This window comes from Erithacus rubecula, assembly GCF_903797595.1.
Source record: "Erithacus rubecula genome assembly, chromosome: 2".
In the NCBI taxonomy this organism is placed as follows: Eukaryota; Metazoa; Chordata; class Aves; order Passeriformes; family Muscicapidae; genus Erithacus; species Erithacus rubecula.
This window is the reverse complement of record NC_136685.1, coordinates 52889186-52952400: the sequence shown is the minus strand read 5'-3', so window position 1 is coordinate 52952400 and position 63215 is coordinate 52889186. Positions and strand designations below refer to the sequence as shown.

The 63215-nt window shown below is 38.8% G+C and overlaps 1 protein-coding gene across 2 annotated transcripts; it reads left to right on the top strand.

Moving 5' to 3' along the window:
• Positions 1 to 6584: 6584 nt before the first annotated feature.
• Positions 6585 to 43385, top strand: MED23 (mediator complex subunit 23). Of its 2 annotated transcripts, XM_079324994.1 has the most exons (30): positions 6585 to 6736; positions 9444 to 9475; positions 9580 to 9667; positions 10374 to 10498; positions 10636 to 10747; positions 11526 to 11624; positions 12155 to 12256; positions 13200 to 13269; positions 14856 to 14968; positions 16089 to 16184; positions 16725 to 16742; positions 23183 to 23383; positions 24803 to 24946; positions 26431 to 26576; positions 27139 to 27384; positions 27565 to 27707; positions 28254 to 28428; positions 30136 to 30299; positions 31426 to 31550; positions 32033 to 32238; positions 33183 to 33363; positions 34009 to 34179; positions 35383 to 35599; positions 36414 to 36650; positions 37662 to 37827; positions 38826 to 38898; positions 39967 to 40181; positions 40705 to 40825; positions 41484 to 41615; positions 42295 to 43385. In XM_079324994.1, the coding sequence occupies exons 1-30, from the start codon at positions 6677 to 6679 to the stop codon at positions 42466 to 42468; spliced, it is 4152 nt and encodes a 1383-aa protein (XP_079181120.1). In that variant the 5' UTR covers positions 6585 to 6676; the 3' UTR covers positions 42469 to 43385. The 2 variants fall into 2 exon arrangements, with proteins under 2 accessions (XP_079181120.1, XP_079181121.1); XM_079324995.1 differs by lacking the exon at positions 16725 to 16742.
• The last annotated feature ends 19830 nt before the right edge of the window (positions 43386 to 63215 follow it).

The window sequence follows — 63215 nt, the reverse complement described above, 5'->3', positions numbered from 1 at the left end:
AAAATAATTATATTTATAATATTTATAAATATATATAAAAAAATCCAAACCATGATACTGTGCAAGCTGGTATAAAGAAAATAAACTTCACTGCAACACAAATTAGTACAATCTCCTTGTTCTATACAGTTTGTGTCATGCTCAAGTCCCACATTATCCAGTACTTCCCCAATAATCTCTCTCTCTCTCACACAAACACACACACACATACACACACATCATCATCCTTTAATTTACAGACAGACATCACTCCTTTATTCTATGGGACACCCCTGTAAAATGTCCATAAAATGCCCATTGAGTTGCCTTCTTCTATGACTGGGGTTCCATCTCTTGTGATTGCTCAGGACGGGAGGTGTGTTGTGTGGAGCTGCTGGTTGCCAAAACCTATTCAGGTTGGGCCAAACCTGTAAGGATTCTTGTGAGGCTTGCTCTCTTTTCATGTGGTTTCTGCTATGGTGTTTCCCATATAACATGCAACTCAAGCAATGAGTTACAACACTTAAACATTGCACCCATTCCAATTTCCATACCTGGGCCCTTTGAAGAGGCAACAGGATTCCATAATTAACTTCTCTTACCACACTGCCATGGACTTACTCCCAGGTTGCAGCCTTTCCCTTGGTTGGAAAGCTGTTCTGCAGAAGAGGACCTTAGGCTTTTGGTGAACAGCAGCTAGACATAAGCCAGTGTGTGCCCAGGTAGCCAAGAAGGCCAGTGGCATCCTGGCTGGGATCAGCAATAGAGTGGCCAGCAGGAGCAGGGCAGTGATTGTCCCCTGTGCTCAGCACTGGTGAGGCCACACCTCAAGTGTCATGTCCAGTTTTGGGCCCCTCACTACAAGAAAGACATTGAGGGGCTGGAGAGTGTCCAGAGAAGGACAACAGAGCTGTGGAAGGGTCTGGAACATGAGTCTTACGAGAAATGACTGAGAGAGCTGGGGGTGTTTAACCTGGAGAAAAGGAAGCTTAGGAAGGAACTTTATCAGTTTGCAACTACTGAAAGGAGACTGTAGCCAGGTGGGCCTCTTCTTACAGGTAACAAGTAACAGGGCAAGAGGAAAAGGCCTTTAGTTGCTCTTAGGAAAAAATTCTTCCTCAGAAGTATTGTCAAGCAGTAGGGCATGGCTGAGTCACCATCCTTGCAGGTATTTAAAAGACATGTAGATGAGGTGCTTAGGGACATGATTTAGTGGTGGACTTAGCAGTCTTTTCCAACCTAAATGATTCTATGATTCTATTATTCAGGAGTGTAGCTGCTCCACTATGGACATATCCACAGCCAGGAACACTTTGGGGTGTACCTGCTCCAGCCTGGTGTTATTCAGAGCTCACAGCCCCTTCAGCCTGAGTTCAGACTATAGTTACAATACGCCTGCAGAGGTACAGGAACTGCAGCAATGACCAGGCCATCTGTCAGCCCAGGCACATGGCCAGTGCTGTTATCAAAATGTTCCCAGGAACAGGAAAGTGAGATGATAAGCACTACAGCATGCAGCAACCATGAACAATCACTCCAGTTTAATAGACAGCAAACCAAGCAGGCCCTCCAGAGAGAACAGCAGCCTGCCAATTAATAGCTCGAACAGCTGTAACAGCTGTAAATCCAGTGGAGCACACTCTTATCAAACCTGTCATTATTTTCAACCCTTCTGACCCCACACTGAGTGCCAAAAAGCACACTTGTGGGTTAATCTGAGTAGGCAGCTCAGCCCCACACAACCACTCACAATGACCCCTGCTGTGGGAAGCAGGGAAGAACAGGAAGGATAAAAATGAGAAAATTTGTGAGTGGAGATAAAGGCAGCTTAATAGGTAAAGCAAAGCCAGTCACAGGAACAAAGCAAAATCACTTCATGGCTACTTCACATCAGCAGGCAGGTGTTCAGCCACTTCCAAGAAGGCAGAGTTCCATGATGATATGATTAGTTGGGAAGCCAGACACCATCACTCTGATCATTCCATATGCCTTCTTTTTTCCCCCAAAGTTTTATTGCTGAGCACAGCACCATATGGTGTGGGGTATCCATTTGGTCAGCTGGGGTCTGATGTCCCAGCTGTGCCCCCTCCCAGCCTCTTGTGCATCCCACGCTACTCAGAGAGAAGGCTCTCAATCTGCTTAAGCACTGCTCAGCAACAGCTAAAACAAACAAGATGTGATCTCATCTACCTGATTTTGCTACTTTTACCCAATCATTGCTCTAATTTGACACACTTTACTGTCCACATGATGAATTATGACATTCTAGAACATTTCTCACCAATAAAATTCGATTATAAAACTTAATAAATATTAACCAAGAACCCAAACTTATCTGTTTCAAGATTAAGGGCCTCATATGTTAAAAATACTTATTTTAATCCCTACTAAAAGAAATTCACATTAAAAAACACAAATGATACATATGATCAATACATAACACTAAAAAAAAAAAAAACAACAAGAAGGAAGGAAATAATTCTCCTTTCTGCTGTCAATTACTAAATCATAACTTTGAGTGACCATTCTTCTGCATACAGACTGACACTATTCAAATGCAGGATGAGGGCACAAAAAAACCACCCCATTCCCCCATAGTTACACTGCAATCCTCAGTTCATCTGACACTTTCAGACAGAAGATGTTTTCGAAGAACAGGCAGGACATCTCTGACATATACATGTTAAAAAGCATGTTAGAAAAACGGGGAGAGTAATTTCTGAATAGCACTGTGTTGTAGACACTTTCAATTTTCATTAAGAAGCCACAAGCCCTCTAAGCCATGACGGACCCTACACACCATGAATTCTAACATCTTTGTACTCATTTGTCTTCTGTACTCTACAATGAATGGCACTCACTCAGCAAAAAACATCTCAAAGTTTAATCATTTTTATCATAAATGTTTCTTGTCACCCACAAACATTTAAATGGTCATTTTGATGAAGGTGTTTTTTGCTAGAGTAATACTATACTTACAACCATTTTGAAAAGTGCATTGCTTTTTCTGTGTCTGGATGAAGAGAGTAATTTCAAGTGCAAATGCTGCTTTTCTGCCTTGTTCGGTGAAGCGTGTGGCTCTGTTACTCAGTACAGTCTCATTGTGGTTTCTGCCTTGGCAGACATACCCGGGTGCAGTCACTCCAGGGTTAATAGCAGTACTCTTTCTCCTCCTAGATACTTGACGTCCTTAGGCAAAGCAGGATGACCTTTGCTTTGGCCTTACCTGCCACAGCACTCCTTGCTCCCAGCTCCATCCAATTAAGGAGATTCTCTGCCAAAGTGTGACTGAGATAAGTTAGTGAAGTGTGCCCTTTCCCATACACACACCCCACTCCTTTACAATTGCCTTTGATGGGAAATCTGATTTGTCCTAAGATAAGAATATCAGGTGAGAATGGTGCTAAGGTAAGAACACTCAGTGAGCATTCCAGGAGGAACTGTCTGGATGCTCCCTTAAGGATGCATTTCAGAGACAGGGAGCTGTAATGATTTCGACTGACTTTGGCACACATCAGACTGCAAAAGTGTTTAAAATACTGCTGGAGATTGGGCCAACTGGGCAAACTGGTCTCCCAGGCTGCAGGCAGCTTCTAGGCAGAACCCCCTGTCCTGGAAGGGATGCCTACAGGGTACATCCAGCCCAAAGATGAGGAACACTAACTTTTGGGCAGGTGAATAAAAGCACCAAAATCCAGTCAGAATCCTAAAGCAGCTCCACAGGTGCTTTGATGCTTTGCCATTGTGTATTCTGTAAAGCCTAAGACTGTAAACCTGTATATTTCTAGCTGGTTATAAGATGTTTATATATCATAACATGCTTATATTGTATACAGCTTTGGCAATATTTAGATACTATCTCAACAATAAATTTAATCATAATCATCTACATAACATGTAATACTTCTTGTACCTGACCAAGAGTCTTCTTTCTACTACTCTTCTACATAAAGGTAGGATTATAAGTAGTTCAGTTTTGTTAAAATGAGATCTGGTTAGACAAGATGTTCATTTAGGACAGAAATCACCATTTGAACCTCTTTGGGGGTTCAAGGCTATTACATGGTTGAGTGGTTCAGTCTTAAAATTCAAAATTCTAAGTATTTAGTAAAATTTTAAGTATTTGGGACAAGTTGTGAACCAGGACTAGGATTAGACTAAGTCTGTCTACTAAATATGAACCAGCTAGATTTAGGCCTGCATGCTAAGTTCTGTTTAGAATGTATGTTGGCTAATGACTTAAAATCAAGGTAAAATTGTATTAGGCACAAAGCAGTGGACAGATTGTATGTTGGTACATATTAGGTTGGATAGGAATGGCTGTTAGCCCAGGAGTGTGACAGAGCAGTAAGGCAGAAAAAAAAGCAAGAAAAGTGGACTGGTCTTCAAAATAATAATAAGACATTATGGTGAGTAAAACAACTTCTTTTGGGCTCAGTTTCCAGACCTCTTATGGGTCACTATTGTGGGAATGGATTAGGAGCTTGGCACAGAATTTGAGTAGACACTCACCTTGTGCATTGTCATTTAAATAAAATATGAGGAGGTCTGTCCAAGATGGACAAGTGCTGACACTGGGTGATGGGACACACATGGGCATGCCAGATTGCTGTGCAACATTCTTTAAATAAGCATACAATTAAGAGTAGAAAGAACATTTCTTGCAGAATAAATAACTACATGTTAAGACTGAGGGCAACCCAATTTTAAGAGCAAGACAAGCAAGCACAAGCAGACCTTCAACTGCATTCCTTCTGTTTTCAATGATCAGCTGTTACATGTATATGACAGTAAATAATATGCATGCAACTATTATTTGTTTCCTAACCAGTGCTGACAAGACAGCACGGATGTCAAGGCATCCTGTGCCTGCTGGCTACAACACGTATCTCTGCTAGCTGTGCAAGCACTGATGCCCCATGGATCACTGTCTTCTGTGGTACTTCTTAAATTCACATATACCATTTCTCATTGTTTATGTTATGTATTCTTCCAGGCCTATTTACATAAAAGCTGTTAACATTTAAAACAAGTAACTGTCTAACCAGTTCCATTTGAGTGTGTCCCCCATGAGTACACTCTGCTATCTTCCACTCATGAAAATGTTAATTTTTCACTGCACTGAGGCCTCTAGTTATCAGCTTGATATTTGATCAGACGGGGAGGTGATCAACTTTATTTTCTGTTGAAGACATAAGTTTGTACCTGTTTACCAGCACCAGCTGGATGTTTGCAGCCAAACATCCACAGACAGCTCAGAAAATACAGTGTCAGCATCAAACACACACACAAATTTTAGAACTGTCTTGATTTGGCATTTTAAATTTCTTTTTAGTATAAAAATCTCTGCATATATGTACATAAACATATATATGTATCTATAATGGTCTCTACCAGATGGGAGGCTGTGGTCAGATGGAGGTCAGCCACATCTCCCAGGTAGCAAGTCATAGGACAAAAGGAAATGGCCTCAAGTAGTACCAGAGGAGGTTCAGATTCGATATTGGGGAAAAAATTCTTCACTCAAAGAGTGGTTAGGCATTGAAACAGACTGCTCAGGGAAGTGGTGGAATCACCATCCCTGGAAGTATTCAAAGAATGTATAAATGTGGCCCCTGTGGACATGGTTTTATGATTGACTTGGAAGTTTGACTTGATGGTCTTAGAGGTCTTTTCCCACCTTAATGATTCCATGATTCTAATGCAATACTATTGCATTAATTTTTAAATGTAATACTATTGCATTTTACTGAGTCCAGTTCTGGCATGAGTGACATGTTGCTCCTGGAGTGGGTCCAGTGGAGGCCTAAGAGGACGACTGGGGGACTAGAGCATCTCTCTTACATGGAATGTCTGAGGAAGCCTTTTCATCTTCAAGAAGGGACAACTGAGAGGAGACCTCATCAATGACAATCAGTATCTGAAGGGAGGGTGCCAAAAAGATGGAGTTAGGCTCTTCTCAGTGGTGCCAAGCAATAGGGCAAGAGGCACTGGGCAAAACTGATGCACAGGAAGATCCAGCTGAACATGAGGAAGAACTTCTTTACTGTGCAGGTGACCAAGCGCCAGAACAGATTGTCCAGAGAGGTTGGGGAGTCTCCCTGCCTGGAGACACTCAAGAACTGTCTAGACACAATCCCGTGCTGTGGGATGACTCTGCTTGAGCAGGGAGGCTGGAGCGGATGATCCACTGTGATCCCTTCCAAGCCGACCCATTCTGCAGTTCTGTGATTCTGCATTGCTGGATACAGGAAGCTGGATGTCTTTAGATACAGGAATGAATTACTTCACAGTAATTACACCAAACTGGGCGCAAGTAGAAGTTGGGAGAGTAGTGCCTGGAGATCAGCCCTGCAGAGAGGGATCTCAGTGTAAGGGGTCCTTGCCGTAAGAACCAGAACCAGCATTTCGCCAAAATATTCTACGAAAAGATTATTCAAAGAAAAGATTGTTCAAAAACCAAAGAAGCCTAAAGGAATATTTTCGCAAAAAGAAAAACAGAACCACGTCAGTGCCAAGTTTAGAGGCGGCTTTCCCCAGCGCGGGCCGCCCGGAACGGCCGTGCCGAGCGGGCGCTTCCCGGGGAGCGGGATCCGGGACGGAGCTTCCGGCGGCGCGGTGGAAGGAGCGGTGGAAGGAGCGGTGGGCGCCGCCGCCTGCGCCTGACAAAGGGCCCGGCGGGGCCCGGCGCGGCCCCATGGCGATCCCCATGGTGCCCATGGAGACGCAGCTGCAGAGCATCTTCGAGGAAGTAGTGGTGAGTCCGTCCCCGGAGTGCCGCCGCTGCCGGGACAGCGCTGTGGGCAGGCCCGCCGCGCGTCCGGGCCCCTGTGTCCCGCCGTGCTCCCTCTGGGCATGGGGCCATCCTGGAAGAGATGGAAAGCGGATGGGAGAGGTGCTTTGGGTGTTCATGGCGCAGTCGGTGCGGGGGAGCCCCGGCCGTGAGTCGCGCTGTTCCCGGCGGCGGGGGAGCCGTGATGGAAGGTGATGCTTCAGGGCTGCCATTGCCCATTTCGCAGGAAAACTGGGACAGTAGGACTGGGCGTAAAACAGCTTGCTTAGCCAATGCCGAATTACAGAGCGCTGAGTTTGCTGTAAAATAGGCAGTTTAAGGAGTTTTTAAGGAGACGACGAGAAGATGGATGTCCTGGCATAATGGCATGATCAGATTGTGGAAATACACACGCACAATGCTGCCTGCATAACCAAGCACAGTTAGCCCAAAGGCCCCCTCAATTTTCCATAGGACATTCCTTCCAACACTTCACCCAGCTTTGCTGCCTACCAATGCATGCATTCAAGGCCCCCGAACTGCTCACAGTACTCGAGGTGTGGCCATACCAAAGCTGAGTGCAGCAGGATAATCACCTCCTTTGTCTGGATGAACACAGGGGTTGCTGCACCCCAGGATGGGATTTACCTTCCTGGCTGCCTGGGCTCTTCCTGCTGGCTCACACTGAGCTGCTGCTGACCAGCACTCCCAGATCCATTTCTGCAGGGCTGCTCTCCAGCCACTCCTCTCCCGGTTTATACTTGTGCCCAGCATTACTCTGTCCCAGTACAGAGCCTGGCATTTGCTAAATGTAATGTCACTGATTGCTCAGTGCTCCACTCTATCCTTTTGTAAGGCCTCTCATCCCTCAACAGAGTCAACAACACCTATCAATTTAGTATCATCAGCAGATTTGCTAATGGTGCATTCAACTGTAGTTCAAGATATATATATATATATTGAACTCCAGAACTGAGCCCAGAAGGAGCACCACTGTTTCCTGATGGGTCACTGCTGGTGACCCATCACCAGCCAGATGCAGCCCCACTGACTGCACCCCTTTGAGCTCTGCCCTCCAGCCAGTTCTTCCACCCAGCACACTGTGAACCTGCTTAGCCCACAGTTCAACAACTTATCCAGAAGGATGCTGTGAGGGGTAGTATTAAAAGCATCATCCAGAAAAAGTGCTTCCACTCTCTTCTCTTTGTCCTCTCTGGGGGGGTGACCTTATGATAGAAAGATATTAAATTAGTTAAACAGGGCTTTCCCTTTGTGTAGTCAAGTCAGTGGGTCATTAATCACACATGTGTGGAGCAATAATGAATGAGTTTCTTGGTAGATATTGGACATTCACAGTTGGAAACACTGGGGTGACAGGAGCTGATCCTGAACAGGAGCCTGACTGACATTTCAGACAAAAAGAAGCTGATTGAAATGTCTCAAGTGGAAAGAATATGTAGGTCTCAGAGCAATTGAAAATTATTTCCATACAATGAATTTCAGTATAGGGGAGAAAAGCCCAACCTTTCTGTTTTAGGTTTACATTATAAAATGCATGATGCACTTTTCTTTGTGTGGTATTAAGATGGTTGTAGCATATTAATTGCCTACACGTGGCTGATTCCTCATTTTGGCACTGCCATCCAGATTATTTTCATATTTTTAATATTGTCATTTGCCTGTGTTGTAACACTGCCTGTTTTTATGCACTGTTATTTGCCTGAGATTGATAAGGAACAATGACAAAATAGTTCTTGAGAAAATTTCTCTCTATTTTTGGAGCCATAACTGATAACATAGCAACTTACTGACTTACTGGTACTGACTTGGTGGACAGCAGCAAACCTTACCTTGCTTTCTGTGCAGAGCCAATGAGTGTCAGCTTCTCCTTTGCTTCTTGAGTAGCAGTGACAGGCAGTTCTGGGCCAAATGAAGGAAACAGAACACCAAAAAGCTGATTTTGTTACATGCTCTTATGTCTGTAATATAACAGTGAAAACACTGTGGTTAGTGATAGATCACACCTGAGTGTAATATGAAATTCTTACAAAAGGTAGGAAAAGCTTTAGGGTAATATTTTCCAGAACCTATTTACTGAAGATTTAGAGTACTGATTTGAGCAAAATGTAGTTGAAGAAGAAAAGAGTGGGGGGGGTGGTAAAGGAAGGTCTTAGGGAGATAAACTGGGTATTCATGTTTAGTTTTTTACCTAGTACAAGACCATTGCATCATTCAATCAAATTTTAAAAGGTATGGATCTAAATTTGGGTGAGAAAGTAATTGTATTTAATTGATTAGTGTAACTGAGTGTCATGGAACATAAGAGGGGCAAAAAATTAATGGAATTCAAAAATGCTAATTTTTCAAATTATGAGAAGAGAGCTGTGATAGTATAATCTAACAACTTCCCCAGTTTTGGGAAGTGAGTTAATCTCTAGGTGTTTAGAAGACAAAAACAAAATAACCCCAAACAAGGAAACAAAGCCTTAATCTGAATCTGCAATGTTTATATGTCAGTATGAAATAAAAGCAATCTCATTTTTGGAATAATGTGATTTTAGCAGAAGGCACCTATCGTTCTCTGGTACAGTCCCATAACAATGTGTCTTTGTCTTTTGTGCTTCATCCTGGGGCAGAGATGAATCATAGAAAACCTTCTAGCAGTAGCTCACTTGGCATTTTTCTCTTACAGAAAACAGAAGTAATTGAAGAAGCCTTTCCTGGGTAAGCATGATGCTGCTTTATTTGTGCAAGACTTTCTGTATAAATGTATTTTTCTACTTGTTTCATTGGATACTGCTAGTAACTAATGTTCTTATTTGCATTAGGATGTTTATGGACACCCCTGAAGATGAGAGAACCAAACTGATCAGCTGCCTGGGAGCTTTTAGACAGTTCTGGAGCAGTCTTTCCCAGGTTAACATTTGATTAGTTGCTTACCTCTTTGTACTTCTGGGTACTGTTTTATATAAAGATACTTTTTCTAGTAGACAAACACTTAAGCTATAAGGACTTTGTCCAGTCATTCAGAATCTGGTTTCAGACATGGTGTAATAAAGAAAAAAAGGGGAATTTTGAGATTTGTAAGGTTATATAGTTGTTCAATAGAGGTTGGTCAGCAGTGCAAACAAAGATAAGCAAATAGAAGTGTAACATTAAAGAAATAAACAATAAAAGGTAGTTTGTTACTTAATATTTGGTAAAAGTAAGTAGATAAAAGAGGAAAAAATAAAATAAGATGGTTAAGAAAATCACCTTTCAAAAGCTAGATACCTCCAGACACTGCTCCATCATTGGAGGCCTGTTCATCTTTATTTTCACTGAATTTGATTATAATTGTGAAAGGGAAAAGATAATGTAGAACAGTTCTATTTTACTTCAGTCTGTACTAACTTACTTGTGAAAATCAAAGTTTCCAACTTCTGCTGGGCAAGTGAGCTTCTTCAAAATAAGATCATAAGACTTGTGGGGACAACTATAGGTTGGGCAACTAGATCAGTTCTACTGATTTATAGTTCCGTTCTTGTGTTAGTTTCGTTTTTTCATAGTATGATACTATATGAATTTTATAGTTTGTTTCACTACTTGTAAATACATTGTTTCTCCCCTGTTGTTTTTTCAGGAGTCCCATGAACAGTGTGTCCAGTGGATTGTAAGATTCATTCATAGTCAACATAGTCCTAAAAGAATTTCTTTTCTTTATGACTGCCTAGCAATGGCAGTAGAAACTGGACTTTTGCCACCCAGGTGAGACATGTTGTAATAATTGATTAGATACATGGAATATGTGATATTGGAGGTATTTTTGCAATGTCATTTTACAGTTACTGCTGGAAAATGTGCATATTATCTGCCATTCATTCTTGCATGTCTCCTTCTGCTAGGATGGTTTGTGAATCTCTGATAAACTCTGATACACTTGAGTGGGAAAGGACTCAGCTGTGGGCATTAACATTTAAATTGGTTCGGAAGATTATTGGAGGCGTAGACTACAAGGTATCCTCCACTCATTCCTTTCTCTTTGCAAAGACATGTTACTTGCTACCTTTGTTTTTATGGTTTTATCTCAGAGTCATCCAATTTTTCAAAGTCTGCTTTTCTTGCAAAAGAAAATTCAGTGAGCACTTTTAGTGCTTTTTGAACTTTACCCCAAGAGATAATTTTGTATTTACAGTGTAAGTCATCATAATTTTTTCTCTGTTACAGTCCCTTTCCTCATTTTCAGTTACAAGCTAAATAACCTTAATGCAACTGCACGAGTGATAAACCCTGGAAAAAAAAAACAGTCAAGCATTAAGGCTGGAATTCTGCTTTAACCTCTGTTGCTACATAGCAAAAAAGGTTCTGAGAGCCAAGTCATTGGCATGGTACAGCTCCAACAGAAGGAGTAGGAAACCGTGCATGTCTTGTAGAGAATCACCTCACTGCATTGTTGATCATGTTAGAGGAGAAAACATAAGATGCAGCATTGTGCTCTGGTCAGGCTGCAGAAGGCTTTGTAGGTTGGATGTCTCTGGATACACATCAAAATGCCTACTGTTGCTTTCTGTTCTGGAGCTTCCTAAGACTGAGAAGTTCCATAAGGAATTTAATGTAATTAGTGTTAAATTTTAATGTAGTCAGTATTAATATTCTCAGTTGCAGTTTGTCTTCTGTCACTTAGCAGCAAGAACTAATTTTTCTGTCAAAATGTTGTCTGACCATATTGATTGTGTAATCTTTCTGCCAGAAAAAGTAATATCTAGGAATGTTAATTTTTTGTGCTTTCTTTCAGGGTGTGCGTGATCTGTTGAAAGTGATCCTAGAGAAAATCCTAACAATTCCAAACACTGTGAGCTCAGCTGTTGTGCAGCAGCTTTTAGCAGCAAGAGAGGTAACCATATGGATTTTGTACCACTATAGAGGAAGATGGCCTCATTCTGTTGTTATTAGTGAGTTTCTGGTGGTTGGGATAGCTATGATTGTTGGTGTAGTTCAATAGGAAAGTCTTACTGTTTGTGTTCTAATTCTTTACTGTAATTGCAGTTCATGCAGTAATCAAAGTGCTTTTGTGGGCTATAGTAAGTAAATGTTAAATTCCCTAATGATAGAGCCACGCTCAGTGCTTGACTTGCCTAACATAAAATGTATAAAGTATAATAACAATTAATAGTTTTTTCTTAATGAATAAAAATAGTAACTGTTTTCCGTACTTTGTGGGCAGACATAGAGGTGTGGTCTTAATTAGGCTCAAACAGTCTAACTTGTACAAACAGGTTTGAGAATAAAATATTACTATCATAACTCAAGAAAAAATATTTCAATTCTTGTATCTGTTTTAGTGGGTTGTCTCAGACTAGTAGACAGATTACACATTCATTTACCCTATCCAGGGTCTTTTACACTGATGTATTTTTTTTATAGGTGGTAGCCTACATCTTAGAAAGAAATGCTTGTTTGCTGCCTGCCTACTTTGCAGTTACAGAAATCAGAAAACTATATCCTGAAGGAAAACTTCCCCACTGGGTAATGATATGATAAAAATAATGTAACCTGGAATTTTGTTGCACACGTCACCTATATTTTAAAATGAAGTATATGTGAAAATATAAAATCTGCTCAACAGTAAGCTCTGTGTTTAGTCACATAAATGAAGATACAGGCTTGATGTGATTGCAGCAGCAGCTTCCTGTGTTCTTGCATGAAACTGATGATGTAATTTTGACCTATGGTCTGGTGTTTAAAACTCTTGAGGCACAGAGTTGGTTTTGTTGAATATGTTTGGAAATGCAGATCATGCATACCTGCCACTTTGTGCTTTCTCTATGGCTTCAGGATAAGAAAAATTGCTTTAAATAGCTGACCAGTGTTTTCTGTGTTTAAATTTAGTTATGCAGAGATGTTTGGGGCTCTGGTGGAATGAAAATTGTTATTGTTTCCAAAAATAACATAATATCAATCCAGTTTTTAATTTTGCATTCTGTTAGAATAACAAAGTGTTTGGAAAAGGGTAAAATCCCAACTCCCTTGTATTAATGGGAAAACTGTTACTGTCTTCTGAGAGAAGATTTAAAGTGATTGTACTAATCTAGGTCATTTTTCTGTGTGGAATTTTTTAGTGGCAGAGATTTGTTATGAACAGAAATTATACCTTATTTTAAATAATCTGTTTCTAAATGTTATGCATTCAAATAACATAGTTTGCCTAGGAGACAGTTCTTGTGTAAACTCCTATTTGAGTGCAAACGGGGAAGACTGCTTCCTGCACCACCTTTTTAATGCCACATTTTTCATTTTGTGGTTTTATGTTTCAGATGATTTTTCCAACTTTTTGAAATAGAAAGCTAGTTATTTTAGTAGATTTCTGCATATTTTATTAAAATGCATACATGTATATTTTTAAGCCTTAAATAATTCTTATCAGTGTCTGAAACTGAAACCCTAATTTTTTTCTCCTCTTCTCATCCAGTTACTAGGTAATTTAGTGTCAGATTTTGTGGATACCTTCAGACCTACAGCAAGAATAAACTCTATTTGCGGTAAGAGAATGACTTAATGAATGGCTTTTAAATAAATTAATTTATTTTAAACTTTTTTTCTTAGAACTTTTTGTGACTTCTGTCATCTAAGCAAAATAATTCAGATCTTATGTTTCATCTAGTATCTCTACCTTCATTAGTTTGTTCATCTACCCTTGTCAGACTTGGTTCCCTTCAGTTTTTTTTTTTTTGAAGGGGAAAATTTATTGATGTGGTCAAAATAATTTTTTGCTACCTGCTGGTAGTGGAAGTGTGTTGGTTGTTACATGGACATATGTAACTAGTGGAGTAGGAAAATTGTTTTCTGTGCTCTAGGATTTTGAATTAATACATATTCACTGAGATGTTAGGCTTGGAGTGTTTTGAATTCAGGTTCCATTGGAGCTTTTGTAGTTGCTCAGCCTCTCCTCTCTTGTTGCAGGCTTCTGGATGAATGTTTCCTAGCTCGGATGGGTGCTTGTTTCATTTTTCTGAACATGCTCATGTTCTGAACATCTTCATGTTCATTTATTGTTAGAAGTCTGATGGTCAAAATTTGGCTGTTTTAATGTGCTGCCTGCTGCATTCTTTTTCAAAAGATAAAAATATTTTCTCTTTGCTTTGAGTAGTCTAATAAGAGCTGCATTAGTTCTGAGCAAGGTTTAGTCCAATGGAACTTCTTTAGTGCAGAGATTAAAAATGTAAATTCATCTGTAATGCTCCCAAAGCATTTTGTTTCAGAAACATGTGGTTACTCTTGTATTGGAAGTGTGGCATAGCTTTTATTTATATGACTGATAACGATCACATTTTATTTTTTTCAAGTGTTGTATGTGACTTGTATAGATATGATTGAAGGGAATAAACAAATATTTATTTGCTTCTTTTTTTATCTCATAATAGTATGGCCTGTTTGAATAATAGAAGTCATGAAATTTGAACTGAGAGAGGTCAAAATTGAGACACCTGAATTTACATGCTGATATACAGGTTTACTTGGGGCTCAGTTCAGATGCTTATGTTTAAGCAACTAAAATAAAGGCTAGTTGTCTAATCTACACTGACTAACAGGTGTAAATTCCAAGCACACTTCATGTGTTTCTGTCTCACTGGGCTGTGCTGACTGAATTGACTGGATCTTCATTGACTTTAACTGGAATACACACACTTGTGTTTGGCTGCTTTACTGAACACAGTCTTGCCCACAGGGTCAGTGAAGGGAAATTGAATGACTAGATTATACTTAGGTTTATAAGGCTATTTTCTTTGTGGAAAGGGTCGGGCTGCTAAAATCAAATTCCTAGGTCAATCAATGGCTGAGTATTCTGGTAATCTGTAAGTGTACTTTTTTTTTAGATTCATATTTGCAAATACTTCTGTTTTTGGGGTACCCACTGTGAATAAATGGGGACTTTACTGGTTAGATATTTAATCAGTTGAAAATTGGTTAGAAAAATAAAATCAATTTGAAGCAATCTTGTGGTAAAAACCTTAAAACAGGGGAAATTTAAGGAGAGCATTAAAGTGACCAAAGCCAGTTTTTGCATCAAAATGATCAGGCAATGGGGCCAGTTTCACTGCTTGAGAATTTGTTTCATTGTATGTAGGTCGCTGCAGTCTCCTGCCTGTGGTAAATAACTCGGGTGCCATGTGTAACTCATGGAAGCTGGATCCTACAACCCTTCGTTTTCCTTTGAAAGGTCTCTTACCATATGATAAGGTATGGCTTATTAAACATCTTAAACCTTTATATTCAGTAAAAAAAACTTCTGTGTCATTAAAGCAGGGAAAAATTTCAGCCATGAATATCCATCTGTTCTAGTTAGGCTAACTTTGAAGGATATTTCAATGATTTCAAGCTTTATACAGGGGACCTGGAAAGTAGTGTTTTGTATAACTGCTGTCTAGGATTCTGCTTTGTGGGTGTGTGCATGTGAGAGAGCAAGAGCAGAGAATTGATTGGAAAATTGACTAGATGGAAGAGAATGAGAAAGTAATTTCTTATTTTCTGTGCTCTTCATTATTCCACAGGAAAGATAATTTACAATTCAAACATCAAATTTGCATATTTAAACTTCAACTTCTGTGTGTGAAGTAGTGGTGTACTGAAAAGTTTTAAAGGATCAGAATTTAAAATCCATGTTGTCCTGCATCCCATTCCCCATACCCTGGATGTCTAAGAAAGGAAATAAGTACAGTATGTCTAGTGAAATGTATATAGTGCTCCCAATCTACAGCCATTATCATTTTGTATTTCCTGACACAGATGTGGTTTCTCTCTATTTAGTAAACCTTCATCTCCTAAATACTTGTCCAGACTCCTCTTGAGTCCCTGTAAGCTTTTAGTATCTTCAACATTCCTTAGACAAGGAGTACCACATTTCAGCTTCATGTTGCATGAGGAATCAGCTCCTCGATTGTTTTGAACTCTGCTCCAGATAACGTTTTTATTTAAAGTGATTGAGGGTGTTGGAAGATGCAGTTGTTTCATATCTGATTTCTCCACATCATATGATGTGAAAATTATTTTTATGCATTTTGGTGCATTTCCTCAGTTGCCTTGCTACCTTTGAGTTCAAGGCCCTGCCAAGAAGCCTACCATCTTTTTATTGGATGAAGAATGTTCTTCTGCTTGGACCTCATAAAGTCTACCACTTAAGAGCTATGATTATCTCTTCATTTCTTTTAGTTAGCAAAGAGCAAGATGATTTCCCAGATAATACATACCTACATAAATGAAGCATTCATTCTTACATTGCTTATTCAGTTAAATGTAAGCTCTATTAAACATAACTTGAGGCAATATATGTTTGTATGTGATTGCTTGTTTCTTTTTCAAGGATCTGTTTGAGCCACAGACTGCTTTGTTGAGATATGTGCTGGAGCAACCGTATTCAAGGGATATGGTCTGCAATATGCTAGGTCTGAATAAGCAGGTACTGTACTGTGCTGTAACACATGATTTAATTCTGCATAGAATCTGCACTATTCTTTTTCTCTTTTCTTTGCTATAGCTAACTAAGCAAAACAGTTTAGGTACAGAGAGTGATTTTTTTTTTTTTTATGAGATCATATTAGGTTAATTGGACACTGTTATTCCTATCATTTGTATATTGCTTTACGAATGTTAAATTGAAAAGTAGAGATTTAAAATATGATTTTTTTTTGCATTGCTTTTTTTTCCTATAAGGCCAGCCTCAAGTACACCTTTGACAGACAGTAGGAGACTGGTTATTGTTAGCTGGTTTTTAAAGCGTTGTTGTACTCTGTTGTATTGGAATGTTGTAGTAGTAGAATAGTTGAAAGCTGGGGTTTGTTTTGTTACATTTTTTCTTTTGAAACTTTAGAATGGGGGGGCTTAGTCTGACTTGGGGATCCTTGAGGCTGGCCTCATAGTCACTGTTTTGTCTTTTCTTTTTTTCTTCCTTTATTTTTGTTCTGTCCTGTCTTGTCCTGCCCATCCTCCAATGCTCTAGACCTTGAACATTGCTCAGGTATGTTCACAACCTTACTGTTGTATTGTGACTAACGATACGCTGGCCGCTTTGTAGCCACTGATTCCAGGTAGAGAATACATGTACAGCCAGGGCTTGAAATTGGCAGGACCATTAGTCTAGGGCAAACTCTCACTACAATTCTCTAGAGATATGAGAGATGTAGCATAAAGCTGACAGTCAGTGGTCCTTTGATACTAAAATTTTTGTTGCAATGGACTGCTACCATTTCCCTTATCAATCATACCTTTTACTTTGCTGGAATTTTCAGATTAGGAGAGATTTTTAGTTCAAAATTTCTTTCCTTAAGCCAGTGGGAAAAACGTTCACTGGACATAATTGTAAAAATATAAGGCTGTAAATGCATCATTTAAAAAAAGAAAGGTGTACTAGTGGAATTTTCTTATTGTTAGGAAGCCTCTTTAAAAAACTTCCCAACAGGCAATTATAATACTCTCCAATCTAAGTGAAAGAAGAGTAGTGCAGAATACCACACAAAAAGTAGTTCCTTAAAATTTTGACTGCTTGTTTAAGTAAATAAACACTTGAGCAAGTCAACTAAGTGAACTTCTGCTTGAAATTTGAAATTATGGATGCTATATTTCTAGTTTATCCCTCATTTCACTAATAATTGCCACACCTACTTTAAAAAAACAGTGTTTAAGATTTATAAAATAGCGTTGCTGTTTGCAATACTATAGTGAAGGTTGTGTCAGTGTTTCCATTTAAGAAACTTTTTTCAGGTTTGTAACTTGACTATAAAATTTACATGATCCTGAAACCTTGTGTACATTTCCCAATGTAATGGAATACACCAGTGCATTTTCTGAACTGGGACAATGTTTTTGAATGCACAGATTCCTACATCTTGGCTCTGTGTTGCATATGATAATATTTTGTACCTGAGATTTAAAGCAGCTGAAATGTTAAACCTTGGAATTGAGCTGCTGAGTTTACTGGTTAAATGAATAGTATTTGTGTGTCTTTCTGTGTCTGCATTGAGTTGATAAACCAAACTATTCCTTTATCCATCTTGTAGCTGGTAAATAATATAAGATATAGACAAAAATTATGTTGAACCCATTTTATTCTGCTAACTATAGATGGTCTGTCCTTTACTGTAAAAAAAAAAAAAACACATTTATGTAAAAAATGCTGAGTTTTAACTCCTACTTTACCATCCTCTAAAAGTAATTGGAGAAACAAAATGTATTAAATTATACTTTTTAAAATTTGTTTGCTAGTATAGGAATTCCTACACAAAGTTTCATCCTGACGTGAACTTTTATGGCCGAGGAACAAATGTGAAGAATGTAGCTTATAAAGGAAATGCTGACAGAACATGAACTATAGCTGTGGTACTACAGTTACACCAGCATAAAGATGTTGAAAATTTGTGAGTTGAAATTTTGTGATTGAAAATACAGTTATAGAGGTGGGTGGTACAGTGGTATAGAACAGGAAATATGTTCCATTTAAATGTTAATATACTCTGTATAAAACTGTGGAAAACATTAAAATTTTACTTGCTTTTAGGTACAAATTACCTTTGTGTTATATTTCAATTTGTTAATGTAGCCACCTGACAGAAACAGTAGCATGCTTTTCAGAAGTTGTGTAACTATATCAATGCTTTCGTAAAATAGCTGATAATCTTGTATTTTATTATTAGAGAAATAACCTGCAGAAATTGAACTGTCACTATAATAGAAGACTCTTAGAAACGCAAATAGTGCCAAGTTTGTTTCAGAATAAATACAGAAACACCTCAACACAATGATCATTATTTATTTATGATCATTAATTACTTATGTGGAGTTGCTTGTATGCCCTGTCAACTATTTACACAGATCCAGTTGCAGGATTGGAGCCTTCATTTGAATCTTTTGGCATCACAATCTAGGTATGGTTCAGCCAGATTTGTCCTAGTTCTCAAATATTCTTGAAGATGAACAACGAAATTTTGTGGTTCAGTCTTAACTAAGCAGATCTGTGTTAGAAAACCATCCACTCAAGCCATCTCTGAGTTGTGTAAAAAATACACAAATTCCAGATGTCCTGTTAACCTTTCAGGGAGAAAAATGAAGGTAAAATTTCATATGTTTATAGATTCATGTGTTCCTTTGAGAATTCTAAGTTTTCTTGTGGGATTAGGTTTTCCAATACACTTATCAAGTATGTGGTTTTAAGTCTGGTTGTAATAGTATGGACTTCAAAATGTTTCTTTTGTTGGTGTGTGGGGACTCTGAGTTTTTGCTACTGAGTACTTCTGTGTGGGAGAGTACATACTCTTGTATATCTGTTCGAATTGGTTTATGGAAAATAGAGATTTTAATTGTATTTCATCCTGTATATTATCATGGTTTGCAGCTGAAATCTTAACTTAAGGGTCTTCTCCAATCTAAATGACTCTACAATTCTGTGTCAATCTATATTCTGGTAGCTGGGCTGTCAATTTCAATTTTTAGTTATTTTTTAAAGTAATTTTTTGAACTATGTAACAATTTGGGTTTTTTGGAAAATGCTTAACAGTTCAGAGTGTCTTGGTGCACTGATACCATATTAAGATTTGGTTTAGGAATCTTACAGTTATTCCTTAAGATGGAACTAAAGTAATGTCTTAAGGACATTAATTCGCTCTGGATGATTTGATTTATATCTTTACCTTCTCTTTATGTACAGAATTGCTTGAAGAATAAAATGCCATTTTTGCTTACATAGTTAGGATCTTGTTGCAGTCCTCTAATGAATCAAAAACTGTTATTTTGATTTCTCTGGTTTGAGGAATATTTGAGAGAGGAGCTAATTTTCAGATGTCTTGTTTCTGTAATGTAAAAATGTTTAATTAACAGCTATTGTATTAATGATTTTGCTCTTTAAATAGTGTATTTGGCTTGTCCCCTTTTAAACATGCAGTGGTCTGCAACTTATCTATGCCTTACTCTGTGCAGGTGTTCTCTGCTAGCTACAAACCAGGATAATTAGCATGGGGAAGGTGTTGCAAGCAGAACTGTTAAGTGAAAGGAATGACATTATGGAATATTTAAATATTGACTTTCACTTTTATTTTTAAAATTTCGATTGATGCTGGGATCTTTCTATCCAATTTTACAGTGATAATGTGGCAAAGTTCTTAGTTTAAGGGGTTTGATTATTTTTCATATGTTTCTGATTGTAAGAGTGTGTGTTGAGAACACTCACATATATGTTCTTTGTTGAAAGTTATTCCTTTTTTTAATGAGGGAAACTTGAGAATGGCTGCCAAACTTGGAAGAGATGATAGAATCAGGTATAATATAAACAATAAGGTTTAAGGTTTTGTGTCCTCCTAACATGCAGTTTTGGAAAATGGAAGTGTGGGAGTAGTTCTGTTATGTTTTGACTACACTTTAGGCATTTTGAATTGGATTTTTGGAGACACTATTTACTCTTGTAGGGGTCTTGACCTCTGTGATTTGATCTTCTGAGTCCATTTCTTAAGTGTAGACATTTACTAAATGTTGTTTGTTTAAAATACTCAAAAACTATCACAGCCATCAGCCAACCGTACTGACTCCTTTAAATATTTTTATTTTTGAAAATACTTCTAGTGCTAGCCATTCCTTTGCCCCACCCTTTGATACCCACCCTGTCTTAACATCCCGAAAAAAGAAGGAATTAAAAATTCAAACCCATATAAGAACAACGAGTCACCATCCATCTGACAATCTGATCCGCTTAAAGAAATGCTACTAGTCCATTAGAGGGCTGTCTCAAGAAATTTTAGTGTCAAGTTGTCATAGAAGCACGTTTTCCCCCTGTATTTCTTCATGGTTTAATAATGCTTTCAGTGAAATTATGTGTTTTCAGATCTTTAAATGTTTTTTTCAGAACAAAACGGAGAATGTGTTTGTACAACCAAATTGTAAAATTAGAGTCATGTTTACTTTAGGGGAAAAGCATAGTGATTTTGAATGCTGCATTTTTTCATAATAAATCTAGAACAGTACTTGGAGGTTTTTTTGTTATTCTTTTTTTTTTTTTACTTAAGCCATGCCAAAACATAAATTCCTACTTATTTATGTGAGGGCAAGCAACTCTCACCTATAATTTTATTCATCCCAATTTATACTGAGATTTTCTTTTGCTTGTGAGCAATTAATAAAACAAGGGCCCAATCCTGTAAATTCCTGTGCAGTACAGTATTTTATTTTGAAGAGTTGCAAAACTATACATACAAAATCTTTGCAAAAATGTATATTCACTGAAAATACAGAAAAAACTTGCCAGAAAATTAAATTAATGAGGATAGAATGTGATGTGCTGCTATTATTCTGAGGGAAAGTAGTTTTTAAGGCAATGAAATGTGTGGTTTTCAGAATAAAAGCTTGAATTAATTTTTTAAATTTCTCAGCTCTTAAACTTTTCCCAGTCTTAGAATTATTCAGAATAGCAAAAATTCCTGCTGGAAATTCTGGCTCTCTTTTTAACTGTAATATTTTTCCTGTTGTGTTTTTTGAATAACTTCATTCCAAATTAATGTAGCCTAACATGATTAGGCTTTTGGACATTAACCCAGTGCTTAGCAAACTATTGAATTTCAAGCCCTGTACATAGTAGTTCTGCATGCTGGATTATAAACTAGTCTGTAGTGTTGTCTGTTGCACCCTGCTCTGCTTCATAATTAGTTGCTTTGGGAGGGGGAGAAAAACGAGCCACCAAAGACCCCAAGTGTTCTGGAGTGCCGGTGCCAATACTGCTCTCTGTAAACCTGTACCGTGGTTGGTCTGTGATAATGACATTGCATACTGGGAGAAAAGGTATCATCAGTGCTTTCTGTCTTAGCTAGAGGTTTGTGTTAAGCATGCTTCAAGAAGGCACAGCTGGAATTGTAGCTTTCTGCAGTTTTGAGCTGGCAAAGAGCATGCAACAGGGGATGCTGTTCACTGTATTTTGTCAACGTTTCCAAATCTTGCATTCTATTTTTAATTGAAGAGAATCTCTTTTTTTTCATAGCAAAAGACTACCATCAATGAAGGTAGAACAAGCATCTCCTTTCAGCATCTCTCTTTACTTTTATTATATTAGCCTTTTTTTAGGCCGCCTGGCTAGTAAGTCAAAGAATTCATCTAAGGCATCCCTAAAATGTTTTATGAGTATTGGGGTGATCTTTTAAAACTTTTTTATATACACCTTTTGCCTCTAGAAAGGGATAATGCATTTTCATGATTAGTGTTTGAGCAGCTCAGTTCCTTTTCTTTTGTATCATAAAGTAATAATTTTTTCTTTAAGGCTGCATTATGTTACAGGCATCGGGCCAAATTAAAAAATGAAAAAATATCACCATTCCTGACTACAGATTACATTGAAACAAACAGGTTAGATTATTTCCAAAGTGCTAGCGCTTTCTGAGATAAATTGAATTCTTTATTTTCCTTAGTTATAGTTCATTATTTGAGTATATCAATACAAATGCAGGATAATACAAAAAGTTGTTGCATTGAAGTTCTTGTAACATGTGACATTATACTTGGTAGTTTTGAGCTGCAGATTTATAATCTGAGTTCTAAATTACCGGTAGTGGACCTATTTTATATGCATCTGTACTAACAGAATGTATCTGAATATATAATGCATTCCTTACTTGATCATTATTAAAAATTATCAGAGATGGTGTGTATTTTAAATTATTTCTGGGTTTGCATAGCTCAGTGTGAAGACTGGCAGTCCAACATCCAAGGGGCTCCTCACTCTGATGTGTCGTTTCTGTTCTATTTACAGTATGTAGAACACAGCACTGATTAATTTTCAAACCTTTTTGATGTTGTAACCTGAGATGATATGTCAATAGGACTGCATCTAGTTTAGTTATAGGAGTATTAACCAGATGTTAATTCTGCTGCTAGTTGCAGGCAGTAGGTGAACCCTATATGAGAGTGAAAAAGAGAATAGTCATCAAATATCTTCATTGTCTATTGGGATGCTTCCTCTGAATTTGATGGTATAATTGATACCTTTTCTGTATGGTGATCCCTACTTTTGAAATGGAGAAAATAAAGAATGAAAAAAAACCAGAAAAAAACCCCAAACCAAATGAAAGAACCCTCACCTATGTGTTTAAATAGTGGGCTTTGTTTTCTGTGGGTGTGAAATCAGAGAAATAACATTCCGCCTGAATTTACTATAAAACAGCAAAAACACCCCAGATGTTATCTGTGTGTTGGTAAGCTGTGTTTTGGAACTGAGTAGGGAATTACAAAATATATTATATAAATGTAAAAACCATTGTGACCTGTAACATAGTGCAGCTTTAATATACTGGCTTATCCTTAACTGAAGTTCAGACTTCATCTCATGCTTCCCAGCCTTCTGTCAAAATACTGTGTTGTAACTGCAACTGTGCAAGTTCTGGAGTTAATGGCAAGGCTTTTGGAATACTGTATCTGATCTCTGCCTTACAGCACAAGCAACGTTGCCCTGTGCTGGAGGACCAGCTGGTGGATCTTGTGGTGTATGCCATGGAACGGTCTGAGACTGAAGAGAAGTTTGATGATGGTGGAACCAGTCAGCTTCTGTGGCAGCATCTCTCCAGCCAGCTCATTTTCTTTGTGCTCTTTCAGTTTGCAAGTTTTCCTCATATGGTCCTGTCACTCCATCAAAAGGTAAATTATTTGTATCACTCCCACATGGTAAGAGGGATTTAAAAAACAAAACCAATATTTTTATTTAAAGTGTCACTCATCCCTGCAAGAAATACCTAATGTGTAAGAATTAATTAAATTTTTAATCACTGGTCTCTTTAGGAGTCAAATTCTCAAGTTATGGTGCTGTGAGCTAAGTGTGTTTTTAGCATATGCAGTTACAGAGTGTTGCATTTTATTTGGATTCAGAGTGTGCTGATAACTAGAATAAAGAGATAAACAGGCGTAATTCAGAAGATCTAAGTGCTGTGCTGTTGCATCTGGTTTACAAATGAATTTTGAACAGAGTGAGTGCCCTGTTCTGTTTGTGGACTAAAAAACATGCCCCGCAGATGGATGTAAGAACTTGCTGTTTGTCTAATCAATCTACTCAAGCAATAAAAGGTAATTTATCCAATTATGGTGATACAGTCCCAAGTTATTATTACTTCCTAGAAATAATTCCATTAAAACTGATACTACTCTTTGCCCTTTCCTCTGGTGCTCAGGGTTCTAAGGGTGGTGATGCCAGTCCTCCGTAAGAGGGGAAAGGAGGGGTTACAGTCAGCCAGCAACATTCTGAGCTCTTTGTTGAGATGCTGTTGATAGTAGGGTAGGGATGTTCTTTCTCCTTTCTGTAGGATCAGCTTGTGGCTATTTAGATGCAGTTCCCAACATGCACAACACATTGCTCCATCTTCATTTGTCCACAGTTCCATGTGACATAAATTTTGCTGTGCACGTTGTATTCCACTTGCAGTGGATTGTAGTTCTCTGCTCTCTTTGTTTACCTGGAAATTAGTTTTACCAGGGCTGTATTCCTACTGTAATTACTGTTAATAAACCATTGAAGCAATAGGCATTATACAATAAATTGCATAAATCTATTATAAAACTACAACAAGCAAGATAACAGTAGAATATTAGTTACTAGAGAGGTGCTGTTACAGATAAAGAAATTAATCAGCTAAGAAAACCCCCAGGTGAGTCCAGATGAAGCAAACCAAAGTTGTTCTGGCTCAGGGACTTCCCTTGTAAGAATTTATGAAACCTGTGGCCTCACACTGGCAGTGATAATACTGTACTTTGCTACAAGGCTACAAGGTGACAATTTAAGACCAGTATTCAAGTGTTGCTGGTTTTTCAAAGCAGTGATCCTCAGGAGTTAAATGCATTTTAAATCTTACCATTAATTGTTGTGGCCCTCACAGAGTCCATTCATGTGTTACAACTAACATACCTATTTCTCTTCTTTTTGAAAACAATGTATGTTTCTGCCTAAGTCCTGCTATACAATTCCTGCTGAAACTGTTTTAGTCTGCCCTTCTACTTCTGTAAGAATCTTTGCGGTGATTTTTCTTCTGCATGCAGTATTTGTGTGTTACTGAGTGTTCTTGACAGTTGGCAGGCCGTGGTCTCATTAAGGGGAGAGACCACCTGATGTGGGTACTACTCCAGTTCATCTCTGGCAGCATCCAGAAGAATGCACTGGCTGACTTCCTCCCAGTTATGAAGCTGTTTGACCTCCTGTATCCTGAGAAAGAAGTAAGTCTCTGATATTAAAAGTTTTCTTTTTAATTTATCTTGAGACATTTATATTTCAATATCACTATCCTTCTTCAGTCACTCATAGAATAGTGTGCTGCCTAGTTGAAGGGAGATGTTTCTTAAGTTGTTTTGAGGATTTCATATCTATATAATCATATTTGGTTTAAGGGGCAAGAAAGACTTGTGTTAATTCCTCTCTTCCTTGGCTTTAGTTTGGCTAAGGTTTTGAGGAGTTTGTTAAAGCACTGAGGAGACTGTAAATGAATAATGTGTAATTCTATTGTTACATTGGGGTTGAAACAGAATAGTACGTCAAATTCATTCTGCAGGGGCAAATCAAATCATATCCATGTTTTGTACATTCCTCTAGAATTAAAAGTTCCTGAGGAAGGGGCACTTACATGAAGTTCTTAAACTTTCATTCTGGCAGCACTGTCAGTGTGAAATCCTGATTGTTTACTCTTTTCATAGTGGTTTTTACTTTGGGTGAATGGATAGAATAATACAAGTGTGTGATGAATCAAACTCATATGTAACAAGTTTCCCTCCTGATACATTAGTTTTGACCCACAGAAATTCTGCAATACAATTTGTGTCAGGAGATTTCAATTGCTTTTGTCAGCATTAAATATGGGAAGAGGTATAGGACTGTTTACTTCAGCAGTAGTGGTGACTCCAAGCTACACTGACTGAAAGTCTTTGTTAGACTAGTACTTTTTAAGTGCTACATTTTAAGTGCTTGTGAAACTGAATCCTAGGGAGCATTTTTTAAGATTCATTTCACAAGTCCTTAAAATGTTTTCTCTGGCCATTGCTCTGAAGGGGATCTGCCTTGCTATCTTGTTGATGATGTGTTGGTGCTGTCTCACGCTGTCAGTGGTGTTTGTGCAGCAGTAACTGTATCAAAGTGAAAGAAATGTGTATTTTGGCAAAAGGGGAGAGAGAGCCAGAGTTCCTTTTCCAACGGCAGTACTGTAGCTAAGTCCAGATCCAAAACTTTTAAATTTTGGGTTATATCTGTACCTTTTCATGAGAAGTGTATTAATGTTTAAGGATTTACTGGGACACCGAACAATTCAGAGTTTTCAGAAAATACTGTTGAACTACTGAGTACCTGCTATGGAAGCAAATGCCATTACTGGTTTCTGAATGTGTGAGGCTGAGAGAAAAAGAATATGCTTTGTAACTGTGTAAGTCTGGAAACTGTATGCTCTTAAGCATGAATTTCCTTTTGCCAAGGTCTTAGATAATTTGTTTGGTTTGGGTGTTTTTCAGAATAATTGCTGAGGTGCAGGTCTCTTTCATAGGTCTTGATTTAAAATTACAAGCACTGATGAGGGTAGAATCTGTTCTTTAAAAATGGTTCTAATGGTGTAGCAAGTCAGGAAAAAAAACCCTGATCTTGTGAATACTGGCTATCTGCGATGTTTTTCTGCACATTAATCCATGTGGTATGTCACATTCCTGTCTTCTTTCTTTAGTATATTCCAGTACCTGATATTAACAAACCCCAGTCAACTCACGCCTTTGCAATGACCTGCATTTGGATTCATCTGAACCGGAAGGCTCAGAGTGACAACTCCAAGTTGCATATTCCTATTCCTCATTCTCTTAAACTTCACCATGAGTGAGTGTGGGGCTCTTGTTATGTTCTGATTTATGTTTAAGCATAATGAAATAGGCAGTTCCAAGTCTGTATTCAGAATGTATTGTATGATGGGATGCTTTATAAAGGTTATCAAGTGACTTAAAAGTCATTAAAAAAAACAGAGCTCAAACTCAAAGTATTTCATAAAAAGTGAATGCTGTTTTCCAGCTAGTGGAAATGAAATATTTTATCTCAGAATAATGTTTTTATTACTGATGGAGAATCTGAAAGTTAATGGACAATTTTGTTTAGTTACACTGTGGTTTGGAAAACGTCAGTAAGCCAGATATTGCGTTAAATTTTTTGTTTGGAAAGGTGGTTTTTAACTGTGTTTTTCTCCTGAGGTATTTCTCCAGTGTAGAATATTTGTAACATGGTGAAACTGTGGCATAAGAAGTTGTTGTTTTGATGTGATGCAATTAATAACTATTTTGATTTTTTTTCTACTATTTTAGAATGAGTTTTTTGGCCGAGATTGTTGTACCTGTATTCCTGGAATGCATGCACTTTCTGCTTAATGTTTAATCTTTTTGGCACGCAGGTTTTTGCAACAAAGCTTAAGGAATAAAAACTTACAGATGAATGACTACAAAATTGCCTTGTTGTGCAATGCTTACTCAACCAATTCAGAGTGTTTCACTTTGCCAATGGGTGTACTCGTAGAGACTATTTATGGAAATGGAAGCATGAGGACGCCTCTTCCAGGGACTAATTGCATGGCATCAGGGTCTATCACCCCATTGCCAATGAACCTCTTGGACTCACTCACAGTTCATGCCAAAATGAGGTACAGTATATGCAGCTAGTTTAGCTTTTTTTTTTTAACCCATAAATCTATGTGTAGGATATTATCATTATCATGTCCATGTGGCTGGACATGTCATATATATAGATCTATTAATTTACTTTAAAAATATGTTAAATTTCAAGTCCATGCGTTTGATTCAAAAACACTTTCTTTCCTCAGTCTGATTCACAGCATAGCTACAAGGGTAATTAAGCTGGCTCATGCAAAATCTAGTGTGGCCTTGGCTCCTGCTCTTGTGGAAACCTATAGTCGCCTGTTGGTTTATATGGAAATAGAATCCTTGGGCATCAAAGGCTTTATCAGTAAGAAAGAAAACCTTTTCTTTTTTTCCCCTTTCTTTTTGTTAAGTAGTATTTTTGTTAAGTAGTATTTTTGTTTAATGGCAACTGGAGACCAGTAAAACTGAAAATAAAATGATGCAGCATATATAAATTAGTTTAATGTAAAAGAAATTTTGAAAATTGTCCTAGTGCTGCAGTAAATTCCAGACTGGTTGTGCTGCTGTCCTTTTATGTCATCACTTGTATGGCCAGGATCTTTCCAGTTGTGCTGTGTTGTGTAAAAACATGCTTAATGGAAAAATATAAGCAAAATTACTTTAAGACACACAGGACACTTAATTGCTTTTGTTAAAATAATTTGCATGTCTGCTGTATGTGTTCATTCAAAAGATTATTGAGCTCTATACATTTACATCTTCAGACAGCACTTGCACATATGCTCTTTGTAGTTAATACACTTTTCAAATCAAATGTCTGACTTACAGCCTAATAAAAGCAGTGTACTCTGTATTTGTATTTCAGGGTGTGATCAGTTGTAATTTTACTTAACAAATTCTTTTTCATAAGGTCAGCTCCTACCAACAGTGTTCAAATCTCATGCATGGGGAATTTTGCACACTCTGCTGGAAATGTTCAGCTATCGGATGCATCACATCCAGCCTCACTACAGAGTCCAGCTCCTCAGCCATCTTCATTCCTTGGCTGCTGTGCCACAGACTAATCAGAACCAGCTTCATCTCTGGTGAGTGACATTTGCCTTATTTATCTAGAATCTCAGATTCCTTCTTGTTGAAAGCTGCACAAGAACTGTTTATATGGCACTTCCCAGTCTTACTTCTGCGACTAAGTTGTTTTAGGGTGTCTCAGCAGGGTGTGTTTCAGCAGTGCAGTTGGATGTTGCCAGTAGTGCTCTGCAGAGACTCATGCTCTTGCACACACATGGCAGCAGTGTTATGAGTCAGCACACAGGATGTGCAGCAGAGCTCTCATGTCCACAAGTGCTTCTTGTGTGGTAGATAAAGGGCAATGCCTGCTACTTGTAATCAGTGCTAGGCTTGCCTGCCTGTGAGACTGTGCTTGCTTCCATCTGTAGAGGCTGTTTAATTCCCTGACAAGAGTTAAGTTGGTTCCACTTAATTCTTATGTGAGGTTGATTTTCAGTCAGATCAGAGAATTAATCTGGTTTACCCTGCAGCTGAAAAAGGACTTATGCAAAGCTATGGTGACTGTACAGGAACCTGGATGGAGTCCCTCCTAGGGTGTGTGTCATGATAGCCTAACACTGTGACTAATTTGAATAAAAGAAAGGTGACAGAGTGGTTAGAGAAGGTCTAGAGAGGTTACACAGGTAATTCCAGGCAAAAGCTTTGAGCTGACCTTACTGTTAATGAAGTTGAAGAGCATGACATTCATGTTCTATGTAGAATCTGGGGCTCCTTGTCAAAAACTTGGGGAAAATAGCATGTGTTCACTCCTGGAGTACAATAAATCTTGTGGGAGTATGAGACAGAGTAACTTCATTATTGCCAGTTCATATAATGTCTAATTATACAGTAAATTCATAGATTCACAGAATGGTTTGGGTTTGAAGGGACCTTACAGTCATCTAGTACCAGCTGTTTTGTTGTGGGCAGGGACACCTTTCACTGGATCAGGCTTCTCAGTTTCATAGTCCAGATTCAAATTGCCTCATTGCTTATGCTTTACCAAGCATAAAGAAAACAGGTCAAGACAAGTTTCTCCTGAAATTCAAGGCCTTGATCTATTTATTGACCTCAATCTTGTTTTGTCATCTTAGTCTGTAAAATAGAGATGTTAGTCAATTTTAATGAGCGCTGCATACAACTAGAATAAACTAAACTATGGCTTTGGCATTTCAAAGATACAGTGTTATAAAAATCTTTCCAATTACTTCAAACTACCTGGTGTGAAAAGTGCTTCCAATTAAAGCACTGGAAATTAAAGTGCTTTTAATCAAAAGTTATACTTCCTCAACTTCCTAATTTCTTTAACAAGGACAATTTAGTGCTGTCTACTTGAAGATAGTAGTTAGCTTTGAAGCTTCCTATGTATTATTCATGCCTTTTTATTTTGGTTTTACATATATTTATTTATATTATCTTCCTTAGATGAAGATATGCAAAAAATAATAATGGGGGCTCTAAATTGGAGAGACTTGAGGCCCTTTTTCAGGGTCTCTGCACTTGGAATTTTTTTGCTAAATCTACTTTTGAGTGCTTTATTTGAAAATAGGATACTGAAATAGTTGATAAGTTTATTAAACAGTAGAAAAAGTGAACTTTTTCAAAAGGTTAAGAACATAATTTTTAAACCAGAATGTTTCTTTATAATTTGAAGCAGTAAATGGAGGAAAAAATAGGTATTTTTGAAATCTTAGAAGCATCAGCATAAATATTACTTGCTAACTGGACTTGTTTCCTTCTTTCAGTGTTGAGAGTACTGCTCTAAGGCTGATCACAGCTTTGGGCAGCTCGGAAGTCCAGCCGCAGTTCACACGGTTCCTCAATGATCCTAAAACAGTTCTTTCAGCAGAATCAGAAGAACTCAACAGGGCTTTGATCTTAACTCTGGCAAGGGCAACACATGTGACAGGTAATAGCAGTACATCCTAGTAAAAGCTGTAGACAAACCATTTCTCTAAAGTACTGTGCGAAAGAGTGTCATGGAAATGACCTAGTCACAAAACATATCCCATGCACTTCTGGTTTTGAAAAAAGTGTAGTTTAAATTTACAACTACTTGTATTTAGGCAAAAAGCTATTATTGAAGCAGTTGAAAAATGAGACATTCTTTAAAAGTTTATGTAGAGGTACACTGTGACTAGGATTTAGAGGTTTTTTTAGCATCTTTGTTTTGAGTTTCATTATTTTAGATCTACAGGTTTGGATTGATTACTGATACATGCTATGTAAATAACATTAAATATGCATGGCAACTGTGCTGCTCATGTGGAAGCCACCCCCTTTGTAGCTTGCATTTAAGTAAAAGTAGTCTGGATTTTTGGTTTCTTTTTTTTTGGGGAAGGGAAAAAAGGAAGCTTTCATTGTGTCTTGTAATATTTTAACAGTGTGCAGTGACATGGATCAGGTTTTTGTTGGCTTTGCGAGATGTTTTCTCTCTCTTTTTTTATGGTTCTAGTCTGCAGATTCACTGGACAGTTAGAATAACTCATTCACAAAGACTGGTGGAGGTGATCTGAAGGGGAAAGGACTTCTATGTGTTAGTTCCTTTTTGATTTTTTTAACCATTTCTCAACCTTTGATGAAATCAGCCCAAGGGTTGGAGGAATGAGGCTTTCATTTCTACTACTTAATTGGGGAAAGTACTTCTGAACAGCCTTTTTGAAGCAATATAAAATGGCATACAGCAATTTCATAATCATTATCTTCCTCAGGATTTTTTTCTAAAAGTCTAATCAGTTAATCAGCAGAAGCTTTTTCTAGTGACCTTGCAGGAAATCAAATATAAAATGTTAAAATCGCGATTGCTTTATTTCTAACTCAAACCTTATAAATAACTTTCTTATTGTTTATAACATAAAAAAGGTAATACCCAGCACCTTCTATAGGGCAAATAAGGCCAAAGAAAGGAGCTATGAGAAGTTGGACAAAAAAAGGAAACTGTTGGGCTAGAAAAGCCTTGATGCTTATGACATCCATGGAATACCAATAAGAAATGGTTTTGTGTGAAATTCTAATACCATCAATCCATTTTTTAGACTTTTTCACAGGCTCCGATTCAATTCAGGGAACTTGGTGCAAGGATATACTGCAGACTATCATGAGTTTCACTCCACATAACTGGGCATCACATACTCTAAGCTGTTTTCCAGCTCCTCTGCAGGTAATAATTTAAACCTGAAGACTTTACAATTTGAAATACAATGAATTTATTCCCTTATCAATATCCTTTGCCTTTTGTGGGTTGGTGAGATTCTTCCCCTGTCTGGACTGCATTAATCTCAAGTCCCTGAAGAATGCAGCATGATTATAATATTGCTATTACTTTAGAAATAGTTACGTTCCCCTGGAGTATTTTAAGGTCAGATTTGGTCAACTGATATTTTTCTGGTGCAAGGTAGATCAGATGGTTTAAAAATTATAAACTAAAAAGTTGGAAAAGCCATTTTTTCTTGTTGCAGTTCGTCATGTAGCTTTGTTAGTGACAAAATAGTCACTGTGGTACCACAGTGAAATAAGAACCCTCCCTAGTAGGTTGTATGATGCAAGGAAGTAGGAACCCTTACTGTGCTAAATCAGGCGAAATTTTCCTGTTCAGATGTTTTACTGTAAGCACTCAGTCACAGCAAAGCTTACTTTTTTCAGGTGTTCTTCAAGCAGAACAATGTGCCTCAGGAAAGCCGGTTTAATCTGAAGAAGAATGTGGAAGAAGAATACCGGAAATGGAAGTCGATGACCAGTGAGAATGAAATAATCACACACTTCTCTGCTCAAGGATCATCCCCGCTTTTCCTTTGTCTCCTGTGGAAGATGTTGTTAGACACTGATCACATTAATCAAATTGGTTACAGGTGAGCTTAAAAACATGCTATTTCAAAATCATTAAGCAGCATTCTCAGTTCTGAGGACATAGGCCTTGTGCATTAACAGCTTGTTCTTTTTATTAATTTGGAGCATGCATAGCATGAAAAAATAGACCAGAGCTAGCTAGTAACCAGCATGCCATAATAATTGTGCAGTGTTTAAAATTGGTTCCACCATGCAGTGGTCTGCAATGCATGTTTTGGTGAGAGACAAGGATGTGAGATGTTTGAATTAAGCAGTTTACTTGTAATAGCAGTGTTTCAGGCAATCTGAAAGAGTAAACAGAAAATATAAAGCATTCATTTACTTAGCCTTTACACATGAGTAAAGGACAAGTATTTCTGTAGAAAACAAATGTTGGATTAAAATGAAAATTAATTACAGAAGTAGTAATAATCTGTTTTTTTAATTTGTTCCTGGTAGAAATAGCACCAGTTTCAGTTGTGAAAAATATATTTATTTCTTTTCAGTCCTTCCTAGATCTGCTGAAACAGTATTTATGATAGCATGTGTTACTCCTGTGTGCAGTGATGAAATTGTTTATAAATGCTAAGGCTGTATTACAGTGCATGGCATGGGAAAATAAAATTGGGTTGCAGAAGGTTGTCCTCAGAAGTGTATGACTAAAATTGCATAAGTAAAGCATAGGTTCTGGGCAGAATACTGCAGATGAAATTGGTGAACTTGAAGCATTTCTCCTGATTGGTATTTGGACTTTGGAATTTTCTCGCTCTAAAGTTGGGGCATTTTGCTTTGCTTTGGCATTTCCTTCAGTTAATTTAATAAGAAGGAGGGAATTCTGTCTTGTTTGTTTGTTTTTGTTTTTTTAAAGACAATTGTGTTAAAGCCTGCTTACTCATATCAAACAGATATGCATTAGAAATACATTAGGAACTGTAACAATTTCTGTTGATTTTTTTTTCTCTGCTAGAGTGTTAGAAAGAATTGGAGCCAGAGCTCTGGTGGCACATGTCAGGACATTTGCGGATTTCTTGGTGTATGAGTTCTCTACATCTGCAGGAGGACAGCAGCTCAATAAATGTATTGAGATTCTCAATGACATGGTGTGGAAATACAATATTGTAACACTGGATAGGTTGATACTCTGTTTGGTAAGTATCTCATCAGAAGATACCATGACAGTTGATGCAGTCTGCTTTCTGACTTCTTTTTAGGAGAAGTGTTTTAAAAATGGATTGCTCTGAAATAGTGACTATGTGCTAAGTCAGTAATCAAATAAAGTAATAGATTACTTCTTTAAGCAACATAAAATCCCAACTCTTAGATTTCGCTGAGTCCTCAGGGAAGCATTTCTTGGTTATTTAATGGCACCCATTGAACTAGCATCATTAAATGTTGTGTTTGGTGGTTTGGGTCTCTGACCTCAGAGCCATGCAGTTATTTAAGCTCTGCAGAGGGACCTGGACTGGCTTTATCAGTGGGCTGAGGTTGTCTGAAGTGCCAGGTCCTGCACTTGAGTCAGTTACTTTTCAGTAAGGTAAAAGAGAGCTAGAATTCCTGCAGAAAGTGCTGTCTCTGGGGAGTTTGTAGGATCTTCTGTCCATGGAACAAAAAATGGGATAGGGATTGAATCTGCCTCTTTTTTATGCCTTCACTTTAAAAGTAGGATTGAAAGACCATATATTCAACGTGAATTTGTGTGCAAATGTAACAAATTTGGCTGCCAGGTTTTGGGGCTGTTGAGCAGACAGCAGTGTCAACTGTAATTTCATGTTATCTGATCTGTTTCATTTCAGGCTATGCGTAGTCATGAAGGAAATGAAGCTCAAGTTTGTTACTTCATCATCCAGTTACTTTTACTGAAGCCTAATGATTTCAGAAACAGAGTGAGTGATTTTGTGAAGGAGAATTCTCCCGAACACTGGCTGCAGAATGACTGGCATACAAAGCATATGAGTTACCACAAGGTATCACAGCTAATAATATTCTTTTATTGTAGTAATTTCTGTGGAATTGATGTCAGCCATCATTTACAGGACAGCTTTATCAATTTTTGGACTTGCCTAATAAGCTGTAATTTGCTTGGGTTAGTATGAAAATAATAAATCACTGTATTTAATGACTTTGAAATTATAATGCAGTAATATTCAAATACGGAAGTAGCTTAAGAATTGGGTGAATGTTCATTCTTCCTCATCTAAATAAAATAATTTTAAAATCTTGGTTATACTGAAATCCACTCAGAAGGGAGTTTTTGTGCATCAGGGAGAAGGTTTTTTTTTTGGTGTTTTATGACTATACCAATAGGTAAACCTAGATTTTCTTCTAATTGTTCAAACTTCTTACATCTTTTATGTGACAAGAACATGATAGCCTGATATGTTAGGGAAGAGACCTGCTGAGATTTTAATTCTCCTGTAAAGATACTAGTTTCTGCTGGCTAGAAAAAGATGTGCCAATGAGCTGTTCTGTCAAAAAATAAACACTGAGATGGAGCAGATACATACAAACTGTCATGTAGCTCAGTGCATGCCATCTAGTTGATTCAAGAGCTGTTTGGTCTGTATTAGCCCTCTGACTTGGCTGTACAGTGTTCTGACACTGCCTAAAAGTGTAAGGGTAGCAGGGAAAGCAAATGAGCCTGGCAAGTGCTCTGACATGGCTGCACAGTCACTACACCCAACTGGCATGTAGAAATTGCAGTCACAGGTAAAATATTAAGTTCAGCTTTTAGCAGTACCCATCTGTTATTTGAGTACACTACAATTCTTTCCCAAGGAATTCTTTCATTTGTGCTGTTTCTAGTGTTCTAATTTAGGATATGATGTAGAAACTTCAGTAGTGCTGATTTCTCCTATGTTTTCTCTTCAAGTACATGACAAATGACACTTTAGTGCTTTCAGCTTTGTTTTGGGATTCTTAATGTTCTCTTATGCCCATTTTGAGTGGTGATGAAACTTTGTTCTGGGTTTTTTTTTTTAAGATAGTATCTACTATTCTAATAGCCAATTCAAGTCAGAGTTCAATTTTATTCAGTAACCTTCACTGAATTCAGATGTCATAAAGAGGTTCTGAAGTGTCTTTTTAAGATGTAGATGCTGAATGTTTAATCCATTACTTATAAAGAAGGAGATTTTGATTTTTATTTTAGTGGATTTCTTTCATTCCAGAAATACCCTGAAAAGCTGTATTTTGAAGGATTGGCAGAGCAAGTGAATCCCCCAGTTCAGATCCAGCCCCAGTACTTACCAATTTATTTTGGAAACGTATGCCTGCGCTTTCTGCCAGTGTTTGACATTGTAATTCATAGATTTCTGGAATTGCTTCCAGTGTCCAAATCACTGGAAACTTTATTGGATCATCTGGGAGGTTTATACAAATTCCATGGTAAGTTATCCATGGATACAGTCAGATATATTCCTGCTGTGATCATTATGTCCTCTTCACCTCTTTCATTCATGATGTTCATGTATTAGCACAGCAGTGCCTTATTCCTTTCCTGTTCTCTAAACGCTGTGTACATTTACACTGAGAAGTGTATTTCCTATTTAGTGAATTTCAGCTAACAGTGACTGTTTTTAATTCAGGTATCTCTTGCTAATTCATGCTTCCTTCACACCTTTCCTATCCATTCCCTTCTAGTAGCAAATACTCGAACTTGTGTCCTAACAAACTTTGTGTTACCAAGACTGAAACAATTGAAAAGCAGTTCCTCTCTCTATCCTTACTTAAGATTCAAATAACTTGACCTGATAATTGAATACTTTCAGAAATGCGCTTTTATAGTAATTGTTTTATAGGTGTCATTGCTGTATTATGCTCAGACAATTTACAATGCTCTTCTTTACTGTGACTTCATACCTGGAATCTTCTTAACTAATACCTTATGCATAAAAAGATTATTTAGTCCATTTACTTACAAATATATTAATATTACCATTAACTTTTGAACTCTTACTAATACTGACTTTCTTTGTTCCACTTCTTTTGTTCTGCACAAACATTGAAGTATGTGCAAGACAAAGGAAAATGAGTTTTGTAGAGTATATTGAAATAAAGAACGTGAATCAATTCCATATGTGCTATTTTTAAATAAATGCAACTTAGTCTTACAGAGCTCTTGATTTTAGTTTTCTTTGCCACAAATAGTGATGCTGGAAGTTATTTCTGGCTTTTATTGTTTTCCCTTTCTCCTTGGCAGACCGACCAGTGACCTACCTGTACAATACTCTTCACTATTACGAGAGGCATCTGAGAGAGCGCACAAACCTCAAGAGAAAACTCGTTCATGCCATAATTGGCTCTCTCAAAGATAATCGTCCTCTAGGCTGGTGTCTGAGTGATACTTACCTCAAATGTGCCATGAATCCCCGAGAAGAGAATCCGTGGGTTCCTGATGATGCTTACTATTGCAAGCTCATTGGAAGACTAGTAGACAATATCCTTCTAAAAGTTTGCTTTAATTAAGCTGTGACAATGACTTACAGCTTCATTTCATCAAAATATAAAGTTCAATTTATTTATTATTCTAAACAGGGATATGTTTAAGCATTGCTTAGAAATATAATTACAGATGTTTATGCTTTCTGAATTGAATATTGATTGTCAAAAAAATAAGCTTGATGCAAAGTGTAAGTACTTAAAAAAAATTTCGAAAATAAGATTACTATTACTGTTTTCTAATGCCATTTATTAGTATTACTGAAAATAAAATATTGAGAGCACTGCCACATTTAAGATGTGGGAATAGCTAGCAAATTAGAGAATAGGAATATTCTTGGACTTCAGCTTCTTTCTGGAGTAGCTTTACAAGAGTTTACCAATTTTCAGGATGTTACAAATTCTTTCATTCCGTCTCCTGAACTTCCCTTTCTTAAATGTGTAACTTGAAGGAAGTCTATTCAGTGTCTTCAAAGAAAGCTAAAATTATTTAAACCCCTGCTTTTATGCATGTTAACTCTGGAGAACTTTTTTTATGTACTTCAGATAAGTTAGTCTTGTTTGGGAAAGTGAAATATTTTTAGAGGCTAAGCAGGTGCTCCTTTTGCACAGTGTCACCCTGGAAGCCTGCCAGATCTTACCAAGAGGTGAATTGGTGGTTTCTGAATATGCACGTAGTAAACTCCTATTATTTATCTTTTCTCCTTTTGGAAGCAGACAGTGAATGAAATGCTTGCTGTTGTTTTTTCCACCTCTTTATCAGGGAAGTTTACCTTTGCATGGCTTTGTGTGTGTAATATACTTACAGCTATGTATTCATGCAGTCTTTCAGTGATTGAGTATCAGCATCTTATATTCATACTTTTTTTTTAATGAAATGTGGCTGTTCTACTTGTTTTCAATAATTTTCAGTTTAGTTTAGTATGTGGTATATGCATCGATTTTTAATCACTGTGCTGCTTATACTTGTCTGTGTCAGGGCAGGTTTTTCTTCCTTAACCATTGCCACCTATGGCAGGCAAATCACCTGGTCCATTTCCAAATTGTGACTGGAGATTCAATGAGTTTCCTAACCCAGCTGCCCATGCTCTGCACGTTACCTGCGTTGAGCTCATGGCTCTGGCTGTTCCAGGGAAGGAGGTGGGCAATGCTCTGCTGAATGTTGTGCTGAAGAGGTATGTTGGCTTTCTGAAATGCTTTTCTGCAATATATCATAGATAATTTCAGATTGCTAAGGTAGAGAAAAACACTCAACCCCCAACACCTGTGATACTAAATTTCTTACTTAAAAAAAAAAATTAGGTGTATATAGGTAACATTTTATATATAACGCATTTTTGGACAACGAACAAGGTGACAGGGACCAAGCAGAAAAATGTGTTAGATTTGTGTTCTGTAGTGGATTGTGTGCTTCAGGAACAGTTGATGTGGCATGATGCCCATAAAAGAAGGAAGGCATCACACAGGCAAAGATTTTATCCATTGGGTTCAACAGGAAAGCCTGGAGAAAGTGTGTTGTCCTTTGAGCTGTGCTGAGAGGAAGACAGTTGATATCACAGAATCTTTCAGTGCAAAAAAAAGGTACTGGAATCATTGGCATGACTTTGAATCTTCCTGATGCTGATGTAGATCAGAGGTACTTTGAAACAGTGGTGTGCCAAGGCTGACCTTTTGTCACAGTGCATTAAATTTGACCCATAGCTGCTTCTTGGACGGCCATTAAAAAACGCAATGAGAGACAGAACCTGGTATTCTTGTAGCCATTCAGTTGGCATCCCTGCACAATGATGAACTGGGATTACTTGGATAATTTGCTCATTTGGCTTAGTAATATATTATTGTTAGCTCTGTTTGGGGCATATGGAGGGAAGGAGTCAATAAAGGAGCAAAGAGCCCTTAGGCACTAAAGCTTAAGGACAAAAGTTTGAAGCCATTCAAGGAAACCTGCTACAATGCAAAACACTCAAAGTTTTGCTCACAGCATCCCAGTAGCATTTATACCAATGGCTTTTATACCATCTTTTGGCTATTGTAAATACCTGTGTGTGTTTTTGTAGTTCTGTTAACTTGACAAATATTCCTGGTGTAAGTACACCTGGTCTGTAGATACACAGGAAGCACAAATTGCAGTTGTGTACTTTGGAGCTTTAGTTTTCTTTTTCTTTGTCTCTAGTCAGCCCCTGGTGCCAAGAGAGAACATCACAGCTTGGATGAATGCAATTGGACTGATAATCACAGCCTTACCAGTGAGTCAATATGTTGTATTTTAAAATAAAAAATTATTCTTCCATGAAACATTTATCATCTTTCTAGAGAACATTGTAAAAATTTACAGCCAACATCTGTAGATTCCACAGCAAGCTATTCACAAGGCTGTGTGCATGTTTGAGAAAAATCTACTGCTCTAGCTTAGAAAAATTGACCCAGTTTTTCTATTTTATATGTGAGTCTAGGATGGAAAGAAGTAAATCACTCCAGTTTAAATGTATAGTGTGTAGTATTGAGAACTGGAGCTACATAATAGATCTATGAAGGTTCTCATGAAAAGTTATTTTTTGATTAATGCTTGTGCTTTCACATCCTTTAGTTCTTAAACCATATAAATAAGATGCCACTAAGATTGCAAAAGGAAATATCTGCAGTACTGCAGTTTGTGTATCAGTAGAAACTTTGATCATCTGAATTCATCTTGTCATATGTGTGGCTTATGTGTGTTGCAGCTGACCTTTCCTTGTGACCTCTCTTCCCCAATAAAATGATTCTTCTTGGAGGAAAGCCAGCATGAATTTAATCCTTATTATTTTTATAATGCTTCTTATTCTTCCTGTTCCCTCTCCTTGCATCTTCATCTATATTCTTTGTCTTTTGTATCTTTTTTTTATTCCTTGTTTCCATCTTGGTTTTTTGGTCTGTTTTTGCCTGCACTCAGAAGACTAGAAAATTCTCAGACCTTTTCCACTAAGGCTTTTTGCCTTGTCTTTGCTTCTTTTAGAGACTTTTATATCAGGTGATTAAATAATTAAATTCATGAGGTATGTCTTGATAATGCCAAACCCTTGAGTGTGCCATATCCATTAACATGGGTACTTTCTGTGTAGGGCATCTTAAATTTTCATCTTCATCAAACATGGTTACCAACTACCATTTATATACTATATGTAATTTATAACACTTTTACATATATACATATGAATATATATTTATATATACAGAAATGCAATAATAGTAGAAAGAGCTGAGGAAGCATTGTCCTAGGTGATGTTCTTTTTATAAACAATTGGGTTTGTTCTGTTGTTTTGGTTTTTTTTCCCCAGGAGCCATACTGGATTGTTCTCCATGATTGCATTGTGAATGTCATCAACAGTCCCAGTTTGACATCAGAGACAGAGTGGGTTGGTTACCCATTCCAGCTGTTTGACTTCACAGCATGCCACCAGTCTTACTCCGAGATGAGTTGTAGCTACACTTTGGCTTTGGCACATGCAGTCTGGCATCATTCCAGCATTGGACAGCTTTCTCTCATTCCTAAGTAGGTGCAATGATATATGATAATGTAATTTGCCTTTTAAATTCCACACATAATGTAGATAACAAAGCTCCACCTACAGCACTTACACCAACGAATAAGTATGTACAGGGGAGCTCCAAGACTTGCCAGATGTATCACAAGGTTTTTTCCAGCTCCCTCTTCCACTGACATAGCTCTGGTTGTCTGTAGGCTTTAGGCCTATCATGTGGTGTGGCTGCCTTAAGTCTTTTTAAATCTAGATTAGCTTTTATGCTTTTATTAGTTTAAATTTTTCTTAAAGCAGGGACTGTAGCATGTTCCTAAAGCATCAACTGAAACTGTGAACATTTTTAATTCTAGAGCTGCCCTGAAATAATGTTTGAAATAGCTCATATTTCCAGAGGCACACTGTTTTTTCTAAAATAGAGGTCTAAATCAGTGAGAGAGACTGTGATGTTTTGGCTAGAATTTGATACAGGTGAAAGAAATAATGAGCTCCAGATAACCAAACAGTTGATGTGGTGCATGTCTTGACATACTGCAGGTTCCTCACGGAAACGTTGATACCCATTGTGAAAACAGAGTTCCAGTTGCTCTATGTTTACCACCTCGTTGGTCCATTCCTGCAACGGTTCCAGCAGGAGAGGACACGGTGCATGATAGAGGTAAAGTCTGGCTTGTGGTTTGTTTTATGCTGTATGGATTATTTTACCTTTGCAGTTAAAACAGAATGGCATAGAAATCTTTAATAAATATTCTATACAGTTAAATAAAGTTCTATACAGATTAAACAGTAATTGCAAGGATCTGAGTTGCTGAGTTGGTATTCAGCTTACCACATCAACCAAAATCTTATTGGATGGAACACGTAGGACATTTATTTTTAAGCAAGAAAAGAAATAAAGCCCCAGAAATATCAATCAGTAGATGCTTTCTTTGGCTCTCAAACTAGTTGCAAAATATACATCAGACTTACTGCCTGGAAGGAAGTATGCAAGAGATGAATTGTGAGGATGGAGGAACATGAACTGTTTCATACATTCACGTCAGTTAGGGGAGGAAAAAAGAGATGGAGCTCACCAGTAGGCAAGTGAGCTGAAAAATGTCAGATATCAGAAACCCTGCTAGAAAGAAGAACTTAAGTGGGGAATCATTTAGTGAAGCATAATGGGATGACTTAGACCTGACCATTCATCCCTGTAAGAAAGTAAATTGTTAGGAATCACAGCTACTTAAAAAGCAGTACATATTTATGATATTGTCAATCTAAAGCATTTTAAAACTTGTTTTCATTTGGACTGCTCTTTCTGTCTGTGGAAACAGATTGGAGTGGCATTTTATGAAATGCTCCTGAATGCAGATCGGTACAGTTCCCACCTGAACTATATGGATCCCATTTGTGATTTCTTGTATCATATGAAATACATGTTTACAGGTGACAGTGTAAAAGACCAAGTAAGTAAACAGTATATATTGATACTTTAGTTATCTTTCTTCCCATATAGTAATTTAATCCTTTTGTGAACTATTTTTCATACCAATTTGATTAACAGTTGATTAGTCTCTATGTACAAAGTAGGAAGTTGGTACAGGAAAAGGTTCAGATGGATAGATTAGGTATCTCAGATTGCAAGATTAATTTATGTAAACTAAAATTTAAGATACAGCTTCAGAGTGCTTAAAATACTATTATTAGAGCTATTGCTAGAAATAAAGCTGGTTGGTATTTCATAACTTCTATTCATTTAAATCTGTTTCTCTAAAGTTTTACTTAATTTCTGATTCAGTAGTGTAATTTGACTTGTTACAAAAGCATTTCATTCATGTTCAGTGAAGAATCATTCACTCAATTTATCTCTGGTTTATAACAGTATGCACTTTTAAAAGTGTCAGTTGTGTAACTTGTTTTACAAAGTTTTGGTGCACAGCTCTTACAACGGGAAGGGTTTTCTTAAGATTGGTTATCAGATAAAGGTCCAAAAGTTAGCATTGTTAAGAAAATATTAATGTAAATACCTCTGCTATATCTTTTTCTATTTTCTGTTGTGCTAATGTGATGTTTGTGTACAGTAGTGGCATGTAAAAATGCTCCTATTTTTTACTGAATGCATTTTTTTTTCTTTTTTTGAAACAGGTTGAGAAGATAATTTGTAATCTTAGACCAGCTTTGAAACTTCGGCTGCGCTTCATAACGCACATCAGCAAAATGGAGCCAGCTGCAGTTCCACAACAGCCTCTCAGCAATGGCTCCCCAGCACAGCAGCCCAGCCAGGTGCCTGTCAACGTGGCTTTGCCAGTAACACAGTGAGGTGAAGTGCTGGGCTGACCTTGCTGTGAGGGCTTCCTCCTCTTACTGACCCAAGTGAAGCAGCATCTGGTCTGAAATCTGGCATGCTTTATAAAAGGACAGAGGACCACATACAGACCTCTGCTTTGAGTGCTTTTGTATCCTGAAGCTGCCTAGCTCTGTGCATGCCAGTCTTCTTAGCTATTTATGCTAGGCACTAGATAAGGGATATGTTGCCTTTCCCTGAAAGCACTGAGTAAAGATCCTCTGCAAGCACATACATGGATTTCTGAAGAGTTTACTGTATTCTGCTCCCTATCCTGGGTTGAGTCATCTGGATTTTTCCTTTTTTTTTTCTGCCTGTGGTATGAAAGGACTCTCAGTGTGTGTAAAACAGCCTTTTAAAATTTGGGTTCTATTTTTTCATCCAACAGAAGAGTTTAAATAATTTTTGTCTTTTGGGCAGACTGTTTAAGGCCTTATACAGAAACTCTCCTAGAGAGAGATTGCATCAGTTTTATTGAGTTAATTAACATCTTTCTAAAGACTAAGAATGAACCTTTGAAAATATTTGTAAATTTTGTGTGTACAGATTTCATTAAACATACCTCAATGGGTTTGATGTAGTGTTAGTTACTAGACTGTTGGATTACATCCCAGAGGCTGTCTCCAATGAATCTGTTGGAAGTCTGCATATTCACTTCAAGCTGTACTGGATCATATTTGATCTTTCCTGTTTGGGAAATGGTGTCGTTTTTATTAAGTCAATCACATCAATTTTGCTGATCTTACTGTATTTTGGATTTGTATAATCTGCTGCAGGGTTTATGTGTACTGGACTCAGCAGGTTTTGATAACAGAATTGAAAGGCTCAATGTTTTGTAAATATTCATCTTTTTGGACAAATCTTTAATTAAAAAAACCACCGTTTAAAAGTCTATATTGGCATTGTTAAGTTTATTTCTTTTCCATACTCATTACCTGAAAAATAAGGATTGACCATAGCAAAGATACTTCCATGTCCCAAGATCTCTATCAGCTTTGCATTAATGACAGTTTTAACATGTTACAAATAGAGTCCAGATTAATAAACTCAGGACTGATCTGATTTATAGCTCTCTAAAAATTTAACAGTTATGGAAAGAAGTTGCTGACTCAGTGGGTGGAAATTCTTTAGTTTGTTTTTTTGTTGTTCTTATACTTGGATCCTAAATTCTGCCAAGTGTAATTTAACTAACAGAAGTATGAGTGCTTTTTAATGAACTTGTAGTCTGACAGAAAGCCACATTTGCATATTTATGCTGTGCCCTGATAGCCAGTCACAAGTGGCATTCCCCAGAGCTGAGTGTTGGGGCCAGTCCTGTTTAATGTCTGTATCAGTAATCTGGACCAAGGGATTGAGGCTACCCTCAGGTCACAGATGACACCAAGTTAGGGAGGAATATTAACCTCCTGGAGGGCAGGAAGAGGGTCTGCACAGGGTCAGGACAGGCTGGATCCAGGGTCTGAAGCAAACTGAGGTTCAGGAAGGCCAAGTGCCACATCCTGCCTTTGAGTCACAACAGCCCCTGCTGTGCTAGGCTGAGGGAAGAGTGGCTGGAAAGCTGCTCTGCAGAAAAGGACCTGGGGGTGCTGGTGGCAGCAGCTGAACACGAGCCAGCTGTGCCCAGGTGGCCAAGGAGGCTAATGGCATCCTGGCCTGGATCAGGAGTAGTGTACTGTGCCCAGGATTCAGCAGGATACTGGGATACTACAGTGCCAGCAGCACTCAGCACTGGGGAAGCCACACCTCAGATCCTGTGTTTGGTTCTGGGCCCCTCACTACAAGACACTGATGTGCTGGAGCGTGTCCAGAGAGGAGCAATGGAGCTGGTGAAGGGTCTGGAACCCTGCAAAGAGCAGCTGAGAGTGTTAGTCCTGAAAGGAGGCTGTAGCATTGGGGGAGTCAGTCTCTTCTCCCCAGTAACAAGTGACAAGAGGAAATGGTGTCAAGTTGTGTCATGTGAGATTTTGAGTTTCAGATTTGATATCAGGAAGAATTCCTTCACTGAAGGGTGGAATCACCATCACTGGAAGTGTTCAATAAGCACACAGATGTGGCACTTGGGGATGTGGTTTAGTGATGAACACAGAGGTGCTTGGTCAAACATTGCACTTGATCTTAAAGCTCTTTTCACCCCTTAATAATTCTATGATTCTGTGTTTGTTTTTAAACATCTTGTATTCCATTCCAGAGTTAAGTCACTCTAGTGCCATTTGGCTCCATTTTGCTAACAAGTCAAACAAATAATACTTGGTTAGATAGTTGGTCTCCAAAAATCCAGTGAACTGTTCTGTGCTGGCTTTCTGGGCAGACCCAAGAAGCAAAATTTTGCTTGTGGGTTTGCAGACTTTTGCTGGCAGTGAGATGTCTCTTCCTAAGCACATTTTGCAGCAAATGAATAGAAAAGCTTGTAGAAAGTGTGTGTTTCATTGCTATTCTGCATTCTAGCTGTTCTTCTGAGCATCTTCCTGAATTCTTATTTCATATTGAAATAATTTTGTCTCTTTGTGGCACTCAGAGTATTGCTTTTAATATTTAAACTAGCACCTGTTTTCAGTCACAGGGATTTCAGAGGGTGTACTGAGGAAGTTGGGTGACTGTCAGCAACAGCAAATCCTGAGAGCTGTTGGAATTCTTTAATTTAAATTCTTTAAAACACTGCTCTGTGTCTTTGCCACACATGCAGTTATGTTAAGCTGACTTAGGAACGGTAGTCTGGCACTGTGGGGGTGGGATTTGCCTCAACTGGACTGGCACTGGCAAATCAATTAAAAACCTGGGATTCATCAATACTGGACTACATATGAACTTTTGAACTTTTGTCCCAGCACTTAAAGGCTGTACATCCCACTAACAGTGCTATGAATTGGGATCCTTGCTCATCTGCTAGGATTAGGGATTTACATGTTCTACAGGTTGCAAAATGCAAAGGAAGACCATCTGTTCTTCCCGGCATACACACTCTTTCTCTGCAAAACTCCCCAAGTTTCTGAAGGTGTTAACCCTCACTAGTTGGAATAAGGTATCTCTTCTGCAATAATCTAAATTTGTATTTTCAGCAGCAGTACTGGTCCAAAAATCAATTCTTATTGATGCTTGCTTTGAGCTAAACATCTTGCCCTTTAAAATCCAGCTAACCAAATTCAATTTCTAAAGTGCTAGCACAGCAAGACAAAATTCTAGTGTAATTTCAGACATATGTTTATTATTGATTATGGCTGTCATATGGCTGAGTTTTAAAATTCGAAATATGTTAGTCAAAATTAGTCAGTCTGCTGGAATTTACAATGGTTGAGAGTAGTGAGGAATAACATAAGTCTGAGGTTTGGGGGTTGATTTTTAGTTTTTGTTTCGTATTTCAAATTGCAGGTAGCCAGTATGGAAGAGACACAATAGTACCAGACTTCCTCCATCCCATCTGTCTCTCACAGAGAGTATTGATTGAGAAGGACTTGGAAGTCTATTAAAATTGTGACTGGCTGTGTCAACAAATTTCTAAATCTGAAAAAAAAAATTAGGTCAGGAAAAATTTGAATTCTTTTTTTAGCCACCAGAGGGAGATTTCGTTAAAAAATATAATCTGGTCTTCAACTGTTTCTGAGTATAATGCAGTATTCTAAACACTCAGATCTTCCTTGGATCTACTAAGATTTGACAACATGGAGGCCCCATTGCACTGTTGTTCTTGATGTTTGAAATATGTTTTATTTATCTTCCTCAAAAGCTTGCTGGAGGACCCCAGAGAGCTATGGGATTTGCAAAATCTTCCAAACAAATACAAAGATTTTTAGTCTTTCAGAATTGTCTCAGATTATTTTTTTATAAAAGCCGATCACTTGATTAATACAACAACGATCAGATTTGATGACAGAATTTTGTAATTGATTACCTAAAAACAAAACAAAACAAAAAACAGTCAATAAGAAACATGTATATGAGTTTGATTTTTAGCACTAAGGCTTTTTAGGAGATAGATGGATTCCAGTGACTTGGCAGGCTGTGCCTAAAATCATGCAGCCTTTTCTGAAGGTGAACCAAACAGGGGTAATACCTCTGGAGCTCTAAAAGTTGTGAATGTTTTTGGCTTTCCCTCTGCGTTTGTTCCTTCAACAAATACAAGCACAGTGGGGATTCTTTTTCTGGTTCAGTGTCCAGAAGGCCAACATGGAGAGGTTCCCATCCAGCCCCTCTATTGATTCATTTGTACACTTGCTGTTTGCCATAATCAGTGAGATTCCACTGTGCTTCTCCATCCATTCTTACACTCATTTCAATTAAATGAAAGGTCTTTGTTCGAGGGGGTGAGGGTGTTTCTTTTCCCTTGGTTTCATTTCCTTTTTTTCCCCTTTTTCTTTCCCTCCCCCATATATCTGTTCTGTATAAGCTCTCATGAGCTGTGCTGCTGTTCAGGTCTGGTCCTTCACCTCATTAGTGTTTCACACAGAGGCTGCTCTGTGACTTGGTGGTGTACATCTGATGTCAGATTCAATAGGAGTGAGTTGTTTCAAAGGTAAATGGGCACCTTCTAATATTCTTCTCCTGAAATGTGAGAGAATCCTGTGTCCTGGTGAGAGGAACACAATCAGTTACTGTCAGCCATTAAAGGCAGAGGATCTATAGTTCTGTCCAAACCCTGCTTGAGCCCTGAACAGGCCCAGGCTGCTTTACAGTGCAATTTCTAATTAAAAAGCTGAAAAGTCCCTGCATCTAATTGCCCCCACATCTGTGCTACATGGGAAATTCTTAAGCAACCCAGATATCTTTGAAGCAAAAGGCTTCAAAGTGCTGCATGAAGGAGAGACTGAGGGAGGCTTGCAGGCAAGTGAAAAAGCCCCAACATTATGAAATAGTTCTTGGGTATATAATTTACATTTTGTGTGAGGCTGTGATCATACTGTTGTTCTAAAAATAAATTGAAAGTTTGATGTTTCAGATTTAAGGTAGGATTCCATTATTAATTTAGCTCAGCTCAGCCTACAGTGGAATCAGCCTGCACTTCCAGAAGAGCATTGTCACAGTTACTGTCTCTCAGGCATAATTTCTTCATCACATGTACAAAACTACTTTCATATGCTTCATATTTTTATGGTCCTGCTGATGGAATATAATATCTAGTGACCTCTAGGGCACGTTAAATACTGCAAAACAAGCAAGGAGAGGACATGCAAGTGTCAGTGAGTTACAACTCACATCATTATAAACAGATGACAGGTGGCTACAAACAGTGAAAAATGAGCAAACAGAAAGCAGTCTGACAGTCCTGCATAACATTTGTACTGAGGTGGCCTGTTCCACACTGACTTGAAGACTCTATCTGTCATGACATCAATAGCAGCTGTATTTAAAATTAGTAAAGTTCAACTGAAAGTTGTATAAAATACAATTAGCATGTTCTGTGTGAAATGACAGCGTAGCATTATCTGTATGATTTGAGAGGAGTTGAGAAATTCAGTGTCAGTTCCCACTGCAGCTATAACTCAAGGCATGCAATTATTTACTAAACATGTCAAAGTCAAGAGCACAAAACAAGGTCCTGGATGAGCCAATCCCTGTCCTGGAGAGCTTTCAGTCTATAAATAACAATGTGCAGAAAAATTACATAACTGAGAAAAAAAGCATTGTTGGGTTTTCTTATTAGGATATTAATTTTCCTGTGAGTGCTGGAAAAGCAGCATCTATGTGTGATAGTTTTGAATGAATTTATGGAGGTATTTGGCAAATGAAGAAAGAGAGGTGAGGATGAGATGAACATGAGAATGAATAACTGTTGTTAATATTCTCTGAAGGGTTGTGAGGTTGAATTTTCTAAGAAAAATCCTCATAGATTTTTTCCTGATGATGCTCTTTCTGCTAAGATGTAATTTAGAAGAAAGGAGTCCTGTCTGTAGCTTATCACATCAGTGTCTTTTCTGCTGTGTGTTCACACAGCCTTTAAGAGTCCTTACAGGAGTCATTCCCCCCTCCGCCACCTTTTTTTTTTTTCTTTTTCTTTTTCTTTTTCTTTAAAAGGTTAGATAAAATGATTAGAGGAGTGTAGATTGAACTCCATGTATGTTAGTAAAGCAGATTGTCATCTGCCTGCAGCAGCCACTGAGCCTCTTAAGCAGCAGCAGTGCTCTGACTATGGACAGAAAGAGGAAAGTCAGAGAACGAATCATCTCTTCCACCACAGAACTACCATTGTTCTGTGAGTGAAGCCATGTTCAGCTACCCAATAAAAAGAGTTCAGTGGCAGCACTGTCTTCTGCTTCTCCCTTCCTACCTATTCCATTCATTTGTGCCCCCGTGACTCCTCTCCTCCATAACTGCAGTTGTACCATGTGAAAATTAAAATTGCTTTTCTCTTTTGGGAAGGAATCCTGTCTGGGATCTGGTGTGGGAGAGGCTGGATGAGCACCAGGGCCTGGGGGAAGAACCATATCATGAGCATCTCCCAGCCTCCATTCACAGGAGGTGCAACATGGGGAAGGTGCTGCTGGAGAACTACATCCTGAGTGTGGACCAGGAATGTCTGGGCTACTCAGTAGCTTTAGAAGGGACAGGGGAAGCTCTGTGAGATTGGAAAGGAAATGTGAGTGCAGTGCTGATCTAAATAAGCCACAGCACAGAGTGGTGCTGGTGGAATTGCAGAGAACCAAGCCCACACTGGTAATGGGTCCCAAAGTGCCCACGCTTTGGAAGTGCAGGTCACATATCAGCCGTGTCACCTCCTCCTCTTTGATGGCTTTGTGCCTGTTTTCCTTATGAGAGCTTGCCTGGTGAATCAGATTTTTCCAGAGAAATTCTTGGAGAAGCTGAAAAGGGAGTCTTTATAGTCTCTTTGCTACCTGTGATGTCAGACTGAAACTTGTGATGCCTTGGCAGTATCATGACCTTCCCAGGTACAGGACAGGGTGGATTTCACCTCTCCTGATACCTCCTGGCTGTTGCCCATGCCCTGCTTGTCCCTTGGAGGAGCCTGGCTGTAGGTGCAGGGAAGGATGCTGAGGGCTCACATGTGGCAGATCAAGCTGAATTTTGACAGTGCACTACAAAGCCTTTCTGAGCCTTCCACCTCTAGAATTAAAGGAGCAACAGAGGCTACCCTGAACAGAACCCAGATGTTGTCTGGAGTCCTGTGGGTCTCAAAATTAGTATGTCAGAAGCACAGAAGTGTGTGCTGTAGCTATCTGAAGAAGCAACCTCAAATGAGACTATTTTATTATGTTATGGCACACAGCTGTCTACCTCCATTCTTCAAGTGAGGAATGTTCTCTATTCACCAGAGTGAGTAAAACTCCCACACTACAGATGGGACTAATTTCATAGTAATTTCATTTTAACTTCCCCTTTTTTGTTAATAAAAGTTAATAATATTTAGAGTCAGTTTTACATGTTTTAATAGTTGATTTTGATCTCTGTGAGGTTTGAGGTTTGGAGAAACTAGCCAAAAGAGGGGAGAGATGAGATACTGCAGAGGGGCTCAATTTTCCCAAACACTGGGCAAAACTAATTTCTCATTTCCCCCAATCAACCCCTGTGTTAAATTCAAAGCAAAGATGATCCTGAAAGTTCAAAAAAAGTCAATCCTGAAAGAAACATTTATGAAAACTCCTTCTCCTCCCACTATAAAAAAATGTGGTTGAGATTTTTCTGTATTTTCCATGAAGCTCTGGGGGATTTTTGTGCAAAAGGAACAAACAGCCTTGAAGAAAGGTCACAGCCAGTGGCAACTCATTCAATTTGCAGCCTCACACACTCTGAGCAAAAGTGTTTCTAGATTGGTCTGGCAAAAGCTGGAGGTGCTGTTTGCCCGTTCCCTGGAAAGAGGAGCTCCAATTACTCCAGCTCACTGCTCCAACCTGACACTCATTGTGACACCTGCAGCAGAGGTGAAGTTGCTTTAAGAAGGAATGTGTTTTTCTTTCCATCCACAGGAAAAATAAAAGCACAAACCAAGCAGCAGCTGTTGCTGCTTTCTTGTCCTTCAGCTTTTTTGCAGGGCAGCAATTGTTCTACTCTTTTCTTAGACTGTCTTTTTGCAGTTGGTCCTATGACTGAAATGCCACATGAACAGATTTTAAGAAATATGTGTTTCTATGACATACAATGCTGGCCAGCACCTCTTGAGTATCTTTGAAGGAAAAATGCATTCACAGATTATGATTCATGTTGCTATTTATAATTTAGGTCATTTTTTTCCCTCTCATTTCCTTTTTTCTTTTTCCCTTCTCAACTGCTTCATTTAACAGTAGATTTAGGCATTTGATTTAATAAGATGGATAACCCTTGGCAGATAACAACTCTGTCACCTCTGCACTCTGGCTACTCTTTCAGATTCCCTTTGAGATGTCCTTGGGGTTTTTCCTATCTTCTTTTATTTTTTTTTTCCACTCAGCATTTTCTGTAGGAAAAGACTCACAAAATCAAGGCCAGAAGACTTTTATGATTCCCCAGAGAAGTGCTACATATCAGACAAAAATTCCTGTGCTTCAGTGTTTGTGAGAAGCTTTGCTGGGCGAGCACACCTGGGGAGGGCAGGGACACACAGCACCTTTCCATTCCTGCCTTCCCAGGCTCCCTGCATTCAGATCCTGCACCCCTGAGCTTTCTCCTGCCTCACCCACTGAGCAACTGGAGAGATTCCAGCCCAGCCCATGAAGGGTGGCCCTATCATGCATGACCACTGCAATGCAGTCTCTTGGTTTTCCTCAGCCTCCACACTGGCATTATCCCATTTCTTTCACTTCTCCATGCTCCCACTCTCACTGCTGTCATCACAGCTTTCCTCTGCAGAACCTCAGTGGCCAGCAACCACTATTTCCACTGGATTCAACCTCCCCCAGCTCTGAACTGCCCACCCCTGTGAGTATGGGAAGCAGCCAAGAGCTAAGCATATATATTGCAAATAGTAGTAACCCTTTGAGGAAGACTTGGGATTTCCTGTCTTTAAAAGAGGGCAAGAGAAATTATAACAATCAAGAAAATAATAGATGCATTAACTATAATTTCTCATTATTCTTTTCAGAGAAAATATAAAAATCCCTTGAGACTTCTGGAAAAATGCAGTGACCCATGTTTACCATGGAACTTTAACAGAAATTATTTATTTTGTTGGTTATTTTCCTCTCTCAGTCACCATAACATATGAGTAGGATCAGGATATTTGCCACCTGCAAAGGAATGTCACTATTTAATTTTATTTTCCATAGCTTTCTGAGAGATGTGCCATCACATGAGCTGTGACAACGGTCCAACCTCCCAGCCTGCAAAGAGTTTTACTGAGCATGTTGATGGTGCTCTCACCTCTCTCAGAGGCAGTTTGGGCCACCTCTTTCTTCTCTTCAAAATGAGCACTCTTCACCAAAATGAAAATAACAGAGTGCTATAATTACACTCTTTTTCTCAGTGTGTGGAATTAACACTGGAGAAGATGTTGGCTTGAGCAGATTTCCAGCCAGTGTGCAAGCAGAAGCTGCAGCCCTGCAAGCTGTCAGATTTATACATGAACATCCTGGCAGGGACCCTACATTGGAAATTGCATGCAGGGTGTTCAAGCTGCCCTGCACAGGAGGCTTCTCTAGTGTTGTAACCCAAAATACCAGTACAGCCCTTAGGGTACTTGGTCCTGGCACCTCCCCAATGTTTGGGCTCATGAAAGAAAGTCTCGAAGTGAAGAGATCGATCAGACGTCTGTCTGTTCCTTTGGGTCCTGTGTCAAACTTTGGTGAAGCCCAGGGAAAGCTTGTCATCACTTCACTGGGATCTGATCTGGGATTTGCCCTTCTCACACTGGCACACACAGCTGTCACCAGGTTTGCCTGCTGGGGTTGCTCAGCAGCTACCTGCAATTGAGTGAGGGCCCAAAGCAGGTTTTGTGGCATAAATGATTGATTCAAAGCTTTCCAAGTGTGCATTATATCAGCCTTTAAATATTTAATTATGTTTCTATATACCTATTTTTCCAGATTAAGGTGTTGGAACACAAAGTATTCAGCTAACTCAAGGAAAATGCAGGATGGGTTGTTGTATGAATTAAAAACAGAGATGTCCCCTAGAGCACATGCAATGCTTCTGAAGTAGCATCCTGTGTCAACCCTGTCAGAGAAAAGAAAACCCTTTGAAGTGGATGGGGGACCATAAAAATCCAATTTCTGTGATCTGTCAGCAAAGTATTTCTTCTACTCCAGTAGATGACAAAGCTTGTTTTAGCAAACATTTCATCTTGCTTAATAAATTATAAAAGGCAGCTTGCAAATGACACATTTCATTCGCAGTGGCATAAATCCCAAACAGATTTTTCAGTAGTGTTACAAATTATATAAAGTGATTTATAGGTTTCCTTGGCATCAATTGTCTGTGTTTTTCCCTGAAATTAGACAAACTAAAAGACAGAAAAGTAGGACAGCATTTTATACTTTAATTTCTCAAAAAGTCCCTACAGAGTGGGAGTATTTGAAAAATTAAAGTACAAAATGCTGACAACGAAGGCTCATGGTTGAGGCACAGGAAGGAGCTGCAGGTTTGTTCTGATTCTCTGACACAGTGTTCCCAAATTATCTTAGACAAAGCTTTGGAATTCACTATAAAACTTGGCAAACGATGCTTCCCTACCTCCTGGCTGGGCCATGGGGACTGTAAATTACTCAGGTACACAGCAGTAATTCAGTCCATGTGATGGCCATAGGGAAATAACAGGAACAATCATGAAACTACTGCTAAGAGCATCCTTCCCCTTGAGTCTGGTACTGTTTTCTTTGCCTTCTGCAGAGGTTCTCAAACTTGTGCTCCTGTGCTGTCACCACTGTCACTGTCAGCTGCTGCCCTGGTTTCCACCAGTTACAGAAAATTTTCAGTTGTCTCTAGTATTTGAAATTATCCTTAAGTGTCTCACACCAAACCTGCCACAATTCAGGTAGGTCAAAATCTAAAATGACCATCAAGATGGAGGTGGGGTTTGTTTTCCCTGAGGAAGAAGGGTAGAAAAAGGAGTTTCAGATAGGGACATAAGCATTCAAAGGACAGGACCGTATTTCTTCTATGTATTTTTCACACACCCCTTGTTCATCAAAGTGAGTGATATTTCCTACTAAAATCACTGTCCACAATCCTATTTATCACCCCCAGGACATGTCACACTCTCTCCAGCCTCAGGCCATGACAAGGAACCCCACTCAGCCAGAGGAGATGCATGATGGCTCCTTCATTCTTGAGTTTCCATCCTACTGCCAGGTGACAGAGAGAAGACAAAAAAAATTAATGACAGTATGGAATGAGAAGGCTGTTGACAATCTCTCTACAACTAAACAATTAAATTCATCCCTGTATTAACTTAGTCAAGTCCCTCCATTTGAAAGTGTCAAAAATAATCTGTCCAGAACAGAACTTAGAGCTTGTGTTGCTCAGCCAGGCTTTTGTGTTAGAGTGGTGCAGCTCCACAGCCCATGCAGTGGATGATATATGATGCCCCTTGCTAAGGTCTTCCCCTTGCAGCAAGGTTGCAGTCCTTGTCATTCCACTATCCTTGTCCTTCCATGTGCTGTGCCAAGGTGCTTTTAAGCTTCTTTAACCTCCCTGTTTACAAAGTGGTAAAGCAACAGCACAGCTACAAATGAGGGAAAATTGGACCCTAGTAATTTGTTCAGCTGTGTATTGAGCTGTTTTTCGTCTGAACAGCATTTCTGTGTTACTGTAGAAGTCCAGTGAGCAGGATGAGCAAGCAGGCAGATAAGAACTGGGAGCATGAGCAGACTGTGAGTTAGCATCACTCTGTAGTCCCTGCCTGGTGTCAGGCTGGGGACAGTGTGATGGCCCTGGTTCCTGACAAACAAGTTGTGGCTGGACAACATGGATACCTACTATTCTTTCAACACATTAATACGGATTTATTAATGGATAATAATAGTCCTTCTTATTTTCTCATCATACATGATGGTGAAGAAGAAATTCAGAGGAGGATTTCTGAGCCTAAGAGGATGCAGGGATCATGCTTTATGTTACACTGTCCCTGTTTCTCAAACCAGCATTTTTTTCTGGTTTTCTGGGCAAGTACTTCCTAGCTGAGCCTTGGGGAAAAAAAAAAAAAAAAAAAAAAAAAAAAAAAGGTCAAACCTAACACTTAATTACACCTTCAAGTGAAAAATACTTATCTTCTGCTTTTCCCTTCTTTTTCTCCTTTTCCTTCCTCTTACCTCTCACACAGCTAGAGCTCATGTTTTTCCCACATGCAGATATGTATGTGACTTGAAAGGCATCACTTTGATCACATTAAGAGCTGAGATTTGATTTCCCCTGGGTCTGTCATCTCACTGTTACCATTTGTTTAGAAACAGGTTTTTGTTCGAGAGAAACTTTCTAATCTATTAGCTCTCCTCCTCCTTTCCTCCTCTCACTTTCATAACAAAGACATTTCCATTATTTTTCTGAACATTCATAAAAAGAGTTAATTTGCACAGTGCTGTAGAGCCTTGCCAAAGTTGCAGCTTCCAAAACGACAGCTGCTCATATCAGCAGGTAGTGGAGGGGAAAAAGTTTTGAGTGGTGTCATATGAACATTATGTGGAGGTTCAGGAGTGTGTGAAGGAAGACAGATAACATACTGATGCTTCAGAGGTCCCAGTAGTCACATGGAAATATTATGCTCAGCTTTGCTATTCCCCTCAGTTTAAAACTGAGGTATTAACCTATCTTTCAACTGCAACATGCTCATACTAAATTATCATTTTACATGGGCCAAATTCCCTACATATTTAGTGTGTTTGTCCATTGTGTCTCATCATGTACAAGGTCTGAAGTTCCCTGGGACAGAAATTCTCTTTCTTATTTCATCTGTTCTCAGTAATTTGTAATGCAGAGCTTTAATTTCCCTCAGCAGGGCTTTTAGGCACAGCTATGCTGCAGCATTAGTTGCTTGAAAAACCCAGACCTTCAAAGATGTAGAAATATGCAGATTCTGACATTTCCCTTTCCTTGAGATGTCTGCACAGCACCTCTCAAAAGCTTTGTTTGTCTTACTGAGAACACTATGAAATAGTCCTCTGCTGTTCACTGTTTTGCCTAAAAGCCTTGAAACTAAGTCAATAAACTGTAATTTAGAAGAATCTTTTATAGCTTCCTGAAGAGGGGGAATTAAATCCAGGTATTTATGCTGGCATAGCAACCTTCATCACAGTGATAATACTGCCATGTCAATAAAAATACTGATTTCCAGGAGAACTGGATTTTGCCTTGTTAAGAATATTTTAGAAGAATGAAACTGGGTACATGCTCCATTTCAGAAAGCATGCTCTTTCAAGGGGTTATATGCTTTTCATATAAACTCCCATCAAATTATAAATGTCAATTTAGTCATGTTTTCATTTTATATATTCCAAAGTTCACTCATCCAGTCTTGGGTGTTCGCCTTTACATCAAGTAATGCTGTGGACATGAATCCTGATGTCACACTGCTTCAAAAAACCATGTGGAATTGGTTTCAGCAAAGTAGAAATGTTGCAAGTATTCAGTAACATGCAGAATTGTAAATTTGTGCGCTACAGTAATTTTTTCAAAAATTCACAAAAATTGCAAATGAAAACCTGGAGTTTGTTCAAACAGCCCAGTTCTCCCAGATTTCTCCAGAAAGGATGAAAGTCAGACAGGTGTGTTGAACAGCAGTCAAATTGTGACACAATTGCAAATCCCACATTAAGGTAAGGAAGTGTATGACATGCAAGGTTTTATACACATCAGTTTCTTTCCTCGGGTTTATTTTAGCAATAAAGATCAGAGATGTTCCTTCATTATTTCTCAGCTAGAAAAAGACTATTACAATTTTTCCGACTCATAAACACTGTGATAGCACAGTAGGGGATTCATGAGTGCTTTGATTAGGACTAAGAATTGCAAGGAAATGAAAAGGAAAGCAGAAGGTGGTTCTTTGTGTAGTTTGAAACAAAACAGAAAGGGAGACAAGATGTACTGCTGTGTTTTCTTCCTTGGCAGAGAGTTTTCCTGCAGTGGCTGAGGGTCAGGAGAGCAAGGCGAGTAGAGAAAACCCAACAGAACCCTGGAGATTCTCTGGGATAGTCTGCTGTCACCTGAACATTGCTGGTCTGCCTAAAGGATTTCTCAGGCTGAATGGGCTGCTGGTGGGCAGGACCTGTCTGAGTGGCACAGGCAGAGGGACAGGCAGTGCCAGTCCCCAGGCTGAGACAAGCATGGTGAGATGGCCCCAGGAGAATTGGGATGAGAGGCCAAAAGGCAGCTGAGATTGGTGCTGGTGGCTCACACTGCTGCTCCTTGCAGCCTAAACGTGGTGCCACAAGTGGCAGAGCAGGGAGGGCAAACCTGCAGTGCAGCAAACACTGTGGCCATGTCTAGTGACATCCCTGTGACCTGCCACAGTCCAGGCTAGTCTGAGACCTCGGGGCACATTGCCCAGTCCTGCCCCAGTGGTGAGGCCAGTGCTGTGCTCAGCAGGGTCAGACAGTGAAAGCTAAACCAGCACACCTTACATCTTCCTCACATGAGCAGAACATCTACCTTTTGCTCTAACAAATGTGATATGGCTTTACCAGGAGCCTTTTCTGCTACACTGCCACTGCACATTTCCCATTTCTGTGAGCATTTCACTTCCCTTGTCAATAGAAAAGCTGTGGAAGGAAGATTACAGAAAACTGTTGGAGGGAAACAGAAATTTCTGGACCATGTGGTAATATAGCAGATCACAAGCCAGCACCAGAATTGCAAAAGTCATTTCTGGAAGGATAGTTTTTTGGTCCAAAAGATGGACCAAAGCCAGAATTTTTAATGTAGGTTTCTATCAGACTGGGAAAAAAGTAATTACCTTAGTAGAGTTGAACTCATGTTAAAATATTTAATATTTGTATTTAAATAATTCAATAATTGCATATTTAATATGCACTATTTAATACCTCCCTGCATATAATAATTTAATAAATCTAGAAAAACATAATCAACAACTTAAGAATTTGCTGCTGGAAGTGGTGTTTGTGGGGGTCCTGTACAGCACTGATTAATTAATTTTTGTCCAATTCCTCTAAATCTATTTGTACATCATGAATATACAATTTTATATAGCCTTCAGTGCTAAAGTATACCAGTACCGCAGAAAACTCATCTATCTATCTATCTATCTATCTATCTATCTATCTATCTATCTATCTATCTATCTAGATATAAAAATATCTACATATATAGGTCAGTTCTGCTTGTACTCGCTCTGCTCACAATATAGACCTGTAAAATCCCTCAACATAAAAAAAAAGGGGACATGGAAACAAAATATTGGTATGAAAATATTGAAGTGTTTCATGTTAATGCTGTTTGGACTACAGTAGTTTGATGTTTCATTCAAAGCAACAGCTTTTGATATAGAAAGGAAGGAAAATTTAAAAACAAAATTGAAAGGAGTTTAATTGTGTGCAACAGGTTTTGTTTTATTTGAATGACTTGTCAATTTGATTAGGTTGTTTTCATCTGAGAGAGAAATCCTTGTTTTGGTGCAATTGAAGATGCTTGTTTCAAAGAGTGGGGGAGGACAGTAGTCTCTACAGTTCACATGTGACCCCAAACCCTTGTATTTATACACCTGACCCACCCTCACCCCTCCTCCTTTCTGAAAAATTCCAAAAAAGCCTGGTTTGGGTCTCCTGGCCCTCTGGATCTCAATACCTCCCTGTCTTTGACTCTGCCACGCTTCCCCGTGTCTTCTGTCTCACCAGCCCTCAGCTAATGGACCATTAAAAACGCGTCAAATGTCCTTGGACTTATCAATGGTTACTATCTATGCAGCTTGAGAGTGCTGAAGACTTTATTTTAACGTGTTTGTTTGCACGAAACTCATTCTTTAACAGTGGTTTCTGTGCATTTCCCCCTATCAGGATCAGCCCCTCCTAAACCTGACTGGCAAGGTCATTTTACCAAACAACATCCTCTACGATGAAACATCTCCACAGGGGCCTTTGATTGGCTTTTGACATGGAGAAATAGAACAGGAGCGGCACTGCTGCCAATCCTGCTTTAAAAAAATTATAAATAAGACCTGCCTTACTTTTATCCTTAAATATTTTTTATCAAAAATAGAGCAAATTATGTAACAAACAGATACCTAGTGAGTTTTCTAGTTTATATTCATCAGCAGTCATACCACCAGAAGCCATAGTCAGGAAGAAACCTTTTATGTTATTGTTCTAAAACTCAACAGTTTTAAAAGAGAGAGAGAGAGAGAGAGAGGCATTGCCTGACTGACCAACTGATCACACCACAGTACGAAGTGGAGGAAGGCTATGTGGCTTTTATGGCTTTTTGGGAGATGACAACAGATGCTCTGGTGGTGTAATTCCTGTTTGAGCTGGAACATGCAATCATTTCATGCAAAGCTACAGAGGGGCAGAATTCCACCTATTTGTTTATAAGGTCCAGGAAAGGCAAGTGGCGTTGAAAGTGTGAGTGTGGAAACATAATACACGTTGGGGAGATAAAGCTTTGTGGCCCAAATGCTCCCACAGTTACTGCATCTGAATAAAGAAAAAGGAATTGATGACAAATGTGTCCCACACAGTCCTCTTAATAGCTCTTCTTTCTAAAGAGATCCTTTTGACTTGGAAAGGGACCCAATAATGTATAAGACTTGCTTTGTTCCAAGGAGCATATATGTGTTTTTAAAGACCATTCAAAAGGTTCTGCTTGTTCAAGTGGATACTCTGCCAATAGCCCACTTAGTTGCTTTATTTTTTTATTTTGCAATTTTCGGTAAGAACAAAGGCTAGTTGAGAAAAAATTTTCTGTGGAAGTTCAGACAGAACTGAGTAAAAAATAGTGTTTTCTAACAAACAATAACTACAAATATATTTGCCTATTCAGTAGCTTTGAGCTTGTTGGGATAAGATGTAAATTGCCTTCTTTACTGAAGAACTTTAGTTCTCTGTTGCCCCTTGTTCATGGAAGTCTTTTCACTGGCTCTGCTAGGAGACAATGATTGAAATTAAAAACGTTCTCAAAAGTTTCTGTATCCTCCAGTCTAGTCCTTACTCATGGGCAATCTGTCTGGTTGCCTCAGCCTGTGGTCAGAGAGGGGAATTTCAATGGAAGAAGACACATGTGAGAAGTCCAGCACAAAGTGTCCAAATTACAGCAGTGAAGGGTAAAATCTAAAATAAAATCTGAAATAAGCAACCACTAATGAGCAGAACTCAGTACTTAGAATGGCAAATTCATGGTGGCAAAGTAGAAGAGACTGAAATTAATCCAGCCTGGTATAAGATTCAAGGTTGACTTTTCAAGCTATAAATAATTTTCTAATTTTAGGGTTCAATTTTAAATGACTCAGAAAACACCAAGAAAAGGAAATCACCACCACTCAGTATTTATGCCTCTTCAATATTTTTATTGATGACATGACTGATGACGGTATTGAGTCCTTCATCAGTAAATTTGCAGATGACACTAAGCTGGGAGCGTGTGTCCATCTGCTGGAAGGTAGGAGGGCTCTGCAGAGAGACCTGGAATGCTTGGATGGATGGGCAGAGTCCAGTGGGATGAAGTTTAATAAATCCAAGTGCCGAGTCCTGCATTTTGGGCACAGTAACCCCCTGCAGAGTTACAGGCTGAGGATGGTGTGGCTGGACAGTGCCCAGGCAAAAAGAGACCTGGGGGTGCTGGTACAGCTGACTGAACCTGAGCCAGCAGTGTGCCCTGGTGGCCAAGAAGGGCAATGGCCCCTGGCCTGTGTCAGGAACAATGTGGCCAGCAGGAGCAGGGAGCTCATTCTCCCCCTGGACTCAGCACTGGTGAGGCCACACCCTGAGTGCTGTGTCCAGTTCTGGCCCCTCAGTTTAGGAAGGACATTGAGACACTTGAGCAAATCCAGAGGAGGCAACGAGGCTGGTGAGGGGCTGGAACACAAACCCTGTGAGGAATGGCTGAGGGAGCTGGGGGTGTTCAGCCTGGAGAAAAGGAGACTCAGGGGTGACCTCATCACTCTCTACAACTCCCTGAAAGGTTGCTGTGGTCAGGTGGGGGTTGGTCTCTTTCTCCAAGCAGCAGCTGACAGAACAAGAGGACACAGTCTCAAGCTGCATCAGGAAAATGTTTTTAATGGAAGGAGTGATCAAGTACTGGAATGGTCTGCCTGGGGAGGTACTGGAGTCACTATCCCTGGATGTGTTTAAAAAGAGATCGGATGAGGCACTCAATGCCACAGTTTAGTTGAGGTGTTAGGGCATGGGTTGGACTTGATGATCTTGAAGGTCTCTTCCAACTTTGTGATTCTGTGATTCTGTGAAGTTCTCTGTCCTTAGTTCCAGCTGTCAAAGTTTGACAGTACCAATATGTAAATGATTATTTCTTCAAAAGTTTCTACTGTTGCCTGTTTCCTTGCCTGCATTAAATAACCTCTAGATAAATTATTCAAGTGAAAACTTTTTATTTCCATTTTATAGAGGGCTTGACTCCTTTTTATTTGTGTAAATATTTCTCTCTTTATAAATGAGAAGAAAATGCAGAAGAATTTATTCTTACTAAGAACAAATATTAGTAGTTCAGGATGAGTTTGGCTTGATGGTTGTAACAGAAAAGTATCTGGAAAAATTTACCTTACAACACACCTTTTGTTGTGGATGTTTTCACCAATTAACGTTCACAGTGTGAATTATACTCCATGGGAGACAGGGAGGTTGGTTTCCTTTTGACACCGGCAGTGACTGCTAATGAGCTGATTAACTAAAAGCACTGCCATCGTTGCTGAGTGAGTCATTAGCATCTTCAGTGAAAAGCATTAATGAGGAGGAAAAAAACCCAATTGCTTAGAAAAAAAGCACAAAGCACATGATGGAGTATTTTAATTTGTTCAAAAATAGTTTCTATTTCTCTGCTGGTATAATTAAGGCTTTATTAATTTAGAATGGGAACAGATGAGAATACGAAGGTTTGTTGCCTGCATCAGCTCAGGAACGGCTCATAAGCTTGAAGAGAGACCACCAAGAACCACAAGCTTTCAGGGTCAAAGGTTCCTTCCTGGTACAGGCTGTGGGAGAAATGAATATCAGCTTCCTTTAAACTGATGTCTACTTCTGCATCAGACTTTTGCCATATGGACAATGGGCAGACCTCAAACGTGTGACTGTTTAATCATGTTTTGTATAATTTATTTTCTGTAGGCTTTCAATAAACCTACAAGGCTTTCAAGAACCTACAAGTAACATGCAAAAGAGGCAGAATCCTGCACCTCTGCATGTAAATGGCAATGGCCTTTGGAGTATAACCAGGAGTTCATCCATAATCTACTAACGTTGCAACAACAAAATTAGTGTATCTGTGTGGAGATCACCTCCAGAAATTCCTCAGACAAAAAGCCATTGAAAACTACAATGAACTCATGTTTTGGAATTACTGAGGTCTCTATCAGGCTCCAAGTCTGGATCTTGGAAATCCAGACTTGGAATCGAATTTTATATGTTTAACCTTCAAAAAGTCTGGACCACCATTCCAGTATTATCTGCAGGAGTACTGCACAGACGTTCAGAAATTTAAATTTTTCCAATTGATTCCACTGAACATACTCAAAGAAAATAAAGCATGGCCTTGTCTAGATTGTTCACTTGTATGTGTCGACTGAAAGTGACTTGTGTGTTCAACACATCAAGGATTCATAGAATGGTTTGGGTTGGAGAGGACTTTGAAGATCACCTAGTTTCACCTCCTCTGCCATGGGCAGGGACACAGACTGAAGAATGAAGGTTTATCCCTGACAGGCTTTGTGTGTCTTGAAACAGATTCAGAAAAATCACAGAATAATTTAGATGGACAGGGATCTCCTAAAGTCCCTTCTACTCTGATCTTCTGCTTGAGGTCTAGTCAGATCACCTTTTCCAAGGGTTGTGTCCAGTCAGGTCATCCAAGGATGGAGGTTCTCCAACTTCCTTGGTCCCTGTTCTAGTATTGGACCACCCTCATGCCAAAAAATGTTATACTGATATTTAACATGAATTTTTTTCATGTCTTCTGTCTTCTCAGATCAGGCAGTGGCAGACAGCCAGAACATCTCCCCTGAGCCTTCTCTTCTTTATAGGCTCTTAAACAAGTGCAGTGCACTTGACTCCTACAGATCTGCACTGCTTCCTAATATCAGGCAGAGTTCCTTGCAGTGGGTAGCCAGACTGTGGCATTACTCATTTTTACCCACTTTTCTCCTCTGTTTGTATCAGGTACCCTGTCTCTCTCAAAAATGCTATTTTAAGGGAATCATGACTTTAGTTGCTGGCACACCTCACTCAACCCACAGGAAAGCACAGCAGCCACTGAGACAGGCACAGGAAAGCTGTGCCTTCCATTCTCACCCTGTATCCACCCGTGTGATGGTGTTCCACTCCTGTGAACAAAGGGTTAACCTCTGCAGAAAGGCCCATGTGAACAGAAGTAGGGTTTGAGCCCAGCACTAGGTCCAGATTTAAGAAGCCAAAAATCTCAGTATATTAGCTACCATAATTATGTGAATCCAGAGGTGTTGAAATCTCAACACCGAGATATTACTGTATTATTTGAGGATACAATGCAAAATAAAAAAATGAGAGAAAAATGGGAACAACAAAGTGTAGATGGAGGCTTGCATCTGTGGAACTCATTCTTTACTAAAGAGCAGCTGGAAATAAAAGGTTGGATAGCCCAACTATTTTTTTTACTAGCTATTATAGAATCATAGAATCTAAGGATGGAAAAGACCTGGAATATTATCGGGTCTGTCCTT

Excerpts from the sequence above, each read along its gene's own strand:
- MED23 (XM_079324994.1), top strand. The coding sequence starts at position 6,677 with ATGGCGATCCCCATGGTGCCCATGGAGACGCAGCTGCAGAGCATCTTC. Across the intron at positions 14,969-16,088 it reads GTCTCTTACCATATGATAAG|GATCTGTTTGAGCCACAGAC; the intron begins GTATGGCTTATT and ends TTCTTTTTCAAG. Across the intron at positions 40,182-40,704 it reads CAGCTTTCTCTCATTCCTAA|GTTCCTCACGGAAACGTTGA; the intron begins GTAGGTGCAATG and ends GACATACTGCAG.